The sequence below is a fragment of the Syngnathus floridae genome, chromosome 5, assembly GCF_059516105.1.
Source record: "Syngnathus floridae isolate MCC-2025c chromosome 5, RoL_Sflo_1.0, whole genome shotgun sequence".
Lineage (NCBI taxonomy): Eukaryota > Metazoa > Chordata > Actinopteri > Syngnathiformes > Syngnathidae > Syngnathus > Syngnathus floridae.
The window spans coordinates 14786760-14847707 of record NC_142417.1 but is presented as its reverse complement, the minus strand read 5'-3'; the positions used below and the strand labels follow the sequence as shown (position 1 = coordinate 14847707).

The 60948-nt window shown below is 40.7% G+C and overlaps 3 protein-coding genes across 8 annotated transcripts; all 3 read left to right on the top strand.

Annotated features, from left to right (window-relative positions):
* The first annotated feature begins 514 nt into the window (after positions 1-514).
* On the top strand, positions 515-10671 carry hdr (hematopoietic death receptor). Of its 3 annotated transcripts, none has more exons than XM_088376865.1 (10): positions 515-655; positions 4478-4625; positions 4785-4913; positions 5005-5116; positions 5207-5298; positions 5744-5827; positions 5931-5959; positions 6064-6297; positions 7898-7934; positions 8676-10671. In XM_088376865.1, the coding sequence occupies exons 1-10, from the start codon at positions 638-640 to the stop codon at positions 8972-8974; spliced, it is 1182 nt and encodes a 393-aa protein (XP_088232991.1). In that variant the 5' UTR covers positions 515-637; the 3' UTR covers positions 8975-10671. The 3 variants fall into 3 exon arrangements, with proteins under 3 accessions (XP_088232991.1, XP_088232992.1, XP_088232990.1); XM_088376866.1 differs by having other exon boundaries at positions 5207-5310; positions 6064-6135; XM_088376864.1 differs by having other exon boundaries at positions 5207-5310.
* Positions 10672-14463: 3792 nt separating this feature from the next.
* Positions 14464-20592, top strand: cyb561a3a (cytochrome b561 family, member A3a). 4 transcript variants are annotated; one of them, XM_088376409.1, is made up of 8 exons: positions 14464-14619; positions 16568-16693; positions 16782-16818; positions 17013-17217; positions 18625-18833; positions 19883-20037; positions 20116-20284; positions 20365-20592. In XM_088376409.1, the coding sequence occupies exons 1-8, from the start codon at positions 14582-14584 to the stop codon at positions 20389-20391; spliced, it is 966 nt and encodes a 321-aa protein (XP_088232535.1). In that variant the 5' UTR covers positions 14464-14581; the 3' UTR covers positions 20392-20592. The 4 variants fall into 4 exon arrangements, with proteins under 4 accessions (XP_088232535.1, XP_088232537.1, XP_088232536.1 ...); XM_088376411.1 differs by lacking the exon at positions 16782-16818 and having other exon boundaries at positions 14474-14619; XM_088376410.1 differs by lacking the exons at positions 14464-14619; positions 16782-16818 and adding an exon at positions 16187-16401.
* A 726-nt stretch (positions 20593-21318) lies between these two features.
* loxl2b (lysyl oxidase-like 2b) lies at positions 21319-57513 on the top strand. The gene is made up of 14 exons (XM_088376408.1): positions 21319-21612; positions 27860-28213; positions 28533-28708; positions 41002-41213; positions 44789-45005; positions 46459-46642; positions 48564-48715; positions 50029-50196; positions 52096-52261; positions 52885-53125; positions 53433-53548; positions 54068-54204; positions 54280-54391; positions 56318-57513. Exons 2-14 carry the CDS (start codon positions 27871-27873, stop codon positions 56386-56388), a joined length of 2295 nt encoding a protein of 764 aa, XP_088232534.1. The 5' UTR covers positions 21319-21612; positions 27860-27870; the 3' UTR covers positions 56389-57513.
* Positions 57514-60948: the final 3435 nt, after the last annotated feature.

Sequence of the window (60948 nt, the reverse complement as noted above, 5' to 3'; positions counted from 1 at the left end):
ACAAACAGCCATTCACACTCACACCTACGGGGAATTTGGAGTGGTCAGTCGGCCTACCATACATGTTTTTGGTATGTGAGAGGAAACCGTAGTGCCTGGAGGAAACCCAGGCATGGGGAGAACATGCAAACTTCACACAGGAATATTTAAAATACTATGTTAAATTAAAAAAAAAAATGTACATTTTCTAGTGGTTCAAGTCATCCTAATCACATTTCTAGTATGCTTCCCACCAGTTTTGAATATCTCATTGGGAGGCCAAAGAAATTCCCTTACCCATCACGCACCACACGACCCCAAGAAGTGACTATTGCAGCTTTGGGATTGGGGGTGCTGGTAAGAAATGGCCATCCTGTGTTTAACACTGGTATTACATATTTCAATAGGTCACATTTTTATTTTTAGAAATTAATAGAGGGCCACTCTGAGTGGGGGCAAGGGCCGTATGCGGCCCACGGGCCACCAGTTATTCTCTCCTGCGCTATTTCATCACCCCGGTCCGCTTTCTCTCCGCCCCTGTTGACTGACGTAGGAGCGAAGACAATTTGGTCCCACCTGCGAATTTCCTTGTCAGTTTCCCACAGCGCGTCCACGGAGCATGTTCGTGTCTGCTGGACTATCATAAATTCACCGAAGAATGAATAGATTCCCATTTGTAAGTTTCCTCCACTCTTTCTTGGGATAAGCAGCTTAAAGACACTTTTACTCGACAGTATTGGAGCATATTTTGTTTAACATAGCGCGTCGTCAATGATCGTACTGGCCGCCAGTCGGTCTGTATTCTCGAAAGAGAGGAATAAATATTTGTTTTCTCTCTGGCGCTACTCTTGAGTGTGACAGTTAAGATACCGGGAAGAGTTTTATAGTTTTTCCCGGTGATCGTGTCTAACTGTATAGTTATTTCAAATATGTGTGCTGGAAGGAGTTTAACACCTCCATGTCAAAATTTGCCCGTGAACACATGTGAAATTCTTCACCTAAATTATCCTAATTTACTCCTCAAAAGTGATTTGATAGTTCCCACTTATGGTTTCTTGTGTGGCATTATGCGCGGCATTTTGATGATCACGCGTTATTTATAGGAATTTGTTAATTTTATGAATGCCACCCCACATAATTAGGTCCACTTAAACCTGTGAAAATATAATGATCTCCAAAATTTTGTGAAATACAGACTTTGAAAAGTTCTCCTCATTAAACGACAAGTGAGCGCCTGGCTTGCGTCCCCAAAAAATCCATTTGGCATAATTTTGTTATTCGGGGCGGTTGAAGTGGGCATAAATAAAAATTTTAGTGAAGTTGATCAGTTTTCTGATGTCAAGCACCATTAAGCTTGCTTTGGATAGGATAACCCTTGATATCCATAATATAAAAACTATTGGATGATTGGTCATAGAATTTCTTTCTGGAGATGAAAAGGCTGAATTTAAGGCTAATATAATTCAAAATGTTAAAGCGATTAGTCTAATATTTTCAAGTTAAAGTTTGCGTGAGTAGAGAAGTGCACATTAACTTAAATGGAAAGTTTGCAGTTGTCATATGACGTGACAGATATCATGAGTGCGGGTGGGGGAAGAAAGGCACCTTTCTCCAGCCCAATCTCGTGCCTCAGTCTGTACCAGATCTACTTGGGTGTTCGGTTCGGCTTGGGAGCCTGCGACTGTTGATTTATGGATTTATGATCGTTTTGATTTATCGTCATTGTGCACCAGACAAGCCCAAACGACCTACAATAGTAAACCTTCAGAGTTGCTCCTGTTGTGCAAGAAAAGTCATGCGTCATCGTTGCAATTATTTCAGACCAGACCAGATAAGGAGGTGTAAGTGGAAATGGAAGGCTGAACGGAATTCTTTTGTAAGCTTTTGCTCAAACTATCACTCAGCCTGGTGCTGCTAATCCCGTTTGCGCAATATATAGATTATAAAAATCAGGTCCTTCATTAAATCTTACTGGGTTAGTGACGCCATCGACCCACCATGATCCATGTTGTGTTGACACGAGCCATGTAATTTTCTGCTTTTTTTTTGTGCAAAATCAAACAGAATATGAATAACATTGAACATTTTCTGTGCTGTCTAGTTCAGGCCATTCCTATTGGAAGGATTTAAGGTGACGCACAGCGCAGCTCATTGATTGGTCAATTAGTGGACAAATTGTAAAATGTTTAATATACTTGAAAAAAAAGGCAAGTGGGTGGATTTTCTATTTTGTATTCAGCGTCAGTGAGTTTATGGGTGGCCTGACCCATGTAGTGCCACAGGACCACTTTTAATGTTCCTTGTTTCAAACTACCGTATTTGCCGGTGTATTGGTCGACCTTTTTCGATCCAAAATCGACCGAAAAAAATCGACCTCGACTTATACACCGAGTCATAAAATTTAACTTCGTATTCATCGCTTCAAATGTGATGGTAACCAAGGCCGTTTCTCATGCATCTCACTTAGAAAATTTGAACCGGGCGGCGTGCGCGAGTGCGCGGCCCGCTGGAAGTCGAATGAGGCGCCGCCACCACCTCCGCGGTGCTTATAAACAGCCGATCCGCTCGGCGGGGGCTATTTTCGGCCACTTGGCTCGTGCGCACGGCCTCCCGGATGTGCCGGGCGGGTGCGCGAGCTCGCCGGCCGCTGGAAGTCGAATGAGACGCCGCGACCACCTCCGCGGTGCTTATAAACAGCCGATCCGCTCGGCGGGGGCTATTTTCGGCCACTTGGCTCGTGCGCACGGCCTCCCGGATGTGCCGGGCGGGCGCGCGAGCTCGCCGGCCACTGGAAGTCGAATGAGGCGCCGCCACCACCTCCGCGGTGCTTATAAACAGCCGATCCGCTCGGCGGGGGCTATTTTCGGCCACTTGGCTCGTGCGCACGGCCTCCCGGATGTGCCAGGCGGGTGCGCGAGCTCGCCGGCCGCTGGAAGTCGAATGAGGCGCCGCCACCACCTCCGCGGTGCTTATAAACAGCCGATCCGCTCGGCGGGGGCTATTTTCGGCCACTTGGCTCGTGCGCACGGCCTCCCGGATGTGCCGGGCGGGTGCGCGAGCTCGCCGGCCGCTGGAAGTCGAATGAGACGCCGCGACCACCTCCGCGGTGCTTATAAACAGCCGATCCGCTCGGCGGGGGCTATTTTCGGCCACTTGGCTCGTGCGCACGGCCTCCCGGATGTGCCGGGCGGGTGCGCGAGCTCGCCGGCCGCTGGAAGTCGAATGAGGCGCCGCGATCTCCTCCGCGGTGCTTATAAAGTGCCGATCCGCTCGGCTTGGAGCTATTTCCGGCCTCCCGTTGGTGCCGGGTGGCGTGCGCGAGCTCGCCGGCCGCGATCTCCTCCGCGGTGCTTATAAACAGCCGCATGCGCACGGCCTCCCGGAATTTGAACACATTTCGTCAATAAATTTCGCATATTGAATTTTGAAGTTTAATATAATGCAACAATTGAGCTCGACTTATACAAAGGATATATCATAAAATCGTAAATTTCCGTCGAATTTTAGGGGGTCGACTTATACACCGAGTCGACCTGTACACCGGCAAATACGGTATTTCAAAATTTGCAGTGTCAAATGTTCAAAGTTAAAAAGCTAAAGGCATGACTGAAAGGTAGCCTTACCTTAGCCTTCTGTGAACCTTCCCTCTCCCCTCCCACTCCGTCAGTAAAGTACTAACCTCAGCCTTTGCAATTACAAAATCACATATTGTCATACTGCGATGATTTTGTAAATGGATGACAATTTAATGACAGGAGGTAGACTGCCGCGCCAAGTCTAATTTAGCGTGTTTGTGACGCTGCGCTACACCTCAGCGTGTTGTAGCGTACTCTGCTATATGCCCCTTGCGCATCTGGACCCAAAGTAGATTTTAGATGATCTTAAAGTAGTTCTAACTTCTGGCACAGGAGGTGTGACGGGATTTTGGTAGATCTAAATGAGACGCAGGCAGAGATATTCTGAGGTCTGTGGATGTGTGTGGTGCATGTATACTGTAAACGCACATGGTGCTTGCCAAACTCATTCACGGACACCAGCAAGTCAATTTCTGCTTCCACAATGTTAAGGGCTGTGCACACTTTAACTGCCCTAATTTTAATGAGGATCAAAGAAGCCGCTCAGATACGCCGGAAGTCATCTGAAGTCCATCCCACTTTTGCTGCTTCTCTGTTGTGGGAATTGAAGGAAATCAAATGTTTCCAAAACAGACCCTAAATTGCCCCATAAGTGTATTTGTGAGTATGAATCGTTGATTGTCAAGATGTGCCCTGTAAGGTGCTGGCGACTAACTTGCGCCCTGACACCTAAGGTCAGCTGGAATTAGACGCTGGCTCACCCATGAGGATGTAAATATTTTCAGTCATCACTGTTGTTTATTTTACTTAAAATAATCTGATGATTTAGTGGGACATTGAATGAACATTAAGCGATACTGGGAGGCAACCAATCATATCCATTTTACTGGCTGAAGAGGTGTGTCCTCTCTGTTTCTCCACAGGTCATTTCTGTTTTGATTGGTTTGTTTGCATCCACTGCCTCATTTCCTTGGGCTGACCTCGACTTGCACATCAGGACCCAGCGGGAGGTCCGCTGCAGAGATGAGGAGTACCGCAGCGGCAACATCTGCTGCTTAAACTGCCCAGCTGGTAAGGCAAATGCAGGTTTAAGTGTCTTAGCCCATTGACACCATAGACTTGGCTCTCACAAATAAGAAGTTGCAATTGGGGTTGTTGACGCTTTTGTTTATGGGACAAATTTGAGGTTGATGCATCTTTTAAATGTTGACAGCTTTGTGCCTGTTTCAGGTACCCATCTGAAGTCGGCCTGCACTACGCCAGGTGAAAAGGGGCAGTGCGAGGAATGTGAAGATGGAACACACACTCAGCATGCCAATCACCTCGCACAATGTATCCAATGCACCCAGTGTCATTCAGGTATATCTGCTTGGTGAACTGACAGAGAAGAATGATGAGGATAAATTCCACAACATGAGGTCTTATTTTTATTATTTTTTTGTGGTTTCAGATCAGGTGATTTTCCGGCCTTGCAGTCACACCCAAAACGCTGAATGTCACTGCAAAGCAGGAGGATTCTGTGACCCTGAAGAAGCATGTGAGATGTGCAGAAAGTGTTCAAGGTGAAGATGTACACTTTCCTCATTCATGACAGATAAAATTTGTTTCTTTCTTTGCTTCAAATGTTGTTTGCCTGCCTCTCTCTGAATTAGGTGTGCGAAGGATGAAGAGGTTGTTCGTAACTGCACCGCTACCTCCAACACGGAGTGCAAGAAAATACCAACGCAGTCAAACTCTTCCTCAGGTATCGTGGAAGGTAAAAGTTTGATTGCCTTTCTGAAAGCAACAAACTTGCCGTACGTATTAGGTCTAAAATGTACAGAAGCGGATTAGAGCCCATGAAGGAAGAAAGAGGTTGCTAGGATTCGCACCTTTAATTTTAGAATTCTGACTTTTAAAGTGAAGGTTCTGAGATTAAATTTACTCATTTCATTCTAAGATCAAGTAAAAAAAACTCACTTTAAAGCCTGAATGTAGTTGAATCCTCACTTTTTAAAATGAGAGTCCTGCCAACCTTTTTTTCTTTTCACTGGCATTAATCCTCCTGCTTGAAAATGTCAGCTGTTGCATGTTTGAAATAGTTTTAATATACATAATGACTGATTTGAACATATATATAGAACCTTGTATCAGTATTCATTTACCATGGTGCTAATGTTGTCCTCTTTTTCCCTCCCACACCCACGCAGCCATTGCCATAATTGTAAGTGCGTTGGTCGTGTTAGGAATTGTCGGTGCACTCATTTTCTGCTGTATGAAGAAACGAGCAAGAGGTAGATGCAACACAAAAGAAGTTTCTTAAACAAATGGGTGCTCTACTTATCTTGGGTTCCAAATTTGGTTTTGATTTTGATTAATCTTGCGTCTTCTCTTTAGGTTCTGTTGGAAATGAGTCGAAAGCAGAGGTAAGTTCCATGTCAGCATTCAGTAAGAGTAAGAAGGAATGCTTGAAAATACATTTCCACAAGGATATGAAGCATGTGTGTTGAAATGTGTTCTTAAACTACAGCTGCACGTGCAGGAGGGGAGAAATGAACAAACCCAAAGGGGATGCTCTGGTCTCATCTTTGCTCAGTCACTGGTGAGAGTTCAAAGCGCATCCGCTACGGTGGATGAGTGTCAAGCGCTGTGTGAAAGCTGCAACAGCTCTGCCAGCAGCTCCCAACAAAATCTAACCAGCCTGCCCCCTGCCCTTGCCACCCTTGCCGCCCTTGCCCAACGAGCCCGTCAGCCCGATTTGAGGGTGAGAGCAGACCTGCTTCGTTTAAACTTCTTGCCATTTCTCTCTGCCTCTCACCTCTTCATGCCTTCTTGTTCTTCCACCTTTTTCACAGGCCTCTGCAAAAATCTACGTTTTTATTTTAATGTTGGGTTTTCAGAGGTTAAAAAGGTAACATTTTTTTTCCAGTTCAGAGAGAATGAGATTGAAATACTGTCGTGTGAAACTTTCCATCACATCCATTTTATGTAGCACTTATTGTTGTTAGGGTCGTATTGTAGAGTGTGAATAGAATGGAATGTCTTTAATGACATTGTACAACAGGTAAGTTGGGATTGTTGATGAGTTGCTTTCCATCTAGGTTGTAGTTCCAGTCGTGGCAGCAACAGGCAGGTAGACTGACGTTGTGTATGGAATTGCACAAGGTATTATGCATATTAAGCGTTTTAGCATATTGAATATTGTATTGCACACATTATCATGTCATATCGGACTGCATATATAACATTCAAGGAGTGCATATGTAATAAGCGGCAAATTGGGGGTACAAGGTTTAGTAAATTGCAGAATGTATGGTAACAGAAGTGCGTTGGCAGTTTTTACTTTCGGTTTATTTGATTTATTTATTTTTTTGCTGTTGTTCAGAGAATTTATGGAATCTGACTTTGATGAGAACCTAAACCTTTGGTTTGCACTTAGTAATGACAAAAAAAAAGTTAGAGAGTCGAGATTATTCACACACTCGCAACGTATTTAGTTCACAGGGAATTGGGTCTCTTTTAGCTGGACATGATGTGGCAAGGGTCGAAAACATTGCATTGCAGCATTTCTATTATTTATACTGTTTTGCAATTTAAGCATACTGCGAACAAAATGTGGTTAATTAGAATGGTACAAAAGATAATTTCCTCAAAATATTCCGTTATGACCGCAGAAGTGTACATATACTGGTAATTAAAAAAAAAAGGTTTTTAATCTAATGTCACAATAGATTATTTTGACACAATTATTTTTGACACATTCTTTTAAATGTACCATCAAATATAATCATTCATTCCCTCCAACAAATTGTGTGTTTTTTGTGTGTGTGTGTGAGATCTGCCAGAGGATCGTTGTGACGTCAAAGTGCTTACAATTTGGCATTGTCTAAGTCGTGTGCTTTATTTGGCACAAATTGTTGAACTCGTTCAAGAAACTAAATTGAAGAGTGGAGTATTTAATATAACAATTTGATGTGTCTCGCTGATTATTCTAAATTATTTCAGGTGGTTTTGACTGAATTGCTTGACAGAAAAAGTCAGGGGCATTGGCTGTTCAAGCTAAATTGGTTTCAAGCTTTGGTGGGTGACCAACCTCCATTTTGCAATTTTTAAAATCTTAATAGCTGTAACGGGTTTTGCACATTTGTCTGTAATGGCAATGGCCTGAGTTGTTAGTGCTGCTGAAAAACTGATGAGTCACCGGCAGCTGCCAAATAACAGGAAAAGGGCGTGTTAATCACAACATTGCTTGTGTTACTTGACAGCAAACATTTTTTAACCTGCTTTCATCTTTTATGGCTGTGATGTAATAATATACTGTAAATGATTTATTGATGAATTGATTGCCTTGTGTCGTTGTTTAGGAGCATGAGCCTTTTCCCGAACTGATTCCCGTAAATGGTAAGTCTTTGCAATTAATTTGTGTTATTCAATTACTGTTGTGACTTAGTGCCAGGAAAGCTGTTGTTCAACTTGATTAGTCTTACCCAGAAGAAACTCTCATTGTGCCGACAAGCTGGCCAATGATCTTTATCAGGTATCTGACTAAGTTCAGCAGAATCTTTTTTTTTTTTTCTTTTTTCAAGAGCAACACAAAATTAAACATGTAGTAACAAATGTGCAACATAATATACCCCATGAATATCATAAAACAACTTATTTAATTGTATCCTTTGGCTCAATAAGAAAGTACATTATCAAAATATAAACATATACCGTAATTCCTCGACTATAAGCTGTACCTGAGTAAAAGCGACACCAGCTAAAATTAGGTGGGAATCCTGTTTTGTTCATATATAAGCTGTACTCGACCATAAGCCGCAGGTGTTTTAAATGAAATGTCCTCATTTCCATTACCTGTATTACCAAGACAAATCCTCTTACAATATCATAAAAATAATGAAAAATCCTTGCAAAAACGTAGTTTATGAGTGTAGTTAAGGTATGTATTACTTTCATGATCATTTTCTTTCATAAAACGCTCAAAATTTGAGAAAACAGTCTTTAATTCAGATCTGCCAAACCAGTAGCGGGTGATCTAATGTATTGTCTTGCATTCTCTAAAATAGACAGTTAATTTGGATATTATGAAGGTAATCTGTTTATGATGTGACAAAAAGCTTTGGACTGTTTTGTTTGCAGGTGTCGACTCTCTCAGGAAGTGTTTTGAGTATTTTGAGGAAGTGGATATCGACTACTACAATAGGTTCTTCCGTCAACTTGACCTGCACAGCAATGTGATCAGAAGCAAAGATCAACTTCCTTACGAAGACAGGATTCATGAGTTACTGAACGTTTGGATTGAGAAGGAGGGCAAAGACGCAAGTTTAAATGACCTGCTCAAAGCATTGCTCAAGTTTGATCAAAGACGAACAGCTGAGACAATCAAGGAAAAAGCCCTGGAAAATGGTCATTATGTTTTAGCAAGCAAGGCATTTTAACTTGTTTGAAGTTACTCCGCATCCTTCTGATTGTATTATTAGATGTGGTGTACAGTTTTGTGCACTTGACTGCATTAGAACAGAAGTTGTATGTCTTTGAAGACATGCACAGGTACAGTACTGATTGGCGCTGCAGAGCTTTTCTGCTGGTTTGATCACACTGAGCAACAGAACAAATATGCTTGGAGTAGGGTGAATGCATTTCAGCTGCAACTTGTATCAAATGTCTGTTGAAAGTTTTTCAATGAACTATCACAAGTATTTTGTTCATTTTGTATCATGACTGTGACATTGACTGGTCTTTTAGAGCCAGTCAAATGAACACGGTCACTGGATTAAGTTGCAAGAGGGAATTATTTTTTTAATTTTCTTTCTTGTGAGTTTTCTGGGTGAGTTGCAAGAGGGAATTATTTTTTAAATTTCTTTTCTTGTGAGTTTTATGGGAAGTAGACAAAGTTTTACAATGGCTTTTGTCTCATAAAACCTTGGCTTCAATTACCGCTAGTGATGGACAACGGTGAAATTACATGTATGCATTATGGCTGTTTGGTTTCAGCAAAATGTGTCCGTTACTCCAGTCACCTGAAACACACCTGATTCATCAGCAAGTTTTGCGAATGCCGGTTAATGAATCTGGTGATTTGTATCGGTGTGTTGTAGTCTTGAGGACCCAACTTCAAAATTCCACAAGCAAACAATGTGGCTTGCTTTTTGGTCAGTTTTTTGACTTTGAATATGAAATGTTTCCTATTTTGACTTGTTCTATGAGTTTAGAGTACATATTCATACTCAACGGATGAAGGAGGGAAGTTTCTCAATGGGCACTGTGAAGACTTTTGTGAAGCTGCTTCATGTAGCTTTGTTGAAGGTGTGTTAATGACTAACCCTTTCCTACAATTGTTAAATGTTTTTAAGGGCTTTCAGTGTCAAAATAAAATGTTAAGTTATATCATGCTGCTATGTATGTTAAACGTACAATAAATCTCGGTTAGTCATACTCGCTTCGAGTAACCGACGCCGCCGATGATGATGATCTCTAGAGTTTGACGAAATTGCACATTTAAAGTTATTCTATTTATGCAAAGTCCAGACTCAGTGTTAGCTTCATTTTAAAATATTGTTTGAAGCTTTTGAAATAGTTCTCCATTATTGGATTGTAATTGTTTCATATTTATAACTCTCTTGATTTATTTTCAAGAGCTGTTGTTGAAATGGGGCGATGTGTTTGGCTCAATAAAGATGTTTATAAAATTGTACAATACTGATTTTTTTTTTTTTTTTTTTAGTGCTCGGAAATTACCACAAAAAAAATGTAACTTGCTTTCTGAATATGACTAATTGTGTCAATAGTCTCATGGATATTTGATCTTTGGCTTTAGGTACTGTTTTGTTTTGTTTTCTGATCATACCGATAATTATTAACTAAGGTGTGCCTTAAAAATGAATCTTTAACCAAGTGACTCAACCGGAGTTGGGCATATTGTTATTCTCCCTGTGCAGCACTCCCTTGCCAGGGCTCATGCTTAGTGGTTAAACAGGTCTTTTGGTATTTCCCTTGATGTAAGCATTGGTTCATGGGCATGTATAACGATGGCTAACTGATTGACTATATCTCGAGTACGCAAATGTTTTGTTTTTCAAGCATTTACCTGAAATACATTAATTTTCTTTTGACAATAAAATATGTGCCAATTACACAGATTCTCCTATTTCTCAACTTTATTGACTTTTTTTTTTTATATGAATATCCCTCTTTAACAGACATAAGATTCAATGTAAAATCCATCAGTTTTTGTCAATTGGGAATTGCCCAATGAATACGTTAATCTGCGTCCAATGCGGCCTTCTGCTTTACCAAGTTTATGGAACATAACAAATTTGACTTTTTTTAATCTCTTCTTGCAGCTGTTGTTTAATTGCATAGCCTCTTGGGTTGAATTAATTGGCACCCAGGATTAGAAACTGCTGTACTATATATTGTGATGAAAGCTGTCAATGTGAATCTAAAAGAGATTCCTAGTTTTTTTTCTTAGAATCTGAAGTTACTTCTCACTTGCTCATCTTCCACATGAAAATATTGGAATTTGACTTAACAGACTAAAGTTTATAGTTCAAAATTTAGAGTAGATCGCCAACTGTACTGTTGTGCATTAATGCAAAATGTATGGCTAGTACTGTGGCTGGTGTATTTTTCTTCGTCCGATGTAAAATTAATTATTTAGAGTAGTTTACCGTAATTGCCGGACTATAAGCCGCGACTTTTTTCCAAAATTTTGGACCCTGCGGCTTATAGTCAGGTGCGGCTTATATAAGATTTTTTTTCGTGATTTTTGTGATGACTTGATCACTTTTACTCTTAACACTATTATATACAGTAAAAGCTACAAAACAAACTGACAAATAACTCGTTTTCAAATCAGACGAGTAAAAACTGGTCAAATATTTCTAAAAAAAGCTATTATTAAAAGTGAAGACAATTTGCAATTCTAGTAATGACACACGAATTTGATGCACAATTTGTCTTCGCGGGCCACATAGAATGATGTGGTGGGCCGTATCTGGCCCCCGGGCCTTGAGTTTGACACCTGTGCTCTAAACCCTTTCTCTTACTCTGCCATATCACTCAGAGATTACACAAAGCAGTGGCGCTGTTTGGACAATCTGCATTGTAATTGTACTAAGTTCATCTTGTTTTTCCTTTTTTTAATCACTTCACTGGTTTCTTTTAAATCAAACAAGTTGTTTGATAATAACTTGTTTGATATAAAAGAAACCAGAGAAGTAATCTGCATTGTATTAAAACCCAATCAATCAGCATTTAAATTCAATTCCTCTGACATTTTGCTCACCAAAAACAGGTTGTAATGAATGTGAACTTTTAATGCATTTTATTCAGAAGGTTACTTTGAACCTTAAACGGCGGCGCGGCGTACTTATGGATTTTTACAGCCTCCGGCCTCCAGGAGGCGCTCTAGCAAGAAGCAAGAACGAGACAGGCGAAGAAGAGATAATGCGCCGAAGAAGACGCGTTAGTTTTTGTTTACATTTCGCGCATCACGCGATCAAGACGGACATTACTGAAAGGAAGCCTTTATACACAAACCGTCATCATGGGGGACAAAATAAATGCATATGATGCAGCTTTTAAGCCAAAGGCAGTCGATGTTGATGACATTATCTTGTGTCTACTCTGGAGCGTACTTATGGATATTTACGGCCTCCGCTCTCCAGGGGGCGCTCTAGCAGGAAGCAAGAGTGAGACAGACGAAGAAGAGATAATGCGCCGAAGAAGACGCGATCGTCTCGCGCATCACGCACACACCCACGTTAACACAAAGACAGGAAGCTTTTATACATAAACCGTCATTATGGGGGATAAAATAAATGAATATGATGCCGCTTTTAAGCTATACGTGTCGCTCGCTAGTTTAATATAATGTAGCACTACGTGCATGAATAAGATTAGCATGAACAGAACCTCTTCACACTCGAAGAAATGCATAAAACCGACGACGAAAGAGACTGAGAAAGTGTGAGGCGAAGGATATCTAACGCCATTCCAATCGGACACTAAGGAGGAAGACTTGGTTTCAGTGCACAGGAGGAAGATGAAGACGGCTCTTTTTGTACTTTTACTGGTATGTTTTTTTTAACCAGCCCTGTTCGTGCTGTGCTACCGTGTTGCTGCTGTGTAACCGCCGCCATTACCGCCGCGTCTCAGTGACTTTGCTGTGTTAATTCCGTGTTGTTGTGGTATTACTGCCGCGTCGCAGGCAGTGTTTGGAAAGAAATGTTAAGGTATGTTATTAAAGCTTTAAAAAAAACTTTCTGTGTCCAGTCTTTCTTTGCTAATAACTCGCGTGCACACTTCCGCGTTGCTGCGGTACTACTGCTGCGTCACAGGCAATGTTTAGAAAGACATGTTCAAGTATGTTATTAAAACGTTAAAAAGGCTTTCTATGTACTGTCTTTCTTTGTAAAAAACTCGTGTGCAAGTGCGGCTTATAGTCCGGTGCGGCTTATGTAAGAAAAAAAATGAAATATCCCTGAATTTTAGCTAGTGCGCCTTATAATCCGGTGCGGCTTATAGTCCGGCAATTACGGTAATTAAATTCACCCTTCAATATATCATCAAGAAAGTTGTTGCTCCAATTTGACTACTTGATACAGCTTCTAATAACCCATATTGGCCAATAGCCAAATAAACAGCAAGTACAGTATCTTCTCATAAAACAGAATTGAAGATTTGTGTAAATTAGGATACCCAATCTTTCTCTGCATTACAAAACACCAAAAGTTGTGCACCAATTATGTTTATTCAAGTCCCTGAAAAAGAAACCTGACCTTGTGCAATTTAATTTACTGCGCTAAATGTTTACAAATTAGGTCCTGTCACACAATCTGACAAATCAATTGACTCATCACTTCAATAACAAAAGGATCGCATCACGAACACACGCAACCACAAATGGACCAACCTCCAGCTATGGCGTCACAATTTCTGGATGAGCCGGTTTTAGAGTTACATGATAAGGTTGAAAAAATTTAATATGCCTTTCTTCCTTGTACGGCACAACAAAGAGTCAGAACTACACAAACTTCTGGCTGTGGACAAACACGTGTCCTAAAGTCAAACACATTTTATTTTGTTGACACAGTGGTTCCCATTGACATTTTGTAGCAGTACCACCATGGATGGTATAATGCAGTGAGGTTTTGTGATCTGGAAGTGTGACCCAGGGCATGTTCTAGTTGAGGTACCAGACAAAGCACAGTTTCGAGTTGACTGTCATTGTTGAGTTGAGCTGCAGGCCGCATCCCTCTGGCTGAGCTGCCTCAGGTTAGGGTGTGTCTTCCTGCCTGGAGGCAGCTGATTAAGTGCACCAGGTGGATATGTTGGAAAAATGTTGGGGGGAGGGAGGGAGAGAGAGGGAGAGAGGAGGAGAGGGGGAGGGGGAGAGAGGGGGAGGGGGGAGAGAGGGGGAGGGAAGGGGAGGGGGGGAGGGGGAGAGAGAGAGGGAGGGGGAGGGGGGAGAGAGCGGGAGGGAGGGAGGGGGAGGGGGGAGAGAGAGAGGGAGAGAGAGAGAGGGAGAGAGAGGGAGACGGTGCGTGGGTGTGAAAGAACTTTTGTTTGAGTTTATCTTATCTGTGAAAAGAACCTTGCAGGTGTTTTCCACCCAGAAGCCAATTTCATACTCTCCCAATTCCTTATGAGATTGTGCCAAAACGTCTTTTATGCTCAAGTGGCTTTCGTCATTTCAACCTGGACCAGCCATAAATTCAGACAATGGGAACATTTACAATAAAATTAATATGTTCCCTGATTATTCCCTGAACATTTATTTTGTTACAAAGGAATGTTTGAATGTAGTATGTATGTGCGTCACAGGAAATGCTTCTATGTTCGAGCTGGGGTCTTGTACTAAACCGCAGAGGGGTGGGCCTTATGTCAAAGGAGAATTCCTTGAAACATATCTGGACTTGTTAAAACACAGAGCGGATGGGCCTTATCTCAAAGGAGAAATCATTGGACTTGGACAATACTCCTGAGGGCATCAGGGAAATTCACCTGTCGGAACCGGAAGTGCTGTGCTGCATTTTGCCTCGATGTCGGGGGACGGGGACGGATCTGTGACATTAGCAAGGTTGGTGTTTTAGTATGTAAATGAGAAGGATTTAAGACTTTCAGTAGGTCATTTTCAGTTTTAACTTCATATTTCTGAATTGGGTATATGGAAGATACAAAAAAGAAAACAAGAAATCTACTAAAATGAGATTTACTAAAACGTAATTTTGAGATGATTGGTTGTGCAGACCTGGTTAACGCGTCCGCCTCACAGTTCAGAGTGTGTGGATTCGATTCCACCTCCGGCCCTCCCTGTGTGTGTGGAGTTTGCATGTTCTCCCCGTGCCTGCGTAGGTTTTCTCTGGGTCCTCTAGTTTCCTCCCACATCCCCAAAACATGCTTAGTAGGCCGATTGAACACCTCAAATTGCCCATAAGTGTGAGTGTGGATAGTTGTTCATCTCTCTGTGTGCCCTGGTATTTGCTGGCAACCAGTTCAGGGAGTCCCCCACCCACTGCCCGATGACAGCTGGGATAGCCTCCAGCAAGCCCGTGACACCCGTGGGGACAAGCGATACAGATAAAGGATGGATGGCTGTACAGATGTCAAACTCAAAACTCAAGACGGTGTCGTGAAATGTAATATTTATATTTACATGTCGAAGCGTATAGGACACTACTGGGATGACATCCACCATAGCAAAATTTCTGTTTATGGTTTCCGGTTCTGTTTAGCGAGTATTTTTCTCACTCCAAAGTCCACATTTATTAATTTGCGCTGTTAATTTGCTGGGCACAGTTGGATATACATCATCATTAATTATGACATTTTACCACACGCTCGTTAGGACAAATGAATGTGACCCCTTCCGGACATTATTTACTTCATTTTAATCCTCCCAATATATTGTATACAATATACATCATCAATCAGTATTGGGGATTAAATGTGACATTTTAGGTATAAATTATGACCTCTAGTGGAAGATTGTGACAAGTGCATGCGACATTGTGACCACCCATGCCAACTGTCCCTGTCAACCAAAAAACACCTGTCTGCCATCAATTACATTTTAATAACAATAAAGAGTAAATTGTTTTGGTGGGAAATATGAAATATATTTACATGTGTTTTAAAGTATTGTTTAACATGAATGAATCCTATTGGATTTCATTACATAATATATACTTTCTACCCACGTTATATATTTGTTCCCCTATGAATTGCTGGATTGAAGACTGTACATGTGTGAAGTCACAGAACACTGTAATGCAAGGTAAACGGCATAAATACATCATAAATAGTCTCCATGGCGCCTCTAATGGCTAGAGAGTGCAATTTTCAAGTGTTACATATGTAAAAATTCAATTACAGCACAATGCAACCTAGTGGGTATTTGTACGTTTGCCACCTGATTTATAGCATAAATGGGAGCTTAAGATCAGGGGATGCTTTGAGAATAATTGTCCATTTGTTTTGTATATGTGAAGCCCTTTGAGACTGCTTGTGATTTAGGACTATATAAATAAACTTGACTTGACTTGACATAACCATTTTCGTATCTTTTAAACAAAAGGCAGGCAGGCGGACAGGCGGGCAGGCAGGCGCACAGGGGGGCGGGCAGGGCGGGCAGGGCGGGCAGGGCGGGCAGGCAGGCAGGCAGAGCTCTCGGATGAGGTGTCACAGACTGATAGCAAGTCACTCCCAAGATTCTTTGCGCGACCAATGAGGAACTTGTTGCTAGTTGGTAAACAGTCTAAATTTCGAGTTTGCAGTTTGTCTTTCAGAGATTATCTCCAGTACGCATATATATATATACTATTTGGATATTAGTGTGCAGTCGTTCGTGTGCGAGCAATACGTAAGTAAAATGACTTCGAAAAAAGTTCGTTAAGTGTTACTTGTTTTCACATTACACTGTTCAAAGAGAAACCATGCATAGTCTGCGATATTGACGAAAGTAAATCGCTTTGTCAAACTCGTTTGCATGTACCATTCCCCACCCCCTTTTTTGTTTTATGATTTAGGCCGCATAGATGCATCAGGTTGGCGTTTCTACCGCAGACTCTTCACGAACCTCTGATTACTTCCCTCTTCGCCACTTCAACACGGCCCAGCGTGAAACTGAAACTACTATATACAGAAAAAGCCAAGTGAGAGCAAACTGTAGCACGTGGGTGATCAATCATTAACCAGCGATCATGAGTGCAGGAAATGATTTATTTCAGTTGTGCACTGTAGTAGGTTCGATCACTGTTTCAAAGCAGCTCCTTACAAGGTAAGTCTTGTGAATAAACGTCCATCAAATAGCAACTGTGGATCTTTTAGATAAAAAAATAAAACGTAAAGGTAGTGCTAATTGATTTGGCTATATGTTTATTATTATTGTTATTATTATGATTACATTCACATTTGACGAGATTGCGCAAAGTGTGGCGAAATTTTCACAATTCTATTTTTGTTGTCTCTCAGTGTTCAAGTGTCTCCAGGATGATGACCAATACCTGCTTCTACATATGGTACTTTCTGAGCTTGGGCTTGGGCCTGGCCTGCGTGGTGTGCGTGTGTTTGTGGAACAGCCAGTGGCGTGGTGGTTTCGCCTGGGACGGCTCTTCCCGTCAGTTCAACTGGCACCCGGTGCTGATGGTAACGGGCATGCTGGTGCTGTACGGCAATGGTGAATATGATTTTATTCTTCCCAACTGAGGGCATGCAATGTTTCATTTTTATTTCTTGACTCTCATCCTTAATCAGACAGACTATACAGTGATCCCTCGCTACTTGGCATTTCGTTTATCGCGGCTTCACTACATCGTGGATTTTTTTTCCAAATTAAAAAAAAACATTTAAAAGTCAAAATGAAACTTCTAAATTGAGGAAGCATGTGTCTAACCATTAGAACAATGTAGTATTGCTCCAAATGTTCGTTTAAATTATTTTAGAAGTCCGTTTTCGCGTGTTAGCACGATCGTGAATTAGCATCCTTCCCCTAACTCATTAGCCTGCCCAGTACTTCTTGTTGGTGACCGTACTTCGCGGATTTCACTTATCGCAGGTAGTTTTTGGAACCAATTATCCACGATAAATGAGTTATTACTGTATATACATAATAGTCAAGACACATTTCTTTAAGTATCAGTATCAGTTATTTATTCACGCATCTCTGACGCACTACATGTCCAGTGAGTATGCAAGAACGAGGATGTTTTCAGCTGCCAGGACTTATACACAGATCTTGGCAACAAGGAGCCGTGTGTTTATCAGGCTGCAACATGAGGTGATGACTGTAGATGGCTGCCACAACTGATAACTCTATGCGAAGGAGATATGTTGCGCTGTGTGAGGCAGAGTGGTCACAGCAGATACTGACTAGTTTTCTGACAGTCTCGTACGTCTCTGGTTGTAAACAATATCTGAGGAAAATAGGCCGTTTGAGTACATATTGCAAGAAAATGAGACCGCAAAACATAGTTGTGTGATTATATTTTGTCTGGATGAATGGATTGGACCGGCGGGCTGATGGAATTGGGTAGGATAGATGGATGAATATCATGACAGGAATTCTTCGGGGAACAACCGCACGATTGGCTTACCATCCCTTAGGTTAGAATTGCTCATACTCTCAATATTCAAACAAAACCATTGCAGTGCCCTGAATATAGTATTCTTTTTATGTTTTTCTTTTTTTGGTGAAATGATCACCAGATAACCTTGGGGATAGAAAACAGATATAAAGTCAGACACAAACTGTAGCATTACTGTGAAAAAAGAAAAACTGCTTATCTGATGCTACATTCTGGTTTGTATTATTCAGAGTTCAAAAATCTCCCTTAGGTTATTTATTTTATTTCTGCATTATGTCTCCGATATTGGAAATCTGGTGATTGATTTTAGAGGGAAAAAAATATTGACTCCAATTGGGTTACCATCCACAGCCCGGGGCGGACCACCTTTTCTGAGAACAAGCCTCGTTCAATCATATTGCCATCATGTGCTATTGAAGCTGCGGTTGCACTGAGCCCTGACAGGCAATGGACATTGAAGGTGACTTCTATAATAGAACCTAAAATGCTCTTCCCTGCAGGAGCTGTGTTGTACCGTGTCCCCCTGAATTGGGGAGCGAATAAACTTCCTCGGAAGCTGCTGCATGCCGTACTGATGCTCATCGCGGTGATACTTTCAGTTATTGGACTTTGTGCTGTTTTTGGCAATCACAATGCCTCAAACATCCCCAATTTATACTCCCTGCACAGCTGGATTGGAATCACCACTACAGCTCTCTTTGCCACACAGGTACAACTCCATGTACCGTATTTTTCACACCACAAGGTTAAAAGGCGCAGACTCAATTGCATGAGCTTTTTGGTTCTTAATCCACACCTAGGGTGCACCACATTATAGGACGCATGCATGACTTACCGTAAACAAACCCCCCCCAAAAAACGGGCGAAAGACAGTTAGATCGGTTGTATTTTATTCTAGTATTTATCCGCGTACTTTACTGTACTCAACATTCTAGTTAAACTACTGTAATCAACATTCTAGCTAAACGATATTCATCGCAAATCCATCAAAGTCCTCATCTTCTTTATCCAGTTTTGCGCAAGGTTGCCATTAAACGTGACAAGTACCCTCTTGTCACTGTCTTGTTGTTGTCACGTTGCTCTTCGGCAATTATCCCGTCTTTCCAGAAAGCTTGAATTGTGCCTCGTAAGCATGTCTCTTTGTCGATGCCATTTTAGAGGGTCCTCATGCTGTTCGTTTTGCACGAACCGATAGTATTTATTTATCAATGGCGGTGGAGGTACATACTCTGTGTGTTACGTACAGTCCTCTGATCGTTTTACATATTTTACGTACAACCTAATGTCCTCTGATCGCTTCATCGGGTCTACATATTACGTCCTTGCCGCCACACAACATTTACAGATTTTGGAAGTCGGTCCACACAAAAGTTGCACCTTATTAAAAGGCGCACCTTCAGTTTTTGAGAAAATGAAAGGCTTTTAAGTGCGCCTTATGGTGGGAAACTTACTGTACACAAACATGGCACGTACACTGTTACCTGAATGTGTTGAATGTATTCTTTATTGTCACCCTCTTAAAATAGTGGCCAGAGTCAAAATATATAATCCCCCCCCCCCCATTAAACAGCTCGCTAAGGTGTGGGCCACCTCTGCTAAAGCCGCATTATTACCCCTTAATTGAGTTGAAATGAATTAACAACTTTATGCCGAAAAAAGTACAAAAATGTTGACTGGATTTGTGTGCGTTTCATGGGACAATGACAATAATGTTCTTTTCACAACATTTTTTATTTTTTTATCTCTTTGTCAATCCAGTGGGCTGCAGGGATGGCTGTCTTCCTCTTTCCGTGGTGCCCTGGTTCATTGCGTAAACTGCTGAAACCCCAGCATGTCTGGATGGGAGGGGGTCTCATGACTCTTTGCATTGCAGCCTGTATCTCGGGCATTAACGAAAAACTCTTCTTTGTACTGTAAGTACTTTCCTCCACACTTTGTTGCCCGAATGGTTTGATGGTTATCATGATTATCATATCCAAACCCTTTAATAGGAAAGGAAATACCAATGGGTCTCAGCCGTATTCTCAACTTCCCACCGAGGCCTTGTTAGGAAATTCATTAGGAGTCTTGATCGTAGCTTTTGGCTTAGTTGTCCTCAAGATTTTGTCCACTCATGAGTGGCAGTGGCCAGAAAGCCAGCCTGCAGATCTGACCTACACGGTGAGTCCGACATCACAACTGTTCAAAAATGTGTATGATTTAATATCAGTGGCAACATATTCATCATCATTTCTCCACAGCCATTGCTCGATGAAGAAAATACGTAATGGAAATTGCAGTCAAAGCCAAATTGGAGAAATCAATGGAGCCAAAGAAGACATTTTAAATTAAAAGTTCTGTCTTGGGTGTTTAAATAAGCAACACGTTTATTTTTTTATGTTCCCAGAAATATTTGTGTTTAAATAATAGTGTTTGTAAATCACTTATGACATTATCCCCATTGTGGGATTAATAAAGGTTTATTCTTATTCTTAGTGCCTTCATTTCTTCACGGTCGGTAACAGTGATGCTCATTATCTCTAATCGTTTATTTATTTATTTATTTATCTATCATGACACATTTTTTCCCCCGAAGAACTAAACAACACATCCAAAGATTAATGGCATTTGTGTTAGAGGATTTTGGGATGAATTACCCTAATTTTACACAAGGTGGCAGCAAATTAGAGTTTGGTTCAAGCACGCGCACGGAGGTGTTTTGAGTAGTTCCCTTCGTCGTACCCTCTCCAACTTACTCAATTATTAGTGTTATTAATTTGCAAATAAATAAATAAATTAATCTATTAACTGCCTACTAAGTCAATAAGTCATTAAACTTAATGTTTCGCCGTGGCGTCTCTCTCTCTCTGTCTCTGTCTCTGTCTCTGTCTCTGTCTCTGTCTCTGTCTCTCTCTCTCTCTCTCTCTCTCTCTCTCTCTCTCTCTCTTTCTCTCTCTCCACCTGGAGCGGTGGTAATTGCATGTACAATATTGTAATTAAAGTTTTGTTTTCTTTCACCATACTCATCAAACCAGAACACAACCAACTCAACTAGTGTAGACACGCACTTTTCTGTTTTTTACAATCGCATCATATGTACTGTCTTCTTTTTTCCCCCGTCAATTAACGTCATCTTACAGAACTTTAATGTATCTGTGGCGTCATGATTACATTTAACGTATCTTTAGGCAGCCAATTCAGGCTCAGCTGTTGAAATCAATTTCAGTCCCATTTGCTGCGATAGCGCGTTCGTAGTTTCCGACAGTCTACGAAAGCAGCATTTCTGCTTTCACAGCCGAGGATCATCTGTCTCCGTGCGCGTTTTCACGTCTTGGGCCATCTCCAGTGATGTCATTGTAAAAGTGGGTGTCAGCGGGTGCGAGGATCCTGTCCAAAGCCAGCAGTTCACATCTGGGAGGTGAAGTCCTCTCGAACAAGAGGCTTCTGACTGATTTGTTCACTCAGGGCTTCCCTCTTACCTCTTACTTGGACTGGTCGCAGACAAGAAAGTAAGTTTACCTGAGTCTTCGAGTAGACGTCTCTCTAATGCTGCATTCAAAGGAGACTGTATCCGAAAGTGTCTTTAATTTACAGCATCTTAACATCTCTTGAGTTGTTATGGCTCGGGAAAAAAAAGTCAAATGTTGAATAACTGTTTCGAGATGTAACGATTGTCCAGATTACACGTTGAATCAATTACGATCTGATGACATTGTCAGCCAAGACTGAAATTAGGACGAATTTACGAATTACGTCTCTGATTATTTTTTTATGTCCACGAATAGTTAAATTCTCACATTGTTTTGATTACTTGTGAAAAGTCGTGTTTTAAGGGTTTTCACTTGATATTCATTTGCGAAGACAATATCTATTATACGAATAATTTTTGCTCTTTTAAAGTCAGGTTTAAGTAAAGTTGCGTATTATGGCATTAACAATCACAGTACTAATGCAAAAGATCAACTAACATGATTAAGAAAGCTAACTTTTTACTCTTCTTACGTAAATATCCTTCTAGAACCCGGTGGGATATACTGCCACATGCATGCATACAGGTGAAAAGCAATGTTTTTATTTAGGGTGCAAAGGATTTCTTAACCATACAAGAGGGTTTCATGTTAATGGAAAAAAGTTGGTTTCATGCAAATGCTGCAGTGTGTTCTTCTGATGTTCTTGTTGGTGTCATTTTAGCATTTGAGTTTCAATAATTTGTTGTAACGTGTTTTGTTCTAAAGAGTATTTTTATATACATTGGGAGTTACATGCTTTTTCCCTTAATGTTTCCAACTCATTGGCAGTAGAGTCCATCTGTTCATTTTGTAATGTTTCCCACTTGTGCAACCACTGCCACGTTACAATGAGCTAAGGAAAAGCCCCTGCTGGAAGATTTATGTACACATTCTCCTTTAGCAATGCAGCTGGTGAGTTTTAGTCATCTGATTGGTATGCGAAATATGAAGCACTGACGTATTGGTTGTTGTTCTTTAATAATAATTCTATTGCGTTTTTTTTTTTTTTTTGTTGCAACTGTTAACTTTTGGTTATGTAAGCATGTGACTTGGAGCGATGTATTATCCTCTTTGGGGTAAACGTTTTTGTTGGGGTGTGCATGTCTGTTGTTTTGCAGCCTCTCATAAAGATAATTCTCTCCTGTATATACAAAAACTATAATTCTAGAGTCCAGTTACTTTCGTACCTTGGCGTTAGACAAAACCCGCAGACCAGATCAGGCCCTATGCATAACTTCGCTTAACCCAGGGGTTTTCAACTGGTTTTGTCCAAGAGACCACCATTATAAACAAGAAGCAACTCGGGGACCACTGGTTTGGCGAAATATTATTTTATTTTGCACCGAAGGAGGATAGACCTATACAGGCTGTTTATTTGTGTCTGTATTTCAGCTACATTTGACATAATTTGAATGGATAAATGATTCTGAATTAACTTGGGGATTGATCCCACCTCCTTCAAGGTTGAAGTCTACCAATCTATAACCAAGCCAGAAGACACAGAAAAAATAAATTGATGCTGCCTAGATCCGTGTTGCCAGGCCCGACTGGGAGCAAAATATAAAAATAAAATCACTTGCTCAAGATCACCAGGTACAAGGATTGAACCCAGCACCTACAAGTTTGGAGACTATCACTCTACGACTGAGCTATGTGAAGAAGTCATTACACTTTCAGAAATTATCGATAGCTCGAAAAAGGTGATCACTAGGAACCGGTGAGAAACCCTGCAGGAAGACACAGAAAAAGTCAGTTGATTTGTCATAAAATTAGCTGGAATATAAATCAAGTCAAAATAATGAATCAATTTTATTTAAAAAAATGTTACAATCATTTTCCATTTCTAATTCAGCGGACCACCTGCAATATCGCCACAGACCACGAGATGGCCGCGGACCGCTGGTTGAAAATCCCTGACTTAACCCATGAGAGCTTGCCCCCCAATGATTTTCCCATCATCTGTCTAATTTTACCCATCAACAGTATGAGCACATGGTTTTGCAATTACGGTTCAGAAATTAACTGCGTCGTTTATTATGGTTGATTACGCTGGGCAACAATTTTTTACTTTTTGAATATTGTCTTGATTTTTACAGGTGATTTAGGGTAGCTTTGCGCTTCTGAATCAGGAAATAACATCCATTTGTCTCCATCAGGTCAGGTTTTTATGCCAAGTTGATTTGAAAAAATCTGATCTTGTGACAAAATCACAGTTTTTCACTACCAGAACAAATGCCTTCCAAGCTTCCAGTTCCACTTCGTTCATTGAATTTTCGAACTCTGGATCTCTGATGAGCTAACGGATCTGAGGACCCTCAAAGATGCCAGCTTTCAACTTTTCCATGGTTAATCCTGGAAAAGCTTGGCACAAGTAAGTGAAACAGTCACCATCTTTGTCCAGAGCCTTGGTGAACTGTTTGATTAAGCCAAGTTTGATGTGCAGAGGTGGGAAGAGTATTCTGTCTCTGTCCACCAGAGGGTCGTTGATGACGTTCCTCTCCTTACAAGGCACAGATTCCTCCCGCACAGGCCAGTCCTTCTTTGTGTAATGCTGAGCACGGTCTCTACTATCCCACATGCACAAAAAACATGGGTACTTGGTGAAGCCAGACTGTTGTCCCAACAAAAAGTTCACCATCTTCAGGTCAACACAAATAAACCACTTATGCTGATCATAGCCAATTTTCTCCAGTACGTACTTCACTGCTTCATACTTCTCCTTCAGCGTAGTCGAGTGGGCGATAGGTACAGAGGCAAACAGGTTGCCGTTGTGTAACAGAACACATTTCAGTGATCCCTTACAGCTGTCAATGAAGAGTCTCCAATCTTTGGGTTCGTACTGTGACACACCAAGCGTGAGCAGAAGCTGGGCAATATCTGCACAGTACACCAAGTCCTTCTCCTCAGAGAAAAAACGGAGATACTCTCGATGCCTATTGCGGTAGAAACTGATACGAGCACTGTTAGAGAGTAGGTTTTTTTCTTTCAATCTGGATGCCAACAGTTCGGCAGAGTCCTTTGACAAGCTGAGGTCGCGAACTAGATCATTCAACTCGTTTTGGGAAAATGGATGTCGAGCATCATCTTCAAAAACCACTTCTGCTTCTTCTTCATGTTCTTCAACACTGGAGACATCTTCGTCACTAATGTCAGGAAGTTCTCCGCAGATAGGCACTGGAATTTCATTACAATGAGCTACAGGACGACGTGCTGATTGAAGATCAGGATACTTGAGGCTTCCTCGGTTCTTTCTGTTGATACCGATCACATCAACAGCACAGAAGTAGCAGTCAGTGACATGGTTTGTCGGCTCCCTCCAAACCATAGGAATCCTAAATTTCAGACTCCTCTTGCCATTGGTCCATCCACGCAGAGTCTCAGTGCATGCCTTGCACACTATGTGTGGTGCCCAGGCTTTATTCTTGTCACCAAGTTTAATTCCGAAATATGCATGGTAAGCACACGTGGCCATATCTCAAAAACCTGACCTGATTGAGCAAAACGAATGTGATTTTTGGATTCAGCGCATCAGATTAGTCCTAAATCAGCTGAAAAAACTCAGACAACAAATTTGTTGTTGACCTGTGTTATGGGCCATAATCAAAACGTCCTCAATGATAGATCGGGTGAAAAGTTTAAAAGCACCTGTGGCTAAAGTCAACCTGTGGCAGGGTTTCTACTTTCTGACCTGCATTTGACACTTATGGATGTAAACAAGAAGTAGTGTTTAACAGTCTCTTTCAGGCATCACACATAATATTAATGCAAATTGCTCAAACTGTTTGCGTTGCACTTGACTCGATTGCATCTTTCATTTCCCAACACATTTTCTAAAAAAATAAGTACACTGCTGATTACGACCGTGACTAATGAAATTTTCCATCCATCCATTTCTATACTGCTTGTCTCCACGGGGGTCGCGGGCGTGCTGGAACCTATCCCAGCAGTTCTTTTTTTTTTTTTTGTAGCTACGGTAGCGTTTACTTGCGCCGCAAACATTTTGATTGATTAAATGATGTCAAGGGCAGAAGACTTGTCCATACATACATAACACGTAACAAAAAAAAAATCCCCTCACAATATTTATGAACACATCTTGTAAACAAGCACTGAAGTCAAGTTAACCAGTAAGCTAATGCTAATGTTAGCGAGAAGCTAACGAATGCATATAACACATTGTGTTCTCCAAGAATAATTCAGCACCTTCGAGGCAATTCATCTGATAGAACTACTCCAAATACACCCACAAGAAGTGAAAACATAGAGCACACAGGTCTAAAATCAGCAAAAAGACTGACGCTAATGCTATGAAAACAAGTGCATCATAGACAATAGGCAATGCTATGAAAGTGAAATCCAGTTTATTATTTTGTGTCATCTCAAGCTAACCGCTTTACTGTGCCCATCATTTCCATAGATTAAAGGAACTGGACCATCAACGAAACAAAGTCTTTCGGCGAATCCTTCTCTATACTGACAAAAGATTTCTGAAACACCCGTCCTTGAACAAACAGGATTTTGCCCACAATTGTGGGAACACTGCTTGAAAATTTAAATTTGACCAGGCACTTCTTTGAGGTTCTGATGCTGGGGGACGGTGCTATGAGTTGTGTGGATTGATGCAACCAACAACAGAACATTTTGATCTCTCCACTTCAGCATCCTTGAGTTGTTTGGACTACAAAAGTCTCTCCGAGTAATAAAAATGGCTGATTTGCGAAACGTTTGGCCTCATCAAATATCTTGTTTGGTACTACCGCCCCAACGGATGTGATGTAATCGATAAAAATACGTAATAGAAAACTGAGAAAATTGAACTGAGTACAAAATAGCCCCCAAACACATCATTATAGTATGTACTACCTCTAGGTCCTAGAGGGGTAGATTACACCTCTACGATCTTGGAGACTCCAAGTACACAATAAAATGAATATAAAATAAAAAAAAGTGGATTTTCCATGATATGTCTAATATGGAGGAAGGTGGACGGTGTAAGGAAACTTTAATAGAGAGAAAAAACCCACACCAACCAAACTCCAAACAGAAAGGCCTAGGCTGAGATTCAAAATTGGCCCTCTCAACTGTGAGGCTGGAGTGTAAACCACAAGCCCACCGTGCTGCCTCCATAAATATCCCACTTTTTAATTTCTGCTTCGGTCTTGTCCCTTACTGGCTGCAGCGTCCATGCAGTTGTGATGCATTTACTTGCAATTCAACATTTGGAATCACAGCTCAACGAGTTGTGGCCAGTTGTCAACTCATGAAAAGTAGTTGCAGAACCCTGCACACTGCACAACACAACTGAATTCTTCAGTGGCGTTCATCCACTCTTCTTTTTTTCCCCACGCTACTGCAAATTCTCCAAGGTCTTCTGGTGCCCCCCAAGGGAGGCATGAGTTATTTTTTGAAATCTGCTGCTCTGAACGCAAACAAAACTTGTCTTGGTTGAATTGCTCCCTTCCTGCAGCTGTCCCATTTCATGATAAAATACCATCACTGAATGCATCCATAGAGAGTGGCTATGTACAGGTAGCATAATATTCAGTTACTCCTCTTTATTTCATGGTCACACACTGTAGGCTACTGCAGCTGCACTGTGATCAAAAAGTAGTAGTGGGAAGTGAGTGAGAGAGCAGAATTAAGCCAAGTTATGTACGTATATCGTTGACATGGGGCCAATAACTCATAAATCACATTGTGGTGAATTTCATATTTCTTTCCAAAATCTACACTATTAGTCAGTCCACCCGTGTGGGTGCTATTTTCACATATCATTGTCCAATCTAAAGGGTTGAAAATGGCATGTTCTCGTCCATGATGCAATGCTAATGATTGTACAAACTTGACATTGTTGGGGTCTCCTGAAAAGTAACTATTTTGGAGGTATAAGATTTTGGCCCAACACCAGCGATATCTGATATATAGCACATGAAATTTACAGGGAGCAATGTTCCTTTGCTGGGGTTCAAATATTGTGCATTAATGCAGAAAAGTGCATTTTTATGTTCTTCAACTTTATAATACTATAAAGTCCAAGTAATTTCCTCATCGTCAAGCCTACTAAGTTCTATATTAGTATGAAAATTGTTGAAGGAATTAATGTTGGTTGGTTCATTCAATTCCCTCCTCCATTTAAAGTTGGAATGTTTTATTTTTATTTTTACTTCACTTTTGTGCTCAAAATAAAATATTCTATTCAATTCAAAATTTAAAAGTATCAAATTAATTATTTCCTCTTCTTCTGCAGGTCAGACCAAAATGTCGTTCATCCAGCACATTTTCTGCTGCAGCCTATTAGTGCTACTGGAGCTGGTTGTAGCCCAGTACGAGCACCTCGGCTATCCACCAAGCTATTTGGAGCCAGAGCAGGAGCAGTATTCTGGTCCCCAGCTAACGCCTGACACGCCCAGAATTCAACTCAGGCTGGGAGGAGACAAGAGGAAACACAATGAGGGTCGTGTAGAAGTTTTCTACAACAACCTATGGGGAACTGTCTGTGATGACGACTTTTCGATCCACGATGCACAAGTTGTGTGCCGCGAGCTGGGCTACTTGGAAGCAGTTTCATGGTCACCATCAGCAAAGTATGGGAAAGGAGAAGGTATTTGATGGCGCTGCAGTTATTGGAGGCTGAGAAATGTATATGTACAGAAACACTTCTTGACTCAAGCAATCTCTGCATGTTTTTATATTTTTGTCACATAAGTATAAATCTCAACTTATTAACCAGGAGAAAAATAAGATAGATAGCTTTTTTCCATTTTGAGCTTTTTAGTGTCATTGGTATCTGGAATTTGCTTCATGGCCACTTTTCCATAATTCTCTCCGTACACAAGACTTTTCCTCTCTCAGTTCCACAACTAGAGCCCCCCCGCCACCACTATCATGCCATTGTCGAATCATATTTTTTTCCCCATCAGGACCCATCTGGTTTGACAATCTCCACTGCACTGGCAAGGAAAAGACTTTGGCGCTGTGTCCCTCAAATGGCATTGGTGTTTCCGACTGTAAGCACAGCGAAGATGTAGGCGTAATGTGCAGCGACAAGAGGATCCCCGGATTTAAATTTTTCAACATTCTTCCCAACCATTTGGAGGTACAGCTCAAGCATAATTTAATCACACTTTGTTATGTGTAATATTGTTGCACTAGTTTGTGGTAAGGACCTACTTTTATGATAATGCTTTCAGAAATCTACAAAATCTGCTGGGACGTTGTATAAAACATAAATAGAAACAGAACATAATGATGTCCCAAGCCATTTCAATTTATATTCAATTGAATACAAAATGTACAAACTACACAATGTTTAATTTTGAAACTGATGAATTTTACAATCTGTATGAGCAAGTAGTCTAGCAATTTATGAACACTTTTGCACATCGTACAATTTCAAGACATTTTGAGTTTTAATCATTTACAATGCATACTATCATCAAAAATTTCGGAGAAAATTGAAAAATCTCTGCATAAAAGTGGCAGGCCTATAACCCAACACTGAATCCCCGTGAGCTTCTCTGGGCCTGAGTTCATCTGAGTTGGGCCAATTGTAAAAGTATGCTGTTGTCTGATGAGTCCACATTTTATATTGTTTTTTGAAATCATGGACATTGTGTCCTCTGGGCTAAAGACAAAATGGGCCATCATGAGTGGCCTGCCAGCAGTCCTGACTTGTCTCCCATTAATTGTGTCGTGCATTATGACATGCAAATTATAACAAAAGAGTGTTGACTGTTGAGCAACAGAAGTTGTAAATCAAGCAAGAATGGGGAAAATTCCTCTGCCAAAGCTTTAAAAGAGTTGCCTCTTCAGTTTCCAAATGCTTAATTACTATTGTTAAAAATAAAGTAAACATGCCCGTGTCCTTTTTTTGCAATCTGATGCAGGCATCAAATTAAAAATACCCCCCCCCCCCACACACACACAGTTACATTTTAAATATCTTGTCTTTGTAGTATATTCAAATATAGATTAAAAAAAATGTGCAAATCTTTGTATTCTGTTTTGATATACTTTTTAAAGTTGGGTAGTACACAACATGCATGTACACAATTATGGAAACCCAAAACATATGTAAAGTTTACAAACATTGCAGCCAGATAGCTTCATTTAACTGGCTCAGAATGTAACGTTTTCATTGACTGCAAAGGATTTTTATTGAAAAAAAAAATATAATAGCTTACATCACCTTCCATAAAGAATAGAGCCAAAATTGAAGACTTAAGAAGGGTGCTAGAATTGAAGATTGAAGTAAATATTACCATTGGTTCGGCCTGTAGTGAGGGCATTTGGGACAAAGCACAAGTGAACTCCCTCTTAAATGCAGGTCATCGTTTTTTGGTTTTAAACAACTCTGCACACTTGAAGTCAATAGCAATAGCACATCCCGACTCTCTGGTTTAATAATAGTAATTTCCACACATCTTTCACTGAGTGTGTGTAAGTAAAAGTAATGTTTAACTGGTTTGTTTGTTTTAGGTACCGGCACTTATGATTGTCAGAGTTGGCTGGCAGGCTGGATGTTTTCAGATCCTGCTGATTTCTAGACTGGACAATTAGCATGAAATTACTTTCAAACTCAGTTATTAGCTTTCTGTGCAAGTCTCTTGAATGCACATTCCAATGTTCTGAGAACACTGCAGCGCCTAGATAAGTGAGCAAGGACCAAATTGTGGGCTTCTCATGTTAATGCTATTATTCTGTTGTTCCCTCTTGGACTGTTATAATTTGTTTGCGGAAGTGGGATGTATCTTTCTTTGTCAATTGCATGTGTAAATGCGTCTATGGCAGTGGTTCTTAACCTTTTTGGAGGTACCGAATAGCATACCAGCTCTGCCGAACCCCTGAAGCCGACTCACCGAACCCCTAGGGTTCCCACTGGTCTATGGTATCTGAAATGTGCAGAAGTTGATGTAATGCTTTAAAAAAGCTCTAGATGTCTGATGTCAAGCCGTGTGGTGAAAGTCTGATTCAGCGTTTCCATTCTAAAAAACATCTGGACCCCATGCCACATCGTATGCACACTGCATTATCTGGAAGCGGTATCCTGGTGACACACCCAAAGACACTCTGATGTGTAATAGTGGTAAAGATTACATATAGTTGGAGGTTTTGTTTGATTGGATGATTACTGTGCTCCAAGAGCATGTAGGGGAGCCACCGCCTTTTTAGGTGGCGCTAACCTCAATTCGATGTCCAGCAAGCGGTTCACACACAAAGGAAATACCCAGCCAATGAGCTAAGAGGGAGGTGAAACATGAATCCTTGCATGCATGTGTTGCTGACCTTTTACTAATGCGGTCAGATTCTCCTTTGTAAGTTCTTCACCATGTTACACTTTTGAAATTGAATAGTAGGTGTTGAATCTTGAACATTTGTTAGAATTGGCTATTATGCCACGATACAGAGGTCTCCAGTGGAGTATATTTGACTTGATTGTCACAGTAAGTTGACCAGTACACAATTGACACCATGAGTTTACTGAGCCTCACTCTATGAAATATTTGGTTTTCTGTCTGTGTGTTTGCATTGCTGCTTCACCATTACAATTGAATCGGCCACTGGGAATTCTCTGAGCTCTGAACTGCATTCATGAGCATACATTCCATTCTATTTTTCAAAATCTTCAACATGTAGAAATTCCGAAGTTTATGAAATGGTTGGCAATTCCCACTTTTATGCAGCCTGAGGACAATTTCATTTAGTCTAAAAATATGAACGCTAACAAAAACAGTATGTCCTGAGACTACACATTTCATAAGGAAGGCCAACTGATGTGTTGGACAACTAAACACACACGCACACACACACTCAGAAAACCGGTGAGCTGTGATTGGTTGTCTCCTGAGACCTGGCAACTGTGATGTCATTTTCAGTCAACAGCATGAGGTAAAATTGCTATTTTGCCTGTTTAGTTAATATCAGAATTAGAAGCGTCCACCTCGACGTTGGGGAAATGATCAAGTTGGATGAGGACTGGGGCAGCGGTTGAACAGTTATTTAAGGCATTTAAAGGCAGAATCAGTTTCTGGGCTTGATGGAAATAGAAAGATAGTCGAAGGGAGTTGTTTGTAGCGTGCAGTGACCTGGCTGTAGTCTTGAATGAACTTCCTGTAAAAGTTCAAACCCCAGGATCTGTTGCAGCTGCTTGCAGGAAGACAAAACTTGACAATGAGGCACTCAATCACAATAATTGCAAAGACCCTGAGAGACAAAATACAGACTTAATTTGTTGATCAAACACAATAATACTGTAGTTGTAATGAGTTGTACACTATTTGTGAGGGTTAGCATTGGCTCTATATATTTCTGATTTATTTAAGAATATATTCAACCATCATTTCTGAAAAGTGTTTTTGTTAATAACGCACAAGAAATATAAATCTTATCTAAGTGCCAGTTTGTCAGGTCCTGTGCTGCTTCTGTTCCTGACAAAAGCTTTGCATTTTATAAGAACAGAAAAAAATGTTTGAGAAATAACAGAGTCAACACATTTGAATTGATAGTTTATGTTGTTTGGCTGCAGCTTTTCTCATCCCCTAACTCCTCTCATGCACATACACTTCATAAGAAAATTACACTGAGTCACCTCTTGTGCAACTCACATTTTCCTCTCTTAGGTCACCCCCCCACTTCTGAGAACATAAATTTCACTTTACTCCCTGTAAACTTCCAAATACAGTATGTCCGGGTTGAACTGTAAAATGGTAAAATGCTTTTGTCAGCCTTCATCATTGCACAGTAATTGTGGATTTGTACATGGTTATTATCTTTACAAAAAAGGTTTGAGAAATGACCATCTTCATACAGATGTTTTTAATGTGGGTAGTCACTTTTTCTTAAATTGACAACTGGTTGGTTCAGCATGTCTAAATCTCACATGGGGCAGTTTATGTAAATGATATCATGCTTTTTATTTTAAGTCAAGGCATCAATCTTTCAAGATGCAAAAATCATGTTTTTAGCATTCAGGTCAACATATTGAAACTAAATTGTCAGCTGCTAATGCCTAATTCACTGAACGAGACGGCTACGTTGCGATCTTCTCAGGAACACCGCAAAGAATAGAAAGCATTGGAGTCGAGCCAAGGAGATGTAATACGGGGTTCCTCAAGGAAATTCCCAACTCCCGCATTAGTTTTGCATTAGTATTAAATAAAGCCAAAATGATTTTTTATATATGTAAACAAATGATTCATAGCTAGACATATGCTAGATAGTGACTCTCAATTCAGTTTAACACTTGCTGGGAAGTCACATAAGTGAGCCCTAAATAAATTATATTGTGGCCAAAATAGGGAGAAGTATTTCTGTAACTAGGAAATGTTCCAAGTATATCACATTAAACATCTTGTCACACCTTGAGTACTGCCCAGTAATTTGGTCATCTGCTTCAAATAACAAAGTGTAAAAACCATAAATGGTTCACAATAAGGCTGCCAGGTTAGCTCGTGATTGTTTTAAATACACAAATATTTTAGAAATGCCTCGAAATCCCTCATGGCTTCCCGTTGAAAGAAATATTCCTACCATCTTACTTTATTCAGAAGTGTTTTATTCAGAAAGAAACCGCAGTATTGATTATTATTATTATTATTAATATTATTATTATTATTATGGAGAAAAATCAAATAGAATAAAATTCATTGTCATTGTACAACTGATGGACAACAAAATTAAAATACAAGTACAAAAGTCATTTTCAAAAAGAATTTAAAAGGACACTTAACTCAAACTAGCTTGTACTGCCCTTTGTGGCTCAAAATATTACTTATTGACATTAAAAGTGAACTCTGGCCAATTTCATCAGTTTTCATTTCTCTCAATTTCCCTTTTCCATTCATTATGCCTGTATTAAATTTCTTTGCATGTGAGTGTTGGTATGTACATACTGTATGTAGGTGTGTAGTTATGTATATAGAAATATATATCAACTACCGTAATTTTCGGACTATAAGTTGCGTTTTTTTTCATAGTTTGGGTGGGGGGGGGCGACATATAACGACGAGCGACTTATATGTGAATCTTTTCAAAAATATTCAAAAAAAAAAAACCTGAAACCACGATGAATGAACCGCGATGTTGCAAGGGATTACTGTAATTTGAATTTCAAGTGACGTCAGCAGCGCGGCGCGGCGCAGCGCGGCGCGGCGGTTGTTTACAAAAAGGACAAAGATTGATCACGGGATGAAGACGATGACAAAGGGCCCCACGTACTACCAGCATCATTAGCGGCTTTGTTTCTAAGTGACACGGAGGACAAAGAGTTTGAAGAATTTAAGGATTTGGAGTGACACAGAAGGTTTGAAAAACTATTATGGCTTTTACGCACGCCCGGTCCTACTCTACGGAGCTCTCTTTCACCTCCGTGGATAGAAGTCGGGGGCCGGCGCTCGGCCGGGTGGCTGTCCGGGGATGGTGGATGGGGCTCGGACATGGCTTTTACGCACGCCCGGTCCTACTCTATGGAGCTCTCTTTCACCTCCGTGGATGGAAGTCGTGGGCCGGCGCTCGGCCGGGTGGCTGTCCGGGGATGGTGGATGGGGCTCGGACATGGCTTTTACGCATGCCCGGTCCTATTCTATGGATCTCACTTCCACCTCCGTGGCTGGAAGTCCACGCCGCCACACGCCTGGAAGTTTGTTTTGTTAAAAAAAGAGCCGTTTACCAAACCCACGTCTTTCCTTGTACTTTGTTAACGCTACAATATAGTTATATCCTAGATCTGTGGAATCACGACGAGGCTGACGTCAGGGCGCACGCGCGGCGTTGTTGACAAAGGACGAGGAATTTGATCGATGGATTTAATGATTTAGAGTGCACAGATGGTTTGATAATATTATTGCTTATATAATAGTTATTTGATATCTAATTTATATATCGTTATATGGGCCTGTGGAATATTTTGAAGTGCAAGCGCCGTCAGCGGCGCGCACCCATTGTTGACAAAGGACAATCGATGGATTTAATGAATTGGAGTGACACAGATGGTTTTATAAACGTGTTATTTATGTAATAGTTTTTTTAATAACTCTGAATGTTACGTCAGGCTCGTTCTCAGCTCTTCGTTTGTGTTTATGTCAAGTTAGCATACCTATCGTTTAGCCTGTTGTTGCTCGTTCATGTCTGTTCTTGGTGTTTAGTTTTGTCAATTAAATTTCACCCCAAAATGTGACTTATACTCCAGAGCGACTTTTTTCACATTATTGGACATTTTATGGCTAATGCAACCTATATTCCGGAGCGACTTTTAGTCCGAAAATTACGGTATATATTTTCTTATATCCACTTACCATCTCTGGCATCATTTGTGATTTTACAATGAACCAATACTATGTATGAGGTTTAAGGCACTGTAAATATAAGAACACCGTTTAAGCTTTATGTTTTTCTGTTGGTACGCCATGAAGAAAGCTTTTGTTGAAGCAAAAGCAAATCGAGGTCCTAGACAACAATAAATGATAATACATCGCAAGACTGACAACAATGTTCAACAATATGAGCTAAGAAATACTGCAAAATTATTTCATGTAGGAATTATTGCTGAGGCTTTGTATGTTACATACATGAACAACTTCCATCGTTTCAATGTTCTAGTTCACTTCTGTTTCTGTTTCCACTTTGCGAACAAATGAGGTTTTTAAATGGGGCGTCGCAAACTGGGCCATTTTGGAACTGTATAACTGTTGTTTTGTACTGCATCCATTGTAGACACATAATACATAAATACAATATGAAGGTACAAATATTTTTTCCTCCTCGAAATAATTTTCTATTCTTATAATATACAGTATTGACATAACTCAATCGACCCATTTACAATATCGAGTAACTTAACAAAAGGCATTTCTGTTGGAGGCTTTACCTTACCAGCATGGCATTTTCCCCCTGCATGTGATGTGATTTCTGTTGCTTTTGAAAGCTGTTGAAGGCCTCTATTAGAAACACGTGTTCATAAGATGTGTGCTGTTTTTGCTGGCACATGTTCATCTGCTGCACAAGAGGAATGTACTGAAAGCACATCATGGTCGAAAAGTTGAGAAACCTCTAAAATCTTTTACGGTGAATATATTGGGTTGCTGCCTTACTGTGGCATGCACGTAAGAATATTTATATCCTGTACATACACCCTTAAAACTGCTGGGTTAAAAGATTTCCTGGGTTGGTCCATATTTTAACCCAAATTGTTGTTTCGAAGCCAGCAGTGGATGGCAGCGACTGAAACATGATGACACAAACTATAGCTTCACATTCTTATAAAACTACAGTAGTCTACTTACTAAGAGCTATGCTGTGTTCTGTAATATAAAAATAGAACCAATAAAATATTGTCTTCCCTGTACAGTCAATTGACTCTGCGAGATTGAAATGCGATAAGATAGCCTCTTCACTTAGCTATTTTTGACACATGGAACTCTTATTGACTAAAATGAAAAACATAGTCTCCCGGAGAATGAGGACTGTGAGATAGTATTCACTATCTGTCACCGTGATAACAATTTCTACTTAGAAGCAGATTAACGTGATATGGACCAGTAAAAATGGAAAGTGGAATTTGTTGGAAACACCTCCCAAAAATAATAAGGTCTATCTGCTGTCAAGGGTTTTAATATTATTATTACAGTCATTCATTCATCTTCCATACCACTCATCTTTACAAGGGTTGCTATTATTATTATTATTATTATTATTATTATTATTATTATTATTATTATTATCAATTTGTGATTGGGTATATAACTGCTCGATGTTAGAAAGGCAGAACACGACTTGAGTTTTACACGTTGACAGAAAGAATAGCTAAAAACATTTTTCAGTGTTGCACTTCCTATTTGTGAGTATGATTACAGTGTTGCTCTATCTTCAGTACTGGTTTCATGGTGACTGTCATCTGACAGACAATTTTTTTAAGTGTTTGAGGGCTGTGTGGATTTATTTTAAAAACCTTTAAAAATGTTCATGACGTGTAGTTCATTCTGTTAAATTTAGTAGTCTGGATCATTACCATTTGTGGCAAAATTGTCTTCACTGCAAAACATAAATAGATATAAGTAAATTAATTAAATAAATAAATAAGTAAGTCACTACTGATTAAATAAATATAAGTCACTACTTATTTCGGTATTTATAGTCAAAAGTAGTCATTCATGTGGTGGTTATCTCATCCCCCGCAAACTGTCAAATCTGTGGTGCTTGCTGCTTAGATGAGCTGGAAAGCATTCAGTCAAGTAATTTTTTCCAGTCACAGACCTACTGTTAGTGCAAGTCTGTGGTCTCATTATTTATACGTACATATGCGAATTCACTTAATTATATTCAAGTCAACATGCTATGCCTCTTTTCCCTTGTGAGGGACAGTCCAGGGTATTTCTCGCCTTTTGCTCGTCAGCTTACATGTGATCCTGAACTTTACGAGGGATCAAAACGGGGCTGTTGGCTTGCTTCTTTTGATTTTCTTCTCAACTATGGAGCTTCTTCACAACTGTTTGGTGTGTAGCTTTGCACTGCTATATTATATTGCACAAGATCAACTTCACCTCTCCTTTACTTGTCATCCCACAAATGGCTTTCCCATCTGTGCTTTTCCCTCAAAACAAGACACAGGAAAGGCCAATCTCCCAGGAGAGTGTGGGAGCAAAACAAGACACATATGTTTGTAATCTTTTTTTTTTTTTTTTGTGGAACTAAATGGCTCATACTTTAGGGGTGGGACATCACGTGAGCGCCTGATTTCCAGACTGGAAAGGAATAAAGACAAATTAAATGGAGTGGATGAGGGCAAGCATTTACATTGTCCAGCCAAGGAGTAAAGCACTAACCTAGAGACGAAATTGAAAATGGCTGGTATCTTTTCCTGTAAGTTTGTTTGTACTGTATGAAGACAATGTCCATACATTTGCACTGTACTTCCCCATCATAAGGCGCACTTACTAGTTTAAGCCTTTGATTTTCTCCAAAACCAAAGATACGTCTTTTAATAAGGTGCGCCTTTTCTGTAGACTGAAATCTTCAGTAACAAGACAAGCTTTCAAATTGCTCACATTTCCTAGCAAATGAACTTTTATGAATGCATTTTTTTGGTCTGATTTCCAAATTGCCCTCATTTTTTTCTCTGGCACATCCCATTTTAATAAGAAGAATGTAATTATAATATGTTTAGTAATATTTATGAATATCTAAAAAAAAACAGAAATCTCAACGCATTCTGAATGAGGACCAATGTAAGGTTTGGCAGAGATGTTTACCTCTTTAAGAGATGCCTTTTACCTGCCTGGTTTTTTTTAAAATTATCTTAGCTTAAATTTCAAGCAGCCATGGTGTCTTGGGTCATGAAAATGTCTACAACTTGTATCATATTGTGTGTTTGGTAAACGCAGACAAAAGGCCACACTCACCATAGTAATTTTGTGTATGTTCTCAACTTGTGCGCAGTGAACAAACATTTCTACGCATTCATTACTGAATGAGGACCAATGTGAGGTTTGGCATCGTTGTTTACCTCCTCAAGAGATGCATTTTAGCTGCCTGTTTTTTGTCATTTTAGCTTAAATTTTATGCATCTATGGTGTCATGGGTCATGAAAATGTCTCCAAATGACTCTTGTGTCTTATTGTGTGTTTAGTAAACACAGACATCTATGGTTCACATGCCATTTTTATGATACTTCATTTTGCACAGCTTTATTTTCTTTGCACTGTAGACTTTGTTGGACAAATTCAGTTAGGTTTGGCAGGAAATACTCCACCGGAGGTCAGATAGAGTGGTGATTTGTAGTTCTCAAATTTCTGGACTTGTCTTGGACTTGGAGGAAAAGCAGTGTTTAGAAAATGCTTTCTTCATTATTTGATTTACTGCATTATGTATGTGAGGTGAGGAATCATGAGCATATCTGCTGAGCCAACCCGATGTATTTCCGTATTGCAGGCTGGGCTCAAGCTCAAGAATGTGGCTGCTTCGGGCTATGGGAGATAGCAAAATGATACATCCTCACAGAAACAAACAGTAAAGGGGTCTGCAAGCTTGTTCTCTGGACCGTTTTATTCTTTGCCATATTTTATGAAAATCCCAGGAAAACATTCAAAGTCAAATAACCTAAAAGTCGTACAATTTGCAACACATCAAATATTTTTGTTAGTAGTCAAAGTCTGCTTTATTGTCAATTTCTTCACATGCCAAGACACACAAAGAGATCGAAATTACGTTCCCACTATCCCACGGTGACAAGACATAGTACACAATATACAAACAAGTAAACAACACAAAAAATAAAAACAAGAAGGCACAAACAATGAATAAATAAGAGTGATGAATAAATAATAAATACACAAATAACATAATAAATAAGAGGAGCAAAAATGGAGCAAGTGTGCATACAGCAGACAGTCAGAATATAGCGCAAAAGTACAGGACGCTACGCAGAAGAGGGGAGAAAGTTCAGGATCCTAACAGCCTGGAGTATGAAGCTGTTGGTGAGTCTGGTGGTGCAGGAGCGCAGGTTCCTGGACCTCTTCCCAGAGGGCAGAAGATCAAACAAAGCGTGAGCGGGATGACTCACATCACTCACAATCATGGTCGCCTTGCGGGTGAGATGGGAGGCGTAAATGTCCTTCAGGGAGGGGAGTGAAGCACCAATAATCTTACCAGCCGTGTTCAGTATGCGCTGCAGGGCCTTCATGTTGTATTCAGTGCAGCTACCACCCCAAACAGCGATACAACTGGAGAGGACGCTCCCAATGGTGCCACGGTAGAATGTAGTCATGACCGTCGGAGGAGCACTTGCTCGCCTGAGTTTCCGCAGGAAGTACAGGCGGCACTGAGCTTTCTTCGCCAGTGATCCGGTGTTGGTGGACCAGGAGAGGTCCTCACTGATGTGCACCCCCAGGAATCTGGTGCTGCTCACGCTCTCCACCACAGCACCGTCGATGGTCAGCGGCAGGTGTTGGGTGTGACCCTTCCGGAAGTCAACAACAACCTCCTTGGTTTTGTTGACGTTCAGCAGGAGGTTGTTGTCCCTGCACCACATGGCCAGAAGGTCAACCTCCGACCTGTACTGAGTCTCGTCGCCCCCGGTGATGAGACCCACCAGAGTCGTGTTCTTCAGCTTTCTTATTTAGTGTTAATGTGAGCTACGTACATTTTTAAAGAGGAAGTCAACCCCCAAATTTTCTTCACAATATGTTGTATGTGCCCCTACTAGTCTAAACATGGCATTCTGGTCAATATTGTGTTTGTGGAATATGAGTTAAATAGCAAAATTCACACATTTTTATCCATCGCATCACAGTTGCGGTTCAGAACCAATCATGGCTCAGCTTCAGAAAACTGGTGAGCGTGATTGGATGACCTGAGGCCTGGCAACTGTGATGCCATTTTTAGTCGACAGCAAGTGACAAAATTGTCACCTCCTGAGACAGATTAAAAACTTTGGATTGGAACTTTGATAGATTTTGCCTGAAACATTAATCAGAATATTGTGTTTTGACGAGTTGGGCTGCGCAAAACATATTTGTAAGCCCAATCATTTATTTGATCTAATTGTTAAAGTTACTGATGGTGTAGTGGTTTACTTACCTGTCTTTGTGCATGGGGAATTGCTGTCTGTCTTTATGTGCCCTATGATTGACTGACAACCACTTTGTGGTGTAAAAGAAAATTGAAGGATGGATATCATAATTGATTGAATTCAGCAGAACGGCAAACATGGTTCAAAGCTTTTTCTTTTTGCTGTTTTGTTTTCCTTTAAAGCATGTCCTTTAGTTGTCCCTTCTGCCAGGAATGATGGAAGATGAACTGCAAAATCCACTGTAAAAATGTGTAGCCCTCTTGTAACTACTTATGAAGTGATGTTGTGTTTTCTGCTCACCGAGTCCATTGCTTTGTTTCGTTTGGTTGTGTCACCCAGTCTCAGGCTTATACATAGTATGTCTAATTAAAAACAGGAAATTTAATTTTTCTTTCGTTTGGAAAAGCATCTTAATTACGGCTACTGTGAAGAATCTTAAATTTATGAGCTTTTAAAGGTAAACACAATTGCAGGGCATCCAGTTATAGTGCCCCTTTAAGAACAGTAAAAATGTGTTTTACTTGAAAAATGTTTGATGACACTAAGCTGGTAGGTCATAGCCTACGACCAGGCGGCTAGGAAATGGGGTGTTTTATTGTGTGTATTATGTAACACAGCTAAATGATTACTTACAACCTAGCTCAACGGACTCTGGATGACTCCCCAGCACACAGGAGCTGTAAATCTAATCTTAAAACAGCAAGGCAGATTTGCTAACCAATATTCCATTTCATTTCATACTCTCCGGTTGTGCTATATTGTGGAACTAAGCATACATTTAGTTTGTTGACGTTCCTTCTTTCATGAGGGTTTCATATTCCTTACAGAGCCTTGACATTCAAGTTGAGGATGTGCGCATTCGAGCCATTTTGTCATCATTACGCAAGCGGATCCCTGTGACAGAGGGCTACGTGGAGGTAAAGGATGGTGGGAAATGGAAGCAGATCTGTGACACGGAATGGAGCCACTTGGACAGCAGAGTCATCTGTGGCATGTTTGGCTTCCCTGGGGAGAGGAAATACAACGCCAGAGTCTACAAGTGAGTATTTGTGGTTAGGCTGGGGTTGCATTCTATCTAGTGCAGGTGTGAGAACATGATCACTCCTGATCATTTCTATAAGAAATTAGAGTTTTGAAATGTTATTTTGTAAGAATAATACGACCACCACCTGCACAAGTCAGAGAATGAAAGTAAAAAGAAAGATAGTCCCAAAGCATGATGGTGACACAACTATGCTTCACTGCATTTTGTTCTTTTGCTGATGAGCATTATAGTGTTTGTGCCAAACATAGCTTTTGGAATGATGGAAAAACTGGTTAGCACATTCAACTCACAGTTCAAATTGTGGAATCAAATTTTAATTTAGCCTTCTTTTGTGAATATTGCACGTGTGCCCTGTGCCCACGCGCGTTTTCTCCAGGCACACTTCCTACAGCGGGAAGTGGGGTGTTCTTCTCACACTCCCAAAACATGCATGGTAGGTTAACTGAAGACTAAAATGCCCATGTGAATGGTTATATTTGGGTATTTGTGCCCTGCGATTGGCTGCAGACTACTTCAAAGTCAAATGTCAAAGTCTGCTTTATTGTCAATTTCTTCACATGCCAAGACACACAAAGAGATCGAAATTACGTTCCCACTATCCCACGGTGACAAGACATAGTTCACAATGTACATACAAGTAAACAACACAAGAAAAATAAAACAAGAAGGCACCATCAATGAATAAATTCAGGATGTACCTTGCCTCTCCTCTACAAATTAGCTTTGACAGGTCGGAGCACATCTCTGAGGATAAACCTTACGAGTTTTTTCGCCCGTCTCAGCAATTAAAGCAGTTTGACTAGTGTGCTATGCCTCACACCCATGGAGGGCAGCCATCTTAGGTTGCTACTGTTAGTGACAACTTTGATATTTTATTTTTTTTTTAGCTGAAAACACTGTTATCGGAGCGAATCTCTGTGTGGAATAATGAGAACCTCTCAAAGAGCTAACTTCACTGTTTGCATCGACTATGCAGAGTATATTATATCAGTATAATGAATTCTGACTGACAGAGATTAGGTTTATATTTTGCGCACAAATTTGGTCCCGATTTTATATTTCATTGTTGATAGTTCCGAAAAGAAGATGCTTTGAGTGAATTTTGTGCCATCAGTTACATTATGTAAAATGATTGTCAGTTACTGATTTCTGATGTCCAAGGTGCATGAGCCACTGCAACACAGGTTAATCATAGTCTTCTATAAACTAGTGCTAATGCATTCAACACCACATTTAGTGGGCGCAGAGGCTGGATTTTTCCTTTACTGCAGCAGAGCATGGCGACTGCTTAACTTTCCATCGACGTGTCATCCTGCTCCCGCTATGACTCCGTGTGCTATGACTCCGTGTGAAACGTGTGGTGCGTGGGGCCAATCTGGCTGCTCTCTAATAATCATAAACTTGACTTCGCTCTGATACATCTGCACAGTCTCTCATATGATTTTATCAAGAGTTGCTTTAGGGGCATTAAAGTTAAAAGTTAAAGTCCCAATGATTGTCACACACACAACTGGGTGCGGTGAAATTTCTCTCTGCATTTAACCCATCCCCGAAGGGAGCAGTGGGCAGCAGCGGTGCCGCGCCCGGGAATCATTTGGTGATCTAACCCCCCAATTCCAACCCTTAATGCTGAGTGCCAAGCAGGGAGGCAATGGGTCCCATTTTTGTAGTCTTTGGTATGACCCGGCCAGGGTTTGAACCCACAACCTTCCAGTCTCAGGGCAGACACTCTACCACTAGCCCACTGAGCTAGTTTTAAAGCTTACATATCATATTTATAAATTCTTCCGTTTGATGTTTTACTCATTCATTTGTGGTCTATATAAAATGGAACAACGATGCTTTTGTCTGAATTCCTCGATTTGATAGCATCACAGGTCCCTCTTTTATGCTTGTTCTGGTGCGGCTCAGAGAAGGCTGTTTTGGTGCGGTCTCTTTAAATACAAATTAGATACTTCACACCCCACTCCCTTCAGGTCGCAAGATGTGCGCCATCCTTTCTGGTCAGAAATATTTGTAGTTTTTTAGCCGAGGTAGAGTTTACTTGCGCTGCAAACGTTTTGATTGATTAAAAGACATAACGGCAGAAGACTTGTCCATACAACCATACATAACACGAAACAAAATAAATTCCCTAAATATTTATGAACACGTCTTGTAAAGAAGTACTGCAGTCAAGTCAACCAGTACGCTAATGCTAGCATTAGCCAGAAGCTAACAAATGCATTTAACGCAGAGTAATAAAGATGGCGGATTTGCGAAATCGTTTGCCCACACCCATTACCTTGTTTGGTAGTCCCGTCCCAAAGGATATGACATAATAGATCAAATATGTTAAAGAAAATGGAGAAAACTGAACGGCGTAAAGAATAGACCCCAAACTGATCATAAAAGTAACTCTGCAACAACCTGGAGGGATAGATTACACTTTTCTACAATCTTGGAGACTCCAAAGTGCACAATAAAATGAATATTGAAGCAAAAGAAGTGGATTTTCCATCATATGTAAAAATAATTGTTTAATTGTACATACTACTGATGGAGACATGGAAAATATCCAAGAACTGTATTTAAGAAATTAATATGAAAACTTATGCAAGAAAACCAATCAAGACATTAGCTATGGCGTCATAGCATAGCATCATGAAAACTGTATTCAATGTATTATTACAAACAACATTGATAAATTAAACTGGGTTTAGTTTTCATTTGTGAAAAAAAACCTCCCGTGATAATCTTTTGCATTATCATGATTGCTGTAGAAACTCACAGTGCAGAGTAAATTCCAATACAGATCAATGGCTTCATTCCATGCTAGCAAAATAAGAATTGTATCAGTAAAGGTTTCTTTCTGTTAGTGTTCCAACAGATTGGCTCTAATTGCCCAGCTGCCTCCAACAAAATTAATAATGAGTCTTATCGAGTCCCCGATGAAAAATAAATGTTGCCTCCCCCATCTGTTTTTTTTACACATATCTTGGACCTAGGACAGTTGTTTAAGATGTGGCATTGCACTTAATGAGCGTAATAAATAATTACATAATGCGGGGTTCCTCAAGATGAGACATTAGCAACCCCCCGTCGTTGTTAGAACAACAGGTTTTGCCACGTTTATTCATTCTAAATGATTTTCATTTGTCATCTTTACAAAAATATAAAAGCGAGTGTAAATTCCATTTCACCCTGAGGGATTAAGATTACTACAATGAATCTGAAACACGTACATGTAGCGCTGAAGCAAATCTAATAAAATCTTCATTAATGAGTCACTTTCTTTTCATAACTGGTTACCTCCTGTGCATCACGATGAAAATCTTTTGACGTATTCTATTTGAAAATTTTAAACTTGCGAGCTATCACAAAAATATCAGTGCAAACACGCAATGGAAAAATGAAAAAAATAAATGTAGATATAGCAGTGATCATAATTGATAAACAATATTTAATGTCTGAGTTTTAATGGGCTTGCCAATAATGTCTCTTTCACTCCTTAAGGTACATACTTGCATACATAAACCATTCTAAGCAGTTTAATATTGTAACTGATTCTTACTCCTTGTTCTGTGCAGGATGTTTGCTCGCAGGAGGAAGCCCTCATATTGGGAGTACGCCGTCAATTGCACCGGCAACGAGGCCCATTTGTCTAGCTGTAAACTGGGGAGGGATAAATCCGTGGAATCTAATGGAACCTGTGCTGAAGGGTTGCCTGTGGTGGTGAGCTGTGTCCCTGGAAGAGCCTTTGCTCCTTCATCTGCGACTGGATTTAAGAAGGCCTTCAGACAAGAGGTACAGTCTCACTTAACCTCTGCTCACGCTTGAAAAGCACTTTGGTTGGTGTCAATTGAAGAGTAAATTAAAGCACTTGTCGCTATAGGCGCACAAGGAGTCTGTGCCCGACCACCGAGAGGCTTGTGCCCCTCACTTGAGGCACAGATCTCTAAACTTGAACTTTTTAATTTATTTAATGTATTTCGTATCATGAAAGTAGCTGCTTTGAGCAAGTAAAAATTAAATTTTAAATTTCTTTTCAATTTCTTTTCTGTGCCTCAAGGACTAGTGTGAGCACAAGCATCTTGATGGGCACAGACCCTCATTGCCTGCCCAGTGTGTAGTAAAAAAACTTTACTTTCATGTAGCTAGAACTGAAAACGTTCACCTGAGGTAGAAAGATATAAACAACGTGAGAAATGGTTTCAGTTTTTGTGACTTTCGGTTTGTGAACCTGTGGGGGATGCACTCCAAATCCACCTGTGATATGGAGAGACCATATTAAAAAAACATTTAAAAATAGGTTTTAACCCTTGCAGTCCTTAAAAGACACGCCAAATAAACCAATACAAATATAAACTTATTAAAACACACACTTCAATGTATTCCATATTTTTCAATCTCTCTTGCTGTTCTGAGGGAGACCGTTGTATAACACCATTCTCCAAAGAAGGGGAAAAGAATGATGCTTCATGCTGTTTGTCGCGCCCAGTTCAAGTTTACTATGGAATCCACAGATACAACAAAACAGAAGTAAAAACCAAAATGTTCAACCAAACCATATCATTTCATCTAAGGAATGTCGAATAGCTTGTTATGTACACATAATGTAAAACGTTTTACATTGGCTAAAAAAAGTGTTCATGGATGTTATCGTACTTCAAATTCATAGTTTGGGATCTTCTCTGCCTCTTCTTTATGTGCTGCATATCTTCTAGCAGACCTTAGTGCCTGGCATGTTGTGGCACAATGGAGTTAATACATGGAAGGTGGGCAACTCGAAAATCAGACTTGCCTCTACAATGTAAAAAATCAATTTACAACCAACGATGATAAAATAGGGATATCTCATTAGTTGATGATGTTTGCAATTATTATACTCTATATTATTTTAGGGCGAGAGGGTGGTTCTCTGGTTAGCACGTCTGCCTCGCAGTTCAGAGGTTGCGCATTCGATTCCCCCTCCAGCCGTCCCTGCGTAGAGTTTGCATGTTCTCCCCGTGCCTGCGTGGGTTTTCCCCGGGAACTCCGGTTTCCTCCCACATCCCCTAAAGAAACCATGTTTGTTAGGCCGATTGAGCACTCCAAATTGTGCCAAACACTGCAATATGTGGTGTAAATTGTATAAACCGTGCTACACTTGTTACATGTGTTTCCACTAAGTTTTCCTAAACAGTACAGAGATCTGTATCACTGCCTGTTTTCGTTTACAAACTCTTAAGTTGATTTTAAGAACGTTCTTCCTTTTCAGCAACCATTGGTCCGTCTGCGCGGTGGGGCCATAGTAGGCGAGGGCCGTGTAGAAGTGTTGAAAAATGGAGAGTGGGGCACCATATGCGATGACAAGTGGAATCTGCTGTCTGCCACGGTGGTGTGTCGAGAGCTGGGCTTCGGTACAGCCAAGGAGGCCCTGTCCGGTGGTCGCCTCGGACAAGGTGAGTTACGCATCCAAAGAATAAATACTTCCAAGAGTCAAAAATGTGCTTTACAAGCATTACAAGTGTTCTGGGATTAGTCATATCACAATTGTCTTCAATAACCAAGTCTGTATGTAAAAACTCACAAAGATGTTTTCTCTGGGTGTTGGAGTCACTGTAGGGCTTTTGCCATATATATTTAGAAAACATATACTAATACACAACGCACAGAGTCATCAGCACTATAAAATTTGCAATCATGCATCATATTTACTTTTATATTTATTTTCAAGGCCAAAAGTCAGATAAAATGAGAAAATGTGTTTGAAGTTAATTCTAATGCAATGTATCATCTTTTTCTTTTTTGTGGGATGTTGGGGCGTATGTAGCATACATTACAGTGTATAATCAGTTACCTTACCACACCAACCAGCTGGTGGAAAAAAAACATATGCAGAAAAGACATTCGGTGATCTAAGTGACCTCTTCTGTAATCATGGCCTGCACTGGAAGGACTTCCTTTCCAGACTTCCAGACAGCACACAATGTTTATACCACTGGCTGCATGAAGTGTTTTTACAGTGTCTTCTCAGCACGTTTTTACAACAAGAGTGAGTTGCCCCATGGAAAAACTGAAATGTGCTGCTTACTTACCCATTGAAAATCACACATTCAGCAGATGTTTTATACACTCTGTTTTCCTGTCATCATAAAATACAATGGAAAGGTTATTTAAAAACTAAAACAAAGTAAGAGTATTGAATTGAGCTGGATTGAATTGAGCTGGCTGCTGCCCTTTGTGCAGTACATAAAAAAAATAATAACATTCTTGTAGATGCAAAATTTAATAAGAGTTTTTGAAGGTACGAGCCGCCGTTCAACCATTTTTATTTTTGCTTTGGCTTGTGAGCAAAAAAATTACTCAGGAGCGCTTTGTGGTGCAAATAAACTAAATTTTCTTGACAACAATCAGCACTCGGGCAGATAGTGAACAACAGTTCAAAGAAGAGGTTTCAAGCTGTTTATTACCACTCCCAGTCAAAGTTTACTGTCAAACTAAACAAAAAGAAGAAAATTGTACATTGTGTGTTTAAATCAGCCACATGGCTTAGCCTTAAGTATGTCCATTTAGCTTTATACTAACAAACATTGAAAAACACAATAAAGTGGCTAATGAGTAGTATTAGTTTATAACGTTTTAAACAGGACGTTTTTAAACAGAAATGGTGCCAAAACATGTATGGATAAGCAAAATAACAATTTTATTAATTTCAGTGGTTTGAGATATGAATGTTTTGAGTTCTGAACATCATCAGAACAAATTGAAAGCAGTTTAGAGAATGAATATGACTTTTGTATTCTACCTTAGATGTTACATTGAGGCTACAGTGAGTAGAAACCCTACTACTTTAGAAAAATAACATACATTTCAGATTTTGGAGATGCCTGAATGGTGGTACACTGGTTAGCATGTCCGCCTCACAGTTCAGAGGGTTTGGGTTCAATTCCACCTCTGGTCCTCCCTTCGTGGAGTTTGCACGTTCTCCCCGTGCCTGCGTGGGTTTTCTCCAGGCACTCTGGTTTCCTCTAACATCCCAAAAACATGCATGGTAGGCTGATTGAGCATTCCAAATTGCCCCTGTGTTTGAGCACGAGTGCGGATGGTTGCTCGTCTGTGTGTCCTGCGACTGGCTGACTACCGGTTCAGGGTATCCCCCGCCTACTGCCCGATGACTGCCGGGATAGGTTCCAACACGTGGAGACAAGCGGTACAGAAAATGGATTATTATGAATACAACATAAGAATAGTGATATATTCTTTTCCTCCAGCATACTTCATTTCTGGTTACAATTTTCACCTGCGTTTCCTTTCTGTAAATATGGCTAGTGTCTACAGAAAGTGTCCTTTTCAAGAAGTGTTTTTCTTTTTGTTTGCAAGGCATGGGCCCAGTCCATATGAATGAAGTGCAGTGTTCTGGATTTGAGAAGTCCATCACCGAGTGTTCCTTCAACAAGGAGTCTCTGGGCTGCAGCCACGAGGAGGATGCAGCTGTTAGATGTAATGTCCCTGCTATGGGCTTCCAGGAGAGGGTGAGCTTCAGATTTATTTGATTCCCCTTTAGTTTTCTATTGACTTGTTTCTCAAAAGGATTACAAAACACATAGTTGGGAATTAATTATTTATCCACTTGATTCCCAAGCCCTAGGAGCCTTTGCATGACTTCCGATATGAACTGGAACCAGTGTTTTGATTACATGAGAACTGTTTACATGAGTCTGCTATGTATGACAGTTATAGATGTAAACAACGTGCAGAACACTAGATATCACAGTGTAAAAGAGAGAAAAAAAAAATCAATCCCGCTTCTTATCTATGACATCAAAAAGTGTCCAGCGATATTGTGTAGTGGAATGTTTAGCTACTTTCAGATGATGAGATTAGCAATTTCAGAACTTCATAAAATTAAGGAAAAGATTCGGTTTCTGAGTCCGGTTCTTCGATTCAATTCCAGTTCCTATTCTTAACCAAAAAAGAAGAAAAAAAGGGGGAGGAGTTATTTTGGACAAATTAACTTCTCTGTTCTTAAATTGCTTGAACTCTTTACCGTTTGTTAACTTCACTACAGGATACTCAAAGTTAAAAATTTTAGAGCTTGAACCCTTAAGAAATGTTGATCAAAGTTGATCAAACATGTATAATTGCTGTCAAAAGAGGGCAATCGTTTGTATCATTTGTTCCGGTCAACCACTACAGGATCTCTTTGCGGAAATACTGGTTGGTCATCTGACATTTATTGGTTCACTAGCATGAATTATAGATTTATTATGAGTTCACCTATTTTGTATACACTTATTTTAGATGTAAAAGTATAAATTGGTACATACCAAGTGAAATGTTTAATACACCAGCACTTCATGGACATTTTGAAATGACTCTTATAATCTAGTGATCATCAACATATTGCTGTTCCAAAAATAGCTCACTATTTAGAAACAAGAAATATGATCACATGAAAATGTAAAATCTTGTAGAGCTTGATAGAAATGTAGTGTTACGGATGAATATTTATCCATTTCGTACCTTGTTATATCATTAAAAATTCCAGTGGGAAATCATTAACAAAATCAGTGTCATCATATAGATGAATATAATTATTTATAAAACGTATAAACTAAAGGTAATTTGAGTGCATTTATGACAGAAGTGTGTATCAAACTGGTAGCCCTTCAAAGTAATTGTCTTTTTTAAAAAGCTTGATGACCACTACTTTAGTCTATATATAATTTTATCATTTAGGAAATTTCTTCCTTTCTGTCTTTTGTACTAATTGTGCTAAAAATCAGACCTGATTTATAAATATGAGCTTTAAACAATGTGCCTCTCCTCTCGTCCATACCTGTAGCTGCGTTTGAGTGGAGGTCGAAATCCCTTTGAGGGTCGTGTGGAGGTGCTGGTGGAGAAGAACGGCTCTCTGGTGTGGGGCACCATATGCAGTGAGGGCTGGGGAACCATGGAGGCCATGGTTGTCTGCAGACAGCTCGGTTTGGGCTTTGCCAGCAATTATTTCCAGGTATGAGCAAACCAGATGGAGTATGAGGTTCTACCCAATTAAAGATATCAAATTACCTCAGCTAAAATAGTGCTAAACACAAAAATAATTTGGATTCTCGAGATAATTTCCACGGCTCTTTTAAATGTGAAGAGGACCACAATAGCTACAACTAAATACATTATATATAATGCGAACAACTGTTTACGAAGTTTGTCAAATTTTAATAGCAAAAAACAAAACAAAAAAGAATAGGAATTAGATTAGGTTGGTGAGTTTTTTGTTTAGAAATTGTTTCAAATATTATTTTCAATCAATGTAATCGTAGTAGTAGGAGAATGAAGAGCCTTCTAAGGCACGTGTCACAGTCTAAGATGCAAAAAGAACTCTGCCAATGACCTAGATTGAGGTAAATATACACACATTTCTAATATGCATATGTAAAACGCATATGCAATACTTAAAATTTGAATAAGTTATACATTCATAGTTATTTAAGATGTTAAAGTTAGTTAAATGTAGCGACATTTATACTATTGAATGTCTTTTGAGAACAATCACAAGTTACAAGTTTTACTTTCATAACAACATGGTTTAACATTTTACTGTAAATTTGAGCTCACCACTGCAAAATGTCCATCGTCATCATCACATCATCACATCAATATCCAGTTATAAAGAACAGTAGACAAGTTTACAATTAAATGAATACATAGTACATTTAAATTGTCCAACAGTTATGATGCCACACTGTTTTCCCAAGACAAGAGCAAAAAAAAATATGATTATTACAATTTTTGTTTTATTTTTTTTAGTTGGAAGATTCCAAAACCCTGCAATTTGCTTAAGACTAGAGGATGATGAGATCAAGTGCCGTTCTACTTTAATAGGAAAAAATCCTCAGAGAAGCTCCAGTTTGTTTACAACGAGTTGGAGAGAGCTGAGTTATACAAGGGGAACCTTGTGGTACTTATGATGATGATGATTATTAATATGAGAGCGTGACATTGCATTGGACATAGTTGGAAGCTTTGCAATGAAGGCAGGAGGCTGCCAGGAATCTGAGCCTCTTATGTCAGAAATGTAAGTTTTTAATTCTTTCTTAGCAGGGCCTCTGTCAGTGATGGTTCCTTTGAATCATCGTTCTTTTTCCCTTTATGGCACATGTGAATGATTAAGAACTTGCCTTTTGTTTACTGCCCTCTAGTATCAATTAATAAGTTGCTAAAATCAATCAAATTTCACGGTTGTTTTTTTCTGTGGATAAAATAGAATATATTTTTGACAATAATGTAGTGGTTTTGTTCTACAGGCTTCAGGTAAAGCTGAAGAAATACCAGAGTGCACTCCAGTGGTCAGAGTTGGAAATTGCACTCCAATGGAAAAACAACTATAGCAAATTATCAGATTGGTTTACCAATTTTCATCCATTTTCTATCGCTTGTTTTGTTCAGGGTCATGGGTAAGCTGATGCTTATCCCAGCTGATTGTGGGTGAGAGGCAGTGTATACCCTGCATTGGTGGTTTGTGTGCTCAATCATGGGGCACATAGAGACAAACAGCCATTCACCCACGTTTACACATTCTGGTAATTTAGTAATTTTGTAATCGATGAATCTCTAAGTTTTTCGAATTTAGGGGTAACATGCATAGTCCATACAGAAAGATGCAACCTTGGGTTTGAACCTTTTGGCTGTGAGGTGTATTTGGCATATAGTCTTCACTGTGCTGACTTTACCTTTTTTTTTTCCAGATAGATTGAAGTGATTTAATAATTACAGGTTATTTCCATCCATTACACTTATGTCAAGTCGAACGCTCATGTTATTATGATTGTCATTATTATTATTATTAATTATGTCAAGCTTTTTTGTCTTGATTGTCCCCTTCAAACCTTGGTGCCTGTTTTCTTCTCAACAGGAGACATGGTACTGGCAAGGCGAGGTGAGTGCAGACAGTGTGGTGATGAGTGGCGTTCGCTGCTCTGGTACTGAGATGTCTCTGTCCCACTGCCTGCACCATGGAGCACACCTCAGCTGCTCCAAAGGAGGCGGCCGCAATGCCGCCGGAGTCTCATGCTCTGAGAGTAAGGTGGCCCCTCGTAGTTTTTTTAATGTTTGATTTGCGATCCACAATTCACAGTTTTACCTATTTGCATTCTTTTTTTTGCATGTGTGCATGTGTGTGTGTGGACGGGGGGGCGGTCATAATGGCTAAATAGAGGCGTGAATCCGTCAGAAAAAGTCACCCTCTACTTTATGGAAAATTCACTAGCCTGCTAGGAAAGTATCACTTGTGAAAAGTAAGGGAACACTATCAGCCCACATTCAAATGTTTTCCTTATTATCAACCGAAATAACATCATCCTACGTTTGATTTGATAGAATTTTACATTTTAATGACAGGAGTGTGTTGAAAAAGAATTTCCGGTTGACACGACCTTAAACACTACTCAAATGCAATGCCACGTGATTTGCACAGACTTGACTTCAAATCAAATCATTTTTGTGCTGTGATGCTCCAGTCCCATTGTTGGAATTAGAGTGCTTTACAAAGTTTTCAACCTCTTTTCACCTTGCTGCTGATGCAGCATCTGGCTCTGATTGAGACTTTGCATCCACTGGAACCGTCTTGACATGGCACGTGTTCCATTGTGTAAGTGTGTCTGTGCACCATTCCTTCGCCTCATCATTTATTCTCGTCCCACAGCGGCCCCTGACCTGGTGCTGAACCCTCAGGCAGTGGAGCAGACCACCTACATAGAGGACAGGCCTATGTTCATGCTGCAATGTGCTTTTGAGGAGGAGTGCCTGGCCTCCTCCGCCAAAGAGACGCCTGCCAACTCCTACCGCCGGCTGCTGCGCTTCTCCTCGCAGATCCACAACAACGGTCACTCCGACTTCCGTCCCAAAGCTGACCGACAGTCTTGGGTGTGGCATGACTGTCATAGGTCAGTTCCTAATTACAGATGTTCCTATTTGCTCGATGAAACGCATACTATTTTAATTGTGTATGGCATGAATGAGAAATACATTAAAACTTATTCCATCTTCGCCACGCATTCGCATGCCCCTGGATTGACCTGAAAGCAGGAGCTTCTTAAGTATGCAAAAACAATTTTGATTTTTTTTCTTGACACCTCCACTTCAGGGTTTGCAACTTTTGTTAACATCTTTTGCTTTGTTGCAGGATATGTATTTGTACTCAGAGTGCTGTGTTGGAGCTTTGTTGTTTAAACTCTGTGTATGTGTCGTTAGCCATTATCACAGCATGGAGGTGTTTACCCTCTACGACCTGTTTAGTCTGAATGGAACCAAAGTAGCAGAAGGACACAAAGCCAGTTTTTGTCTGGAAGACTCAGAGTGTGATGAAGGTAGGAATCTCATCTCAATTGTTTTCTTACTTCAGAGATACACTTTTGTGGCAGCGTTTTGAAAAGGTATTCATGCCACGCAGTCACAAATAAACAGGAATAGATGAAGACGTATCAACTGTTGTGATATGACAAAATAGCTACTGATGAGTTGATGTCAAACTTTAGTATTATCCTGCATAGCTTACTTACAGGTAATGTTGGTTAGCTTTGTATATTGTATGTTAGCTTAGTTTGGAAGACTCCAAAATGCCCATAGGTTTGAAATTTGACCTCTTCCCCAAAGTCAGCTGGGAAAAGTGGATGGGTGGCTGTAGGTTCTGCTCCCAAGTGGCTAAAAATGCTATACATCTGCAAAAACATTTAGAGAAAAGATTTAGAGAAAGTGTAAAAAAAAAATAAAAAATTAAAATGTCCAGTCAACCTTCACATAACTTCCAGACCAATAAACTTGCAATAAAAAAGAAGAAGAAAAGAAAAAAGAAGAAAATACCTTTTTTTTTTCTTGTCTTCTTGCAGGCATTGAAAAGCAATATGAATGTGCCAATTTTGGAGAGCAGGGCATCACCGTGGGCTGCTGGGACACATATAGGCATGACATTGATTGCCAGTGGATTGACATCACTGACCTAAAGCCCGGAGATTACATGTTCCAGGTAAATTTGCTGCCCACAATTATCTCTTCTTTTATTTTTGTGTCCTTCAAAATCCTTCATGTATCCTTTTTACAGATAATAATCAACCCAAACTATGAAGTGCCAGAGTCTGATTACACCAACAACATCTTGAAATGTAGCTGTCGATATGATGGCCATCGTGTGTGGATGTACAGCTGTCACAATGGTAAGTCTTAGAGATAGTAAATTGTTATCTCTTTTCCTAATGTAAGCTTCACGTGAATCCATGTTTAAAAGGATAACATGTCTCCCAAACCCTCACTCAGATATAATGACCATCACTTCAAATGTTTTGATTGTGGGAGACACAGTTACATCCATTTCTATATTTGGCCTCAGCACTCAGTTGCAGGCAAACCTTATTAAATGAGAAAAGTGTAATGATATTTTTTGTCCATGCCTTATCCCTTCACAAAGTTTGTTTATGTGTTTTGGGATTATTCCAGTCCTAACAAAGCAAAATTATAGTGTCTTCTTCACTGCCTTTAACTCCTAACAGAGAAGTCGTAATTTCGTGTCGTATGTTATTTATTGTGGCATGAATTCTCATTGGCTTACTGATGTAAAATCATTTTAATATTTGGCTTAGCTTTTAACTTCTGGAATGGGGCACTCCCGATATATATGCTGCATCTCATGAGATGGAAGTCTCATGATTCTCTGTGAGTGTATGTAATTTTCAAATACCGTGATGATTACTTATCTACTGTGTAAAATGAGAGAAAATAGGCGTAAAATAAAAAAATAGTCCTGTGCCATAAGGGTTCAAACTGAGCACAGTTTCACTACTATAATACGAACTGTAATCTCTTCTCACAGACCTCACACTCCTGCACCTTCGCAACAAACCAAAATTTCAGAATATAATAAACCGATTAGCTCTGGAATAGATTCTTACTCATCCACAAAGTCATTTCAATTCATCCCACAAATCTTGAAGCAGAAAGGAAGGTAAACAAGCTTTTATAAAAAAACATCTTCATTCTAGTGACACACAATGATAGCAATGAAAAGGAGAGGGGCGGCAGTAGGTCATCCCGAAGGGCATTTTAACTTCATGATCACGATTCAAGGCTGAACACTGACTGAAACCACCCAAACATGGCAGAAAGTCACTGTTTGTGTGGCACCTTTGCGTGTGTGCGTGTTTGTGCGTGCATGTATGTGCGTGTGTGCGTGTTTGTGCGTGCATGTATGTGCGTGTGTGCGTGTGTGTGTGTGTGTGTGTGTGTGTGTGTGTGTGTGTGTGTGTGTGTGTGTGTGTGTGTGTGTGTGTGTGTGTGTGCGTGTGTGTGTGTGTGTGCGTGTGTGTGTGTGTGTGGAAGAAAAAGAATCAGATGAGTATAAACACAATTTCCATCAGGGTTTCCAGCAGTGTAGTTGTTCAATTCTTACCCAGTGGCAGTGCGCTTGTAAGTCTGAATAGTCTCGGTGATTGAAAATGTCCAGGGTGCAGTATGTTTTTTGTCAAATGAGATAAGCTTCACCTCGGCACAGCCCTGAATGGGATAAACATTAAAGAAAATGGATGGATTATAATTTATTTTAGCTAATAAATGTATAAATGATATATTCATATTGTCCTTTCTAGAATGGCCTTCAGTGGAAAGCAGACGGCCACCATGGCTCAACAATCGCAATTGGATTGGCACAAAATTGCACCTCACTTTCACTTCCAACATAATGTGTACAAATTTTCTCATTCCATTTGATCAAGTATTTGCTGAGAAATGAAGGTGCGATGTTCAAGATCGCGTCCCTAACATTAAATAATTAAATTTGGTAATGTAGTAATAAAAACACTATTCACGTTGAAGCCGTATTCTCACCTAAAATGAAGAAGTTTATATGGAAATTGTTATGGTACTATTTGCACTTTTTAACAACGACGAGCACCTTGTTAGCAGTCATATTTCTATGTATGCTTATATTTAGGTGAACCAATGAAATAAATGGTCAAATTAATGCAATTAAAATTCAGCCCTTTATTTAGTATGTGAAATGTCAGGCCAAGATAGATTGTTGGTATGAGCTGTTACAATACCTAAGGAAAGAAAAGTTGAAGTTAAACGTTTTCTTGCTCCTTTGCTAGGTGGCTCATTAAGCACTGAGACCGAGCAGACGATCCCAGGGCTCCTCAACAATCAGGTCACCCACAGGTAAAAACCCACCAGCCATTCACCCTCTCACAGGGAGAACCTCTGAAGCCCACAGCCACTACACGTCTCCATCTGTGGTGCATACCTCCTGCCAGCCTCGGCCTTCATCTTACACTCCCCCCCTGAAAAAAAGAACAGCTCTATTTTCACCATCCTCCTTGCAAGAGAGCTGTTGATGGAAGACAATTTGATAAAGTATCATAGGAACGTCTTTGTGAATGTGCAGCACTGGAGAAAAAGAAGCTCCTGCAGGGTTCTCGTTTTAAAGCTTTCCTGCTTCATTTGATGTCGGGGGTGACTGCAAGGGACGCTTGGCATTCAGGCCTTCCACAACTTTTTAAAAGGTTTCTCATCCACTGCAGCACCTCTATCTTATACAACAATGATGATGGGAAAGTCTGTTTATTCACCTAGAAGACAATTTAAGAGATCACTGATGTTCGCTTAAAATATCCCAAAAGTGTTGGATAAAATCGGTGTCAGAGCTTTGACGTTTCTCCACCCTACAGCTATCCAACCATATACAGACCTTGCTTTGTGTGTTGGAGAGCAGTCATGCTTGCAAAAAAAAAAGGGGCCTTGTCAAACATTTGCAACCAAATTGCAATCAAAGAAACCCAAGGCTAAACCCAAACGGTAGAAAGTAATTTCAGTCAGGTATGAAAAGAGCTCCATCCACAATCGATTATGATTCCTCCTTGTTGCCAAAAGCAGCAAGAAGCATTTGTGGTTCTTTTTATTTCATTTTAATTTGTATTAAAACTATGCTTTACAATGTGAAGATGTTACAGAGCTGGAGTAGAACATCTGTGTGGACTCATAAATGTGGCGAATGATACCATGGACTCAAAGCGCTCCCTATTTAAACACTCAAATGTAGATGGGTGTGGTTTCTTCTTTAGTAACTTGCTGTCTGTTTAATCAGGTTTTGCTTATTGGCTTGTTTTAAAATGTGGTTGGTACAATGGTGTGTGAGAATTCCATGTTATTGTACATATTATTATGGTGCTATCAAACTGGCCCTCTGTTTTCTGAGGTTACAGTGTGTGTTTTACAAGCTACTTTATGTATACTAACAGTATACTTGACCTATTTGTTAAAATTCTAATAAAGATATTGAGCAAACACAAAACAATGTTCTTGCTTTACTTTATGTTCCCTCCCAAAGCACATATTTGTTAGAGAAAATCTTTCAATGACAAGAATCATTGCTGTGTGAATTAACCAAGTTAGCTCTTTCATTGTCATCATTATGTATATTCTATATATTATATAGTATTCTTCAATCATTATGTATATTCTATATATTATATAGTATTCTTCAAATGTGTCTGCCATTCGAGAAGATCAGTTCAAAACATGATCAAATAAGCGCTGCAAGTAAGATTCAAGAATAATTTATTGTTCCATCCATCCATCCATCCATCCATCCATCCATCCATCCATCCATCCATCCATCCATCCATCCATCCATCCATCCATCCATCCATCCATCCATCCATCCATCCATCCATCCATCCATCCATCCATCCATCCATCCATCCATCCATCCATCCATCCATCCATCCATCCATCCATCCATCCATCCATCCATCCAACAAATAAAAGAGGTGAAAGAACACGTCCCTGCGTTAAAGTAAAACGGTGCACGTCTGACCTCCTGTGGCGTTGGACGAGTACTGCATACCTCCGGACACAAGCGCTCAAAGGAAACGGTTATTAACGTTAAAGTGTGTAAAGGAGTTCATTATAATCATACAATTTCACCAAATTTAAATCTGAACACTAACATTATTGTGAGTTGAATTATCTGATCATAGAAATAAAGCAATTTATACACAAACAATTTAAGCTAATATTTTATTATGGTATAATACCTCCATGAACCGATTATTTAATTGAATATAAATGAAAATACTACCTTTTAACTAACCAATTCTAAATGACAGGACTCTTGAGGTGAGATTAATATACGGCCATATACATACTTTCAAACAGTGCTTAGTTCAATACAACAATGCAAAACGTTCGAGTTTAAATATTACTGCCAATACACATATTCATTTATCACCAGAACCGCTTAAATTCTATATACAAAACTTTCAAATGTTTCTAAAGCAGGGGTCACCAATCATAAATGAAATAAATTAATCATGTAGTTTACTTAGTGCGGCTCGATGTGACACTGGTTAGCACGCCCGTCTCACAGTCAGGAGAGTGTCGGTTCGATTCCACCTCCGACACTTCCTCTGTGGGCTTTGCATATTGTCCTTGTGTCTGTGTGGGTTTTCTCTAGGCACTCCGGTTTCCTCCCCAAAACCATCCATCCATCCATCCATCCATCCATCCATCCATCCATCTTCTACCGCTTATCCGGGGTCGGGTCGCGGGGGCAGCAGCTTCAGGAGGGACTCCCAGACTTCCCTCTCCCCAGCCACTTCGTCCAGCTCATCCCGGGGGATCCCAAGGCGTTCCCAGGCCAGCTGAGAGACATAGTCTCTCCAGCGCCTCCTGGGTCGTCCCCGGGGTCTCCTACCAGTGGGACATGCCCGGAACACCTCCCCAGGGAGGCGTCCAGGAGGCATCCTGATAAGATGCCCGAGCCACCTCATCTGGCTCCTCTCAACGTGGAGGAGTAGCGATTCTACTCCGAGTCTCTCCCGGATGACCGAGCTTCTCACCCTATCTCTAAGGGAGAGCCCGGACATCCTGCGGAGAAAACTCATTTCGGCCGCTTGTATCCGAGATCTCGTTCTTTCGGTCACGACCCACAGCTCGTGACCATAGGTGAGGGTAGGAGCGGATATCGACCGGTAAATTGAGAGCTTTGCCTTTTGGCTCAGCTCTCTCTTCACCACAACGGACCGGTACAGGGTCCACATTACTGCCGACGCTGCACCGATCCGCCTGTCGATCTCACGCTCCATCCTCCCCTCACTCGTGAACAAGACTCCAAGATACTTGAACTCCTCCGCTTGGGGCAGGATCTCATCCCCGATCCGGAGAGGGCATTCCACCCTTTTCCGATCAAGGACCATGGACTCGGATTTGGAGGTGCTGACCCTCATCCCGACCGCTTCACACTCGGCTGCGAACCGTTCCAGCGAGAGCTGGAGATCACGGCCTGAAGAACCCAACAGCACCACGTCATCTGCAAAAAGCAGAGACGCGATGCTGAGGTCCCCAAACCGGACCCCCTCAACGCCTCGGCTGCGCCTAGAAATTCTGTCCATAAAAATTATGAACAGAATCGGTGACAAAGGGCAGCCTTGGCGGAGTCCAACCCTCACTGGGAATGAATCCGACTTACTGCCGGAAATGCGGACCAGACTCTGGCATCGGTGATACAGGGACCGAACCGCCCTTATCAGTTGGCTCGGCACCCCGTACTCCCGAAGCACCCTCCACAGAACCTCCCGAGGGACACGGTCGAACGCCTTCTCCAAGTCCACAAAACACATGTGGACTGGTTGGGCGAACTCCCATGCACCCTCGAGGATCCTGCCGAGGGTGTAGAGCTGGTCCACTGTTCCACGGCCAGGACGAAAGCCACACTGCTCCTCCTGAATCCGAGGTTCGACCTCCCGACGGACCCTCCTCTCCAGCACCCCTGAATAGACCTTACCAGGGAGGCTGAGGAGTGTGATTCCCCTGTAATTGGAACACACCCTCCGGTCCCCCTTCTTAAAGAGGGGAACCACCACCCCAGTCTGCCAATCCAGAGGCACTGTCCCCGATGTCCACGCAACGTTGTAGAGGCGTGTCAGCCATGACAGCCCCACAACACCCAGAGCCTTTAAGAACTCCGGGCGGATCTCATCCACCCCCGGGGCCTTGCCACCGAGGAGTTTTTTAACTACCTCAGTGACTTCGACCCCAGAGATTGGAGAATCCGCCTCAGAGTCTCATGGCCCTGCTTTCTCAATGGAAGGCGTGTAGGTGGAATTGAGGAGGTCTTCGAAGTATTCTCCCCACCGACTCACGACGTCCCGAGTCGAGGTCAGCAGCACGCCATCCCCACTGTAAACAGTGTTGACGTTGCACTGCTTCCCCCTCTTGAGACGCCGGGATGGTGGACCAGAATTTCCTCGAAGCCGTCCGAAAGTCATTCTCCATGGCCTCACCAAACTCCTCCCACGCCCGGGTTTTTGCCTCAGCAACTGCCGAAGCCGCGTTCCGCTTGGCCATCCGGTACCTGTCAGCTGCCTCCGGAGTCCCGCAGGCCAAAACGGCCCGATAGGACTCCTTCTTCAGCTTGACGGCATCCCTTACCGCCGGTGTCCACCAGCGGGTTCGGGGATTGCCGCCACGACAGGCACCAACGACCTTACGGACACAGCTCCGGTCGGCCGCCTCAACAATGGAGGCGCGGAACATGGTCCACTCAGACTCAATGTCCCCCGCCTCCCCCGGGACGTGGGAAAAGCTCTGCCGGAGGTGGGAGTTGAAGCTCTTCCTGACAGGAGATTCTGCCAGACGTTCCCAGCAGACCCTCACAGAGCGTTTGGGTCTGCCAGGTCGGACCGGCATCTTACCCCACCATCGGAGCCAACCCACCACCGGG

What these genes read in the sequence shown, in the direction of transcription:
- loxl2b (XM_088376408.1), top strand. Translation starts at nt 27,871, where the DNA reads ATGTCGTTCATCCAGCACATTTTCTGCTGCAGCCTATTAGTGCTACTG. An exon ending in TTCTTCCCAACCATTTGGAG is followed by an intron (nt 28,709 to 41,001) that starts GTACAGCTCAAG and finishes TATTCCTTACAG; the next exon opens with AGCCTTGACATTCAAGTTGA. An exon ending in CGGTGGTCGCCTCGGACAAG is followed by an intron (nt 46,643 to 48,563) that starts GTGAGTTACGCA and finishes TTTGTTTGCAAG; the next exon opens with GCATGGGCCCAGTCCATATG.
- cyb561a3a (XM_088376409.1), top strand. Translation starts at nt 14,582, where the DNA reads ATGTCGGGGGACGGGGACGGATCTGTGACATTAGCAAG. An exon ending in TCAAAGCAGCTCCTTACAAG is followed by an intron (nt 16,819 to 17,012) that starts GTAAGTCTTGTG and finishes GTTGTCTCTCAG; the next exon opens with TGTTCAAGTGTCTCCAGGAT. An exon ending in GCTGGTGCTGTACGGCAATG is followed by an intron (nt 17,218 to 18,624) that starts GTGAATATGATT and finishes TCTTCCCTGCAG; the next exon opens with GAGCTGTGTTGTACCGTGTC.
- hdr (XM_088376864.1), top strand. An exon ending in ATGTGCAGAAAGTGTTCAAG is followed by an intron (nt 5,117 to 5,206) that starts GTGAAGATGTAC and finishes TCTCTGAATTAG; the next exon opens with GTGTGCGAAGGATGAAGAGG. An exon ending in GAAATGAGTCGAAAGCAGAG is followed by an intron (nt 5,960 to 6,063) that starts GTAAGTTCCATG and finishes CTTAAACTACAG; the next exon opens with CTGCACGTGCAGGAGGGGAG.